Source organism: Triticum aestivum, chromosome 5A, assembly GCF_018294505.1.
Source record: "Triticum aestivum cultivar Chinese Spring chromosome 5A, IWGSC CS RefSeq v2.1, whole genome shotgun sequence".
NCBI classification, from domain to species: Eukaryota; Viridiplantae; Streptophyta; class Magnoliopsida; order Poales; family Poaceae; genus Triticum; species Triticum aestivum.
The window spans coordinates 376,731,136-376,803,224 of NC_057806.1; the positions used below are offsets into that span (position 1 = coordinate 376,731,136).

A 72,089-nucleotide genomic window follows, 5' to 3' on the forward strand; every position below is an offset into this window, starting at 1 on the left:
CAATCAGTCCTATCAAAGGCCACGACTCATCTGGTGAGGAAATTGTTGGCATCATGAAGAATCTGGTATTCAACATCGTTCATGGCATTCCTGTCAATTATCACGATTTCTTCATGAGGACTATGGCAATGTTGCACTGTCTCCATTTGAGCTGAAGCCTTATGCACCTTGGATCATGAGATTTCTCAGGACAAGGTCTTCACTCAACTACAAAGCTGATTTCCAGAATCATCTCAGCTACTTGCCCCCAATTGAAGTCCTCAAGCAGACATATTCCTCAGTTGATGGAAAGGGCAAGGCACCAACTGTAATTGATGAAGGCATTCATCCATTGGATGGTCAGTTTCGCAAAGCTACATCTTATTCCACCAATGATGACTCTGCCACTCATGACTCTGCCAATGCACCTAAGTCCACTCCTCAAGCCACTACTCCGTGCGTGATGACTGACTGTGAACTTCTGCTTAGTCTTCACCAGAAGGTGGATTGAAATCACAAATGGGTTAAGCGTCAGTTTGGTTCACTTCTTCACAACATGACTGCCACACACAATGAAGTGAAGAAAAACCACTACTACCTCCATCAATTCTTCGGTCGCACCTGGGCAATCCTGTCACATCTGTATGGTGAAGAAGATCTGAAGAACATGGGTCTTAATGAAGATTTTGATTGGTCTGCACCTCCACTGAAGAAATTCAAGAAGGTCAAGGTTCCTTCTCTGGTGGCCAGCTCATATTCTTCATCGCGCGACACTGATGAACATGAAGATTTGGATGACACTGCGACAGGCCCTACATCAACAAACGACCCTAACAACGCTGGCGCTCCTTCATCAACATGATTATCTTCAGGGACGTTAGTCCTCATTTTCGATCCTTTTGGTCATTCGATGACAAAGGGGGATAAATATGAGTTAGTCTTCAAGCGGGTCTACTATATGGGCGTTTTTTTGCTAAGTTACAACTCTCGTTCTTCTGAAACTTTATTGGATCGAGTTGTAATCTTAAACCCGATGGTGCTCTGATACTTTTGATGCACTGTGCTCTGATACTCTTGATGCACTATTCTGCATGCTTATTCCTCGTTAATATTATTGCACGCATGCTGAATTTCATCAGGCACCATATTTCATCATGCATTTCAAATTCTTCATATTATATGTTAAATGCGTGTATGAATTACAAGATATAGGGGGAGATCTCCATGATTCAACTCTTCAAGTGTGCATTGCTTCAAAAGCAAATTCCTCACTATGCACATCTTCAGGGGGAGTTCTTCTATATCTTGCAATCAAATTCCTCAATATCAGTATTTACACTTCATATGTTTATCCCCGTTGAAAACTTAACCTATATTGTCATCAATCACCAAAAAGGGGGAGATTGTAAGTGCATCTAGTGCCCCTTAGTGATTTTGGTGTATTGAACACTTATAGGTTAAGGGACTAATGCGTGTGTGAGTGTACACAGGTCTATAAGTCTATGAGGAGTTTGATATTTACAGGAAAAGTCGACCCCTAAAAATGAATATCTTCGACTGAAGATTTTGGTATTTCTGAAGACTTTCATGAAGACTTTGAAAGTGAAGAAATTGGTGTGTCCATGAAGACTTGATATTCATGCGAGAAATATGAAGCTTGATGTCGGTGTCAAAACTGGCGGATCTCGGGTAGGGGGTCCCGAATTGTGCGTCTAGGCCAGATGGTAACAGGAGGCAGGGGACACGAAGTTTTACCCAGGTTCGGGCCCTCTCGATGGAGGTAAAACCCTACGTCCTGCTTGATTAATATTGATGATATGGGTAATACAAGAGTTGATCTACCACGAGATCAGAGAGGCTAAACCCTAGAAGCTAGCCTATGGTATGATTGTAGATGTGTATGTTGTCCTACGGACTAGAACCCTCCGGTTTATATAGACACCGGATAGGGTTAGGGTTACATAGAGTCGGTTACAATGGTAGGAGATCTAAACATCCGTATCGCCAAGCTTGCCTTCCATGCCAAGGAAAATCCCTTCCGGACACGGGACGGAGTCTTCAATCTTGTATCTTCATAGTCCAGGAGTCCGTCTGAAGGTATAATTCGGCTATCCGAACACCCCCTAATCCAGGACTCCCTCAGTAGTCCCTGAACCAGGCTTCAATGACGACGAGTCAGCGCACGAATTGTCTTCGGCATTGCAAGGCGGGTTCCTCCTCCAAGCACTTCATAGAAGATTTTGAACACAAAGATAGTGTCCTTCTTTCCACATATTGCCATAGAGAAAATAATAATATTAACACAAATCTAATCTGCTGATGTATTCTGTGGTGCGACACGCCACGGCCAAGCCTTTATCCAAATCGTTTCATTATCCCACCTCAGCGCGTTATGCGAGGCGGTTTCCTTGGCACGTCTTGTCAAAGCAGAGATCGTGTCCCTTTATTCCGGGATTCTCATCAATACGGGCGTGGGTAACCCAACCGCGCCTTTGATTATGGCGCTTGGAGATAAGCTAGTTTTACCAGGCTGGTGGGGGGCATGTAGTGGCGCCCACCCATATAAGGGGATAAGGATCCACCTTTTCACCCACGCCTTCTTCCTCCTTTGCCTGTCCATTCTTGCACACTCGAGCTCCAGCGCCCAAGTCCGCACTACCACCTCGACCTTCTCCAGTCATGTCCGGAGCGGGAGGCAAGTGGATGGTCTCCTCCGTCACGGAGGGACACATAAAAAAGTTGAGGAAGGCCGGATATCTGGCCAGCGACATCGCGCACCGACTCCCCGAGAAGGGGAAGCTCATCCCCACTCCTAGGCCCCATGAGAGGGTGGTATTTCTCCCCCATTTCCTCCGCGGACTGGGCTTCCCTCTGCATCCATTTGTCCGGGGGCTCATGTTCTACTACGGCCTGGATTTCCATGATCTGGCCCCGAACTTCGTCCTCAACATCTCGACGTTTATCGTCGTGTGTGAGGCTTTCCTCCGCATCCGCCCTCATTTCGGCTTATGGCTAAAGACCTTCAACATCAAGCTGAAGGTGGTGCGCGGCAGCCAGGCGGAGTGCGGCGGTGCCATGGTTGGCAAGATGGCCAACGTCCTTTGGCTCGAGGGCTCCTTTGTGGAGACCCTGAAGGGGTGGCAATCGGGGTGGTTTTACATCACCGAGCCGTGCGACCCCGAATGGGTCGCAGCCCCCGAGTTTCGGTCCGGACCCCCTACGCGGCTCACCTCCTGGAAGGAGACCGGCCTGTCGTGGGGTAAAAAAGGAGAGCTGATCGGACTCCAAACATGCATCTAAACCCTGGTGGACAAGAAGCTCAAGCTTGTCAATGTAGTCCGGGTTATGCTCATCCGCCTGATCCTCCCGTGTCAACGACGGGCCTTCAACCTATGGGAGTTTGACCCGGCGCAGCACCAAACTCTAAATAGGCTCTTCGACACGACATACGAAGATGCCTGGAGGGTGCTTTTCAAGGGCGCCGAGGCTCCCACATCCGCTGCCGAGGATCGCGGATTCAGTACTCAGCATCACGCTCATGCGGTAAGCCGTTTTTGTCCTTTTATAGGGTATCAGTTTTTCATAGTTTGACTCTATGTGGGATCTGAGTTCCCTTATCTTTGATAGGATTGGGTGGCGACATCCGACAGATCAACTGTCCGGCTCCTCTGCCCGAAGGCCCAGCGGACGCTCGCTTGGCGAAGCTGCTGGTTCTGGCACCCTATGTGGTGCCGGAGAAGAAGGCCACGAAAAGGGCCACGGGGACTCGAAAGAGTGCCCGGCGCCAGGAGGTATCAGATTCGTCATCCGACGGTCCCGAAGCGCCTTCCTCTCGTGAAGACGAGAAGGAAGAAGAAGAGACCTCTCCCCCTCCAGCGGGAGGAGAGAAGAAAAGGAAGGCCGCCCTCTCCGAGGAGGCCGAAGGGTCCAAGAAGGGGAAAACCCTTCCTCCGGACTACTCCACCGACACTGACGACGACAAAGAGGAGTGGCAGCCCAGGGCCAAGCCCCTGGCGAAATCGTAAGTGTCTGGATACCGGGATAATTCATAGTATTCGTTTTTCACACAACTTTTCCTTATGTCGAATATGTTTATGCAGCCCACCCAAGGACCGGCTCGACGCATCGTCGAGCAGCTCATTGGACCCGTCGGAGGTGAACTCGCTTCCGACGGCTTCATCCCCCCGCCCTGCGGACGACACCAAAGTGTTGTCCCAACAGGTTCCAAGCCGGGAGGAGTGGTCCTGGAGGCACCGCAAGGCGACCTCCCGGACTCCAGGAGTAAAGGGGATGAAACCCCCCAGGGCTCCTAGTCCGGCTTAAGGCCGGACACAGCTCCGGAATCTTCAAGGGTTCCAGAGTCCGGCGGGCGACCTCCTTCCAAGAGGAGCAAGCCTACTGTGCCGGTGACCTCCGTCCAACCGGAGGCGCCGGACAATATGTTGGAGGAGCTCCAAGGTGCCTCCATCGACGAGGGGCACCGCACTATTATGAGTGCGGTGATCCAGAAAGTTCAATCCGCCAAAAGCGGACTGACTAAAGCTTGTACAAGCCTTTTAACAGGCTTTGAGGTAAGTAAAGAATGTTCAAATAATGTTACCGCATAGACAGTAGCCCCTGATGCTCTGTTGGGCGTTCGGGAAGAAAAGCCGAATAGAGGATCAAAGAATTTGCAGGAGTCTAACAAAAGGAGTCAATATGCGTATGTAGGCTTCTCTGCTAGCGTCCGCCGCACTGACTGCGGAAGTGGACGTGCTGAAGCAGAGTCTCGAGAAGTCCGAGCAAGAGCTCGGGCGTGCCAAGAAGCAGCTCGAGGAGAAGGAAGGTAAGAAATACCCTGTTTGAATATATATATAAAGAAGGTGCAATTGCAAAAAATGACAGGATTGACATGGCTATTGCAGGGGCCACGTCTGAGGTGGCGACCCTTAAGCAAGCGCTGCTCGAGGCCGAGAAGAGTGCGGCCATGGAGCGCACCGAGCGGGAGAGGTATGAGGCTGAGGTTGGCAAGGTGCGGCAAGAGCTCCAGGTTCTCATGAAGAAACATGAGAGTTTGGGGCTTGACTCGAAGACGCGAGCGTCCGAGCTCGCGGCAGCTATAGAAAATGCCAAGTCTGCCAAGGCCGAGTCCCAGAAGACCCTTGAGGAGTTGGATGAGGTGAAGAAGATTGCGGCGGGTAAGGCATTCTTTATGCAAAGCAAACACATAAACGTGAGTTACCTATTACTTACCCGAATCCGGAGCTCTCCAGGAGCGTTCGCAGATCTTCCCCAGAGTGTATCTGATGCCGCCGCATTCTATCGAGCCGAGGAGGGCAGCTCAATAGAGAAGGTGTTCTGGTCTCAGTACACTGAGGCGGACATCCCGTGCCCCTAAGCGACCAGCTGAAGCAACTGGTCGAGCTCCACAAGGCCGCCGAACAGGCCATGAAGGGCCTCCTAGTTTGGCCGTGGCCTGGAGAGGCTCTGCCTGGGAGCTATTTTGGTCTGGTGCGGCGGCTGGTGGAGGCCTGTCCGAGGCTTGAAGACATCAAGCGCTCTGTCTGCATTGAAGGTGCCTGTAGGGCCCTTGCCCGTTCTAAGGTGCACTGGGGCAAGCTAGATGTGGAGAAGCTTGTGAAGGACGGGCCACCGCCGGGGAAAGAGCATCGCAAGCCCAAGAATTATTATAAGGATGTTCTGAAGGGTGCCCGCCTTGTTGCGGGTGAATGTACCAAGGATGTATTTTTGAGTAAAACCCGCTCGTGTTATCCTGTGCGCTGAAAACCTGTTCATATGCGCTAAGCAATGCTGCTTGAATTTAAAATATTACCTTCTATGCGGCTGTTTATCAATACAGAGAGATGGCGAGTCGTCGGCTTCTGCCCCCATGCCGCTAGTGTTGGGGTGTTCGGGGATAAACCTGGGCGCTCTTTTTCCCATATTTGGGTCCTTCGAGGGAGGCGCTCAGCCCAACGAACGAGGCAATCGGACTATAATGCGTGAACACTCTCACTTAGCCATAGAATTCTATAATTTTAAATTTTAGCGAAGCCCCTAGTATTCGGAAGACCGATTTCGGGGCGCTATCCACGCCTTGGCCGGACAGAGCCGACTCCTCGCCCGAAGCGGCATAAGTCTTTAGGGACTCAAAAAACCCTCTCGACCAGCGACCAGCTCTCGCTTCATCATGACAGTCAGTTTTAGCTTTCTCCACTAAGGTGCTCGGCCCAGCTCAACTAGGGCTCAATCGCAGTGGTTCTCCTAGTGCTACCTTAGCCGATATAGCGGAACGTAAGGCACCAAAACATAGGAGCCGGGCAAACCCAACTATTGACCCAAGACATGATTCGGAGCCGATGCATATAATGCTATAAGTTCGGGGTGCCGTACTTGTTAAAGTGTTCGGACTTCTCACACCATGTTGAGGGGTACTGAAGCCCCTGGCGTATTTTGGCCGTACCAAAGTGTACGGGTGCAACATGTCATTAAGGAACATATATATATATATATAGGGAAAATCCATCCTACCACCCGGTGGTAGTTACCGCACATATCTCATATACTACCATGCGGTATTATATATACTATTTTATTATTTTAAATATGTTCATACACTATATCTAAGATATTTCAAAACAAGTTACATGAAAAAATTGTATATAAGTCCATAATTTTTGTTATATTTGTGAAATACGTACATATTAGTACGTAAAAAAGAGCATACTCAAAATATGATACATACTACCTGAAAATTAGTATATATACTACCTAAACATTGTTATATACTACATACTACACGTACATACTCTCGGTTTCGACAGATACTACATACAACATACAAAACGCAAGTGGTGGTAACTACCACTGCTTGTAGGAAACATTTATCCTATATATATATATATATATTAAAAAAGGTAATGCAAAAAATAGACAAAAGCTATGCATTGTTCATTAAAATAGCTGCGATCAAAGCAGAACGATACAAGTGATGTGATAAACGAAAAGTTGGACTATTTAACATGTCTGCTTCAGGGGCAAGCTGCGGAATAGTATGCGAAACAGGTATACTGCTCGTGATAGAGACCACCTGGGATTTCCGTAATGCGGCATGGCTTGTCTGCTTCCCTGGTCCTTGCATCGTTTGTGCGGCAATTGAACTGCCGAACAAGCCTTCCGAAGAGTAGAGTCCTAGAAGTAAGAGAAAAGTATAAAAAAAGTCAGCAGCCCCTGGTGCGGTTTAAGCCGTGTTTTGGGCGTGCCGTGATGGTGCCCCTCCCCCTATGCCCATGGTATTTCTAGGGCGTAGTTATGTACGCGAAGTACTGGCGTCGCCTTTTTGCGGGGGTTGGGGTTGGGGCCGCATTGCTATGCCTGCTCGGAACGTGCCAGGCGATCTTGTTGTAGGTTACTCCGGGCGCGCTTGACTGTGTCCGGACGTTTAATGGCCGGACTGCAGAACTGCCTAGAGAGGCTGCTTTGTACTTCCACTGCAAGGGCCGCCGTGTGCTCCTCTGTTCGGAGGGAGCGTTCGGTGTTTCCATTGACCGTAATTACTCCTCGAGGGCCTGGCATCTTGAGCTTAAGGTATGCATAGTGCGGGACCGCATTGAGCTTGGCGAATGCGGTTCGCCCGGGCAGTGCATGGTAGCCACTGCGGAATGGGACTATGTCGAAGATTAACTCCTCACTTCAGAAATTATCCAGAGATCCGAAGACCACTTCAAGTGTGACTGAGCCTGTACAGCTAGCCTCTACACCTGGTATTACGCTTTAAAGGTCGTTTTGGTGGGCTTAATCCTCGAGGGATCTATGCCCATTTTCCGCACTGTATCCTGGTAAAGCAGGTTCAGGCTACTGCCGCCGTCCATAAGGACTATAGTGAGATGAAATCCGTCAATAATTGGGTCGAGAACCAATGCGGCGAATCCGCCATGACGGATGCTAGTGGGATGGTCTCTTCAATCAAAGGTGATCGGGCAGGAGGACCATGGGTTGAACTTTGGGGCGACTGGCTCTACCGCGTATACGTCCCTTAACGCGCGCTTCTGCTCCCTCTTGGGGACGTGGGTGGCGTATATCATGTTCACCTTCCGCACTTGTGGGGGAAAACCCTTCTGTCCATTGTTGTTCGGCGGTCGGGGCTCCTCGTCGTCATTGCTATGCAACCCCTTGTCTTCATTGTCGGCGCTTAATCTGCCTGCCTGCTTGAACACCCAATAGTCCCTGTTGGTGTGATTGGCCGGCTTTTCGGGGGTGCCATGTATTTGGCACAAGCGGTCGAGTATTTGGTCCAAGCTGGACGGGCCCCTGGGATTCCTTTTGAATGATTTTTTCCGCTGACCGGATTTAGAGCCTCTGAATCCGGCATTAACTGTCGTATCCTTAGCATTGTCACCGTTGATGCGGCGCTTCTATTGGTTGCGACGCGACCTGCCACTAATGTCCCTGGTGTCCGAACGACCAGGGTTCTTGGTCATATTGTTGCTACGAGCAAGCCAGTTGTCTTCTCCCGCGCAAAAGCGCGTCATGAGTGCCGTGAGTGCTGCCATAGATTTCGGCTTCTCTTGTCCTAGGTGCCGGGCAAGCCACTCGTCACGGATATTATGCTTGAAGGCTGCTAAGGCCTCTGCGTCCGGACAGTTGAGTATTTGATTTTTCTTTGTTAGGAACCGTGTCCAGAATTGCCTGGCCGATTCGTCTGGCTGCTGAATTACGTGGCTTAGGTCGTCAGCGTCTGGGGGTCGCACATAAGTTCCCTGGAAATTGTCGAGGAATGCGGCTTCCAGGTCCTCCCAACAGCTGATTGACCCTGTTGGCAGGCTGTTAAGCCACTGTCGGGCTGGTCCTTTAAGCTTGAGTGGGAGGTATTTGATGGTGTGGAAATCATCGTCGCGGGCCATGTGGATATGAAGGAGATAATCCTCGATCGATACCGCGGATCTGTTGAGCCATCATATGATTCGATGTTTACGGGTTTGAAACCCTCGGGGATTTGATGATCCATTATTTCATGTGTGAAGCACAATGGGTGTGCGGCGCCTCTGTATTGGGCGATATCATGATGTAGCTCCAATGAGCTTTGTCTACTGTGTTCGGCCCTGCCGAATTTGTGACCGGCGTGATGGTTGTCGTATCGAGCCGTGGGGTGCCTACGTGATCCGTAGATCGATCTTGTTTGCCTTGTCTTGTCCTCCAACATGTCTCGTAAGTCTGGTGCATATTCCCGTGCCTTGGTACGGGGTGCGGCTTGGGTGGAGGGCCATGAGGCCTCTCTGTCGCGGCCACGAGGTGGCCTGTCGGCCGCGTCGAGTGCTTCCTCCTCTAATCGGGGTAGCAACCTGTGCTTCGGGTAGCACTTGGAGGGGCGTTCGGGTTTATGCTCTTCGGCCACAAGGACTTCAGTCCATCTATCGACTAGCCGATCTTGATCGGCTTTAAGCTGTTGATGTTTTTTCTTGAGGCTTCTTGCCGTGGCCATAAGCCTGCGTTGAAAACGCTCTTGTTCGACGGGATCCTCTGGCACGGCGAATTCGTCGTCGTCGAGGCTTGCCTCGTCTTCGGAGGGAGGCATACAATTATTGTCCTCGACCTCTCTGTCGGCCGCTCTCTCATGAGGGCTGGTTTCTCCATCCTCATGTGCTAAATCTTGCTCGGGGGGTTGTTCTTCGGCGCTTTCCGGGGTATTATTATCTCCCGTGCTGGAATCGCCGTTTTTGTGTTGGCGGGATTTTGAGCGGCGCCGCTGACGCCGGCGCTTTTGCTGTTTCTTAGAGGGGTCATCCTCCGTTGTTCCATCGCCCTCTCCCACTTTTGGGGTGTCCACCATGTATATGTCGTATGATGAGGTGGCTTTCTAGGGCCTAGTGGGCGCTGGTTCTTCATCATCTCCTTCATCGGTGTCCATACCGTCGATGTCTTCGGAGTCGAAGTCGAGCATGTCGGTTAAGTTGTCGATAGTGGCTACAAAGTGGGTGGTGGGTGGGTTTTGAATTTCTTCATCGTTCGTACCCCAACCTTGCTGACCGTAGTCCGGCCAGGAAGAGAGAGACTTCAGTGATTTCAGGATGTTGCCGAAAGGCGAGTGCTGAAAGATGTCCGCGACCGTGAACTCCATGATCGGCGCCCAATCGGATTCGCTCGACAGGGGCGCGGAGGTTTCGGAGTCCGGAGAAGAATCCGGCTCCATGGAGTCATGAGTCTTGCAGAGTACGGGGCTGGTGTTCAGCTCAATCGCCGTTGGGATCGCAGCCCCTGAGGTGGCGTCCAACTGCCCATCCTCGATCGGCGCGGTCGGCTCCGAACTAGGGGTTAGAGCCGATGCGGGTGCGGCCTCCAGGGCTCTGTTCGGTGGCAGAGCTAGATCATGCTCGTCGTGACAGAGTGGCGCGCTCGGCAGTGGTTCGAATCCGTCGAAGATCAAGTCCCCGTGGATGTCGGCCGTGTAGTTTAAACTTCCGAATCTGACCTGATGGCCAGGGGCGTAGCTTTCGATCTGCTCTAGATGGCCAAGTGAATCGACCCGCAGTGTGAAGCCGCCAAAGACGAATATCTGTCCGGGGAGGAAGGTCTCACCCTGGACTGCATCGCCATTGATGATCGTAGGAGCCATCGGTCCTGACGGCGACGGCACAGAGGAACTCTCAATGAAAGCACCAATGTCGGTGTCAAAACCGGCGGATCTTGGGTAGGGGGTCCCGAACTGTGCGTCTAGGCCGGATGGTAACAGGAGGCAGGGGACACGAAGTTTTACCCAGGTTTGGGCCCTCTCGATGGAGGTAAAACCCTACGTCCTGCTTGATTAATATTGATGATATGGGTAATACAAGAGTTGATCTACCACGAGATCAGAGAGGCTAAACCCTAGAAGCTAGCCTATGGTATGATTGTAGATGTGTATGTTGTCCTACGGACTAGAACCCTCCTGTTTATATAGACACCGGATAGGGTTAGGGTTACATAGAGTCGGTTACAATGGTAGGAGATCTGAACATCCCTATCGCCAAGCTTGCTTTCCACGCCAAGGAAAATCCCTTCCGGACACGGGACGGAGTCTTCAATCTTGTAACTTCATAGTCCAGGAGTCCGGCTGAAGGTATAATTTGGCTATCCGAACACCCCCTAATCCAGGACTCCCTTACTTGAAGACTTTCGTTTTCATAGTTTTGTTTTTCTCTTTCTTGAGTCATAGGAAACACCATACTGTTAAAGGGGGTCGAGGAAATACTAAGGAAAAATTTCCATGTGATGCTCAACTCAAATCCTACACCTACCAATCCCTTCGAGTGAAGCCATTGGAAATCTCATACAGTTCAGTCAATTTCTTCACTGACAGAGACAAAGTTCTTCTGGTCTCTAAGGAATTTGTCCTGACTGAGGAGTTAGGAATTCGCCAGTGCGGATTGCCTACACAGTGAGGAACATGATAGCCCTGAGGATTTTGCTACTCAAAATTCCGACCGTTGCTGTGCTATGCGCCAGCTGTCCCAAAATATCTATCCACCTAACGGTCATATCATTGAAGGGCATTTATGTCTTATCATGTCGGGCTGCTCCCTAGGCTATAATTAGCCGCCCCCTACAACCACTAGCTGGTTGGCTGCTCCGAGAGAAACTGACACTTGTCATTTGAGAGCAACCCATCCTCCGAGGACTTTGAGCGAAAATCATCAAGTGAGGAAAAACCAAAATCCCAAAACCCAAACACCTACAAACCCCAAGTGATTGAGCATCGCTGAAGAGATTGATCCTAAGTGGATCCGACGCTTGTTACCTTTGAAGACTGTGCTTCTTCCAGACGGTTAGGCGTCATGGTCTAGAGCATCCAAGAGGAATTGTGGATCGCCGAGTGACCAAGTTTGTGAAGGTTTGGAAGTCGCCTGAAGACTTACCACGAGTGATTGGACGAGGTCTGTGTGACCTTAGTTCAAGGAGAATACGGTGAGGACTGGGTGTCTTGGACTAAGTGTCCTTGACTGGGTGTCTGGGACTGTGTGTCCTCGAGTTTAAATACTCAGCCGCTCCAACCAGACGTACAACTGAGACAGCAGTTGGAACTGGTCTACCAAATCATTATCTTCACCGAGCTTACTGGTTCTATTTCCTCAACTCTTCCACTTCCTCATAACTGTGTTGTGTAATTGTTCATATCTGTGTTTGAAGACTTTGACTCAAGACTTTCTCAATTTCCTCAATTCAATTTCTTCAGTCTGTTTGTCTTCATCCTGAGTTATCCTGTGATTACGCTTCCTGTACTTTGTGCCTGTCTTCATTTCATCATGATGACTATGCTTGTATTCTGCTGTGTTTACTTTTGAGTACTTATTCCGCTGCTGGTAGTTCTTCACTAAGGAATTTCCTCACCAGCAAATTCCTGAGTGAAGAATTTCATAAAAATCGCCTATTCACCCCCCCTCTAGTTGATATAACGCACTTTCAGAGAACCCAAGCTTATGAAAATGCCAAGTTGTTTAAAGAAAAGGTTAAAAGATGGCATGACAAAAGGATACAAAAGCGCGAGTTTAATGTAGGTGATTATGTATTGCTATACAGCTCTCATTTAAGATTTTTTGTAGGAAAACTTCTCTCTAAATGGGAAGGCCCCTATGTTATCGAGGAGGTCTATCGTTCCGGTGCCATAAAAATCAACAACTTCGAAGGCACAAATCTGAAGGTGGTAAACGGTCAGAGAATTAAACATTATATCTCAGGTAATCCCATAAATATTGAAACCAATATTGTTGAAACCGTAACCCCGGAGGAATACATAAGGGACACTTTCCAGAACGTTTCAGACTCCGAAAAGGAATAGGTATGTGGTACGGTAAGTAAACCGACTCCAAAACAACTTTTAAGGCAATATTTCTCCATTTTGGAATATTTAGAAAAATAGAAAATTAAGTAGCAGTCCGGGAAGGACACGAGGGCCCACGAGGGTGGAGGGCGCGCCCTACCCCCCTGGGCGCGCGCCCCTACCTCGTGAGCTCCTCGTGTGCCTTCCGGACTCCGTTTTCTTGCATGATACGTATTTTGGTCGGTAAAAATTCACTATATATTCTCCCGAAGGTTTTGACTCCCGTATCACGCAAATATCCTCTGTTCTTGTTTTGGGTTGTTCTCTGTCAGGGTTGTCAAGGCCAGGCATCATGTCGTCCCCCTCCTCCAACAACGGTGACAAAGATGCCTGGCTAATGAAGATAGAGCTGAAGAGGGAAGAACCCATGGAGATCAACAAGGATGAAGGGATCAAGAAGGCCACGGAGAACCAAGCTCCGGCAACAGAAGACATCCTTCAACTTGATCACAACCTTCTTACCCCAACTGAGATCGAAGCTTTCCAGATGATTGAGTTAACTCGTATTCAAAACAAGTATCTCACAAGTGAAAATATTTTGTGGAAGGAGCATATCTTAGCACTCAAGGGCATTATTCACAAGCTAGAGGACCTCTTACGCTCGATGTGCAACTATCCATCACCTCCTTCTTCACCAACCAAGGAGATATAATCACATGGGTATGGGCACTCCCCTTGGCAACTGCCAAGCATGGGGGAGGTGCCCCGGTATCATATCACAATCACAACTCCTATCTTTACCGTTTTCCTTAGTTCGATCCTATTAGTAGTATTTTGATCTAGTAGAATAAAGTTTATGGCATGATCTAGTCTTGAGTTTTGCCTTATGATCTCTCTATGTAATCGAGTCCGTGAGCTATATAATAAAGATTAGTGTTGAGTCAAGGGCTTGATTTTCTTGCTATGATCTTGGGTGAATAAAAGAAAAGAGAAAAAGAATAAGAAGAAACAAAATTCATATTGATCTTATTGATAGTAATGACTTCACATAGAAAGAGTGTGATGATTAAAAGTTGTTGGGAGTTGGTAGCCATAGCTTTGGTCATCATTGCAATTAATAGGAAGTAATAAGGAAAGAGAGGTTTCACATATAAATATACTATTATTGACATCTTTTATGATTGGGAGCACTCATCAAAATATGACATGCTAAAGAGTTGATGTTGGACAAGGAAGACAACGTAATGGGTTATGATTTCTTATATCTGAGATAAAGTATGTTGTCATGGATCATCCAACATGTTGAGCTTGCCTGTCCCCCTCATGCTAGCCAAATTCTCAGCACCAAGTAGAGATACTACTTGTGCTTCCAAATACCGTTAAACCAGTTTTGCCATGAGAGTCCACCATATCTACCTATGGATTGAGTAAGATCCTTCAAGTAAGTTGTCATCGGTGCAAAGCAATAAAAATTGCTCTAAATATGTATGATTAGTGTGGGAGAAATAAGCTTTATACGATCTTGTGATGTGGAAGTAATAAAAGCGACGGACTACATAATAAAGGTTCATATCACAAGGGGCAATATAAAGTGGCGTTCTCTCGCATTAAGATTTTGTGCATCCAACCATAAAAGCGCATGGCAACCTCTGCTTCCCTCAGCGAAGGGCCTATCTTTTATTATTATCTTCTACCTTATGCAAGTGTCATGGTGATATTCACCTCTCCCTTTTTCATTTTATCCTTTGGCAAGCCCAGCATGTTGGATATATATATATATATATATATAATTGGATGTAGGGGGGCATGAGTTATTATTGTTGACATTACCCTCGAGGTAAAAGGTTGTGGGGCGAAACTATAAGCCCCTATCTTTCTCTGTGTCCGATTAAAACTCCGTAACCACAAGTATTGCGCGAGTGTTAGCAATTATGAAGGATTAGATGATAGTTGAGTATGTGGACTTGCTTTTTAGCTCTGACATAGACTCTTTCTGATGTTATGATAAATTGCAATTATTTCAATGACTGAGGTTATAGTTTGTTGGTTCTCAATAAGGTTTCTGATTCATACTTTTGCATTGTGAATAGATCATCACTTGAACATAAGTAATCATATGACAATATCTATGTATGTTGTTGTTATGAGAATAATCATGATGCCCTCATGTCCATATTTTATTTTTATCGACGCCTCTACCTCTAAACATGGGGACATATTTATTGTTATCGGCTTTCGCTTGAGGACAAGCGAAGTCTAAGCTTGGGGGAGTTGATACGTCCATTTTGCATCATGCTTTTATATCGATATTTTTTGCATTATGGGCTGTTATTTCACATTATGTCACAATACTTATGGCTATTCTCTCTTATTTTACAAGGTTTACATAGGAGGGAGAATGCCGGCAGCTGGAATTCTGGGCTGGAAAAGGAGCAAATATTAGAGACCTATTCTGCACAACTCCAAAAGTCCTGAAACTCCACAGAATACCTTATAATAAATAATGAAAAATCCTCGCCAAAGATGAAGACCAGGGGGCCCACACCCTTTCCAGGAGGGTGGGGGGTGCCCCCCCTAGGGCGCGCCCCCCTACCTCGTGGGCCCCCTGGTGGCTCTTTGATGACCATCTTCTCCTATATGAAGTCTTTCATCGAGAAAAAAAATAAGAAGCAACCTTTCGGGATGAAACTCCGCCGCCACGAGGCGGAACCTTGGCGGGTCCAATCTAGAGCTCCGGCAGAGCTGTTCTGCCGGGGAAACTTCCCTCTCGGAGGGGGAAATCATCGCCATCATCATCACCAACACTCCTCTCATCGGGAGAGGGCAATCTCCATCAACATCTTCATCAGTACCATCTCATCTCAAACCCTAGTTCATATCTTGTATCAAATTCTTGTCTCCAAGTCCGGGATTGGTGCTAGTAGGTTGCTAGTAGTGTTAATTACTCCTTGTAGTTGATGCTAGTTGGTTTAATTGGTGGAAGATCATATGTTCAGATCCCTTATGCATATTATTACCCCTCTGATTATGAACATGAATATGCTTTGTGAGTAGTTACTTTTGTTCCTGAGGACATGGGAGAAGTCTTGCTATTAGTAGTCATGTGAATTTGGTATTCGTTCGATATGTTGATGAGATGTATGTTGTCTAGCCTCTAGTGGTGTTATGTGAACGTCGACTACATAACACTTCACCATTATTTGGGCCTAGAGGAAGGCATTGGGAATTAATAAGTAGATGATGGGTTGCTATAGTGACAGAAGCTTAAACCCTAGTTTATGCGTTGCTTCGTAAGGGGCTGATTTGGATCCATATGTTTCATGCTATGGTTAGGTTTACCTTAATACTTTTGTTGTAGTTGCGGATGCTTGCAATAGAGGTTAATCATAAGTGGGATGCTTGTTCAAGTAAGAACAGCACCCAAGCACCGGTCCACCCACATGTCAAATTATCAAAGTACCAAACGCGAATCATATGAACGTGATGAAAACTAGCTTGACGATATTCCCATGTGTCCTCGGGAGCGCTTTTCCTTCTATAAGAGTTTGTCCAGGCTTGTCCTTTGCTGCAAAAAGGATTGGGCCACCTTGCTGCACTTTATTTACTTTTGTTACTTGTTGCTCGTTACAAATTATCTCATCACAAAACTATCTGTTACCACTTATTTCAGTACTTGCAGAGAATACCTTGCTGAAAACCGCTTATCATTTCCTTCTGCTCCTCATTGGGTTCGACACTCTTACTTATCGAAAGGACTAGATAGATCCCCTATACTTGTGGGTCATCAATGACTACTCGATAGTTTAGTGTGCCATGCTTTACGGCTTGGAACCGGGACTTCAATGACGTTTTGAACGCCATGGATCATATGAGATGTTCCAGTAGTTGAAGTTGATATTTCAAAAGAATGCCCGGATTGAGAGATATCAAGTCTCCAATAAGTTCTATAGCTGCAAGATGGAGGAGAATAGTTCTGTCAGTGAGCATATGCTCAAGATGTCTGGGTACTGCAATCACTTGATTCAACTGGGAGTTAATCTTCCGGATGATAGCGTCATTGACAGAATTCTCCAATCACTGCCACCAAGCTACAAGAGCTTCATGGTGAACTATAATATGCAAGGGATGGATAAGACAATTCCTGAGCTCTTCGCAATGCTAAAGGCTGCGGAGGTAGAAATCAAGAAGGAGCATCAAGTGTTGATGGTCAATAAGACCACCAGTTTCAAGAAAAAGGGCAAAGAGAAGAAGAAGGGGAACTTCAAGAAGAACAACAAGCAAGTTGCTGCTGAGGAGAAGAAACCCAAGTCTGGACCTAAGCCTGAGACTGAGTGCTTCTACTGCAAGCAGACCGGTCATTGGAAGCGGAACTGCCCCAAGTATTTGGCGGATAAGAAGGATGGCAAGGTGAACAAAGGTATATGTGATATACATGTTATTGATGTGTACCTTACAAATGCTCGTAGTAGCACCTGGGTATTTAATACTGGTTCTGTTGCTAATATTTGCAACTCGAAACAGGGGCTACGGATTAAGTGAAGATTGGCTAAGGACGAGGTGACGATGCGCGTGGGAAATGGTTCCAAAGTTGATGTGATTGCAGTCGACACACTACCTCTACATCTACCTACGGGATTAGTATTAGACCTAAATAATTGTTATTTGGTGCCAGCGTTGAGCATGAACATTATATCTGGATCTTGTTTGATGCGAGACGGTTATTCATTTAAATCAGAGAATAATGGTTGTTCTATTTATATGAGTAATATCTTTTATGGTCATGCACCCTTGAAGAGTGGTCTATTTTTGTTGAATCTCAATAGTTGTGATACACATATTCATAATATTGAGGCCAAAAGATGCAGAGTTGATAATGATAGTGCAACTTATTTGTGGCACTGCCGTTTAGGTCATATCGGTGTAAAGCGCATGAAGAAACTCCATACTGATGGACTTTTGGAACCACTTGATTATGAATCACTTGGTACTTGCGAACCGTACCTCATGGGCAAGATGACTAAAACGCCATTCTCCGGTAATATGGAGAGAGCAACAGATTTGTTGGAGATCATGCATACAGATGTATGTGGTCCGATGAATGTTGAGGCTCATGGCGGATATCGTTATTTTCTCACCTTCACAGATGATTTAAGCAGATATGGGTATATCTACTTAATGAAACATAAGTCTGAAACATTTGAAAAGTTCAAAGAATTTTAGAGGCAAGTTGAAAATCATCGTAACAAGAAAATAAAGTTTCTACGATCTGATCGTGGAGGAGAATATTTGAGTTATGAGTTTGGTCTTCATTTGAAACAATGCGGAATAGTTTCGCAACTCACGCCACCCGGAACACCACAGCGCAATGGTGTGTCCGAACGTCGTAATCGTACTTTACTAGATATGGTGCGATCTATGATGTCTCTTACTAATTTATCGCTATCGTTTTGGGGTTATGCTTTAGAGACGGCCGCATTCACGTTAAATAGGGCACCATCGAAATCCGTTGAGACGACGCCTTATGAACTATGGTTTGGCAAGAAACCAAAGTTGTCATTTCTGAAAGTTTGGGGCTGCGATGCTTATGTGAAAAAGCTTCAACCTAATAAGCTCGAACCCAAATCAGAGAAATGTGTCTTCATAGGATACCCAAAGGAGACTGTTGGGTACACCTTCTATCACAGATCCGAAGGCAAGACTTTTGTTGCTAAATTCGGAGTTTTTCTAGAGAAGGAGTTTCTCTCGAAAGAAGTGAGTGGGAGGAAAGTAGAACTTGATGAGGTAACTGTACCTGATCCCTGATGTCTACTACACAACCTTCTTCTTGTAGACATTGTTGGGCCTCCAAGTGCAGAAGTTTGTAGGACAGTAGCAAATTTCCCTCAAGTGGATGACCTAAGGTTTATCAATCCGTAGGAGGCGTAGGATGAAGATGGTCTCTCTCAAGCAACCCTGCAACCAAATAACAAAGAGTCTCTTGTGTCCCCAACACACCCAATACAATGGTAAATTGTATAGGTGCACTAGTTCGGCGAAGAGATGGTGATACAAGTGCAATATGGATGGTAGATAAAGGTATTTGTAATCTGAAATAATAAAAACAGCAAGGTAGTAAGTGATAAAAGTGAGCGTAAATGATATTGCAATGCGTGGAAATAAGGCCTAGGGTTCATACTTTCGCTAGTGTAAGTTCCCTCAACAATACTAACATAATTGGATCACATAACTATCCCTCAACATGCAACAAAGAGTCACTCCAAAGTCACTAATAGCGGAGAACGAACGAAGAGATTATGGTAGGGTACGAAACCACCTCAAAGTTATTCTTTCCAATCAGTCCGTTGGGCTATTCCTATAAGTGTCACAAACAGCCCTAGAGTTCGTACTAGAATAACACCTTAAGACACAAATCAACCAAAACCCTAATGTCACCTAGATACTCCAATGTCACCTCAAGTATCCGTGGGTATGATTATACGATGTGCATCACACAATCTCAGATTCATCTATTCAACCAACACAAAGGACCTCAAAGAGTGCCCCAAAGTTCCTACCGGAGAATCACGATGAAAACGTGTGCCAACCCCTATGCATAGGTTCATGGGCGGAACCCGCAAGTTGATCACCAAAACATACATCAAGTGGATCAATAGAATACCCCATTGTCACCACGGGTATCCCACGCAAGACATACATCAAGTGTTCTCAAATCTTTAAAGACTCAATCCAATAAGATTACTTCAAAGGGGAAACTCAATTCATTACAAGAGAGAAGAGGGGGAGGAGAAACATAAGATCCAACTATAATAGCAAAGCTCGCGATACATCAAGATCGTGCCAAATCAAGAACACGAGAGAGAGAGAGAGATCAAACACATAGCTATTGGTACATACCCTCAGCCCCGAGGGTAAACTACTCCCTCCTCGTCATGGAGAGCGCCGGGATGATGAAGATGGCCACAGGTGAGGGATCCCCCCTCTGGCAGGGTGCCGAAACTGGGTCCCGATTGACTTTTGGTGGCTACAGAGGCTTGCGGCGGCGGAACTCTCGATCTAATCTCTGTTCTGGAAGTTTTACGATACGTAGGTATATATGGGTGAAAGGAGTACGTCGGTGGACCGAAGGGGGGGGGCACGAGGCAGGGGGGCGCGCCCCAGGGGGGTGGGCGCACCCCCTACCCTCATGAGCACCTCCTTCATCTTCTGACGTAGGGTCCAAGTCTATCAGGTAGGTTTCCTTCCAAAAATAACTTCTCCAGTTGATTTCGTTCCGTTTCGACTCCGTCTGATATTCCTTTTCTTCGAAACACTGAAATAGGCATAAAACAACAAATCTGGGCTGGGCCTCCGGTCAATAGGTTAGTCCCAAAAGTAATATAAAAGTGGATAATAAAGCCCAATATTGCCTAAAACAGTAGATAATATAGCATGGAGCAATCAAAAATTATAGATACGTTGGAGACGTATCAATCCCTTATTGGAAAGTAGTTCATCACAGAAACCGGTTTCTGTGACACCTACACCAATTAGTGAGGAAGTTAATGATGATGATCATGAAACTTCAGATCAAGTTGTTGCTGAACCTCGTAGGTCAAGCAGAGTAAGATCTGCACTAGAGTGGTACGGTAATCCTGTTCTGGAAGTTGTGTTACTAGACCATGACGAACCTACAAACTATGAAGAAACGATGGTGAGCCCAGATTCCGTGAAATGGCTTGAGGCCATGAAATCTGAGATGGGATCCATGTATGAGAACAAAGTGTGGATTTTAGTTGACTTGCCCAATGATCGGCAAGCAATTGAGAATAAATGGATCTTCAAGAAGAAGACTGACGCTGATAGTAATGTTACTGTCTATAAATCTCGACTTGTTGCGAAAGGTTTTCGACAAGTTCAAGGGATTGACTACGACGAGACCTTCTCACCCGTAGCGATGCTTAAGTCTGTCCGAATCATGTTAGCAATTGCCGCATTTTATGATTATGAAATTTGGCAAATGGATGTCAAAACTGCTTTCCTGAATGGATTTCTGGAAGAAGAGTTGTATATGATGCAACCGGAAGGTTTTGTCGATCCAAAGGGAGCTAACAAAGTGTGCAAGCTCCAGGGATCCATTTATGGACTGGTGCAAGCCTCTCGGAGTTGGAATAAATGCTTTGATAGTGTGATCAAAGCATTTGGTTTTGTATGGACTTTTGGAGAAGCTTGTATTTACAAGAAAGTGAGTGGGAGCTCTGTAGCATTTCTAATATTATATGTGGATGACATATTGTTGATTGGAAATGATATAGAATTTCTGGATAGCATAAAGGGATACTTGAATAAGAGTTTTTCAATGAAAGACCTCGGTGAAGCTGCTTATATATTGGGCATCAAGATCTATAGAGATAGATCAAGACGCTTAATTGGACTTTCACAAAACACATACCTTGACAAAGTTTTGAAGAAGTTCAAAATGGATCAAGCAAAGAATGGGTTCTTGCCTGTGTTACAAGGTGTGAAGTTGAGTAAGACTCAATGCCCGACCACTGCAGAAGATAGAGAGAAAATGAAAGATGTTCCCTATGCTTCAGCCATAGGCTCTATCATGTATGCAATGATGTGTACCAGACCTGATGTGTGCCTTGCTATAAGTCTAGCAGGGAGGTACCAAAGTAATCCAGGAGTGGATGACTGGACATCGGTCAAGAACATCCTGAAATACCTGAAAAGGACTAAGGATATGTTTCTCGTTTATGGAGGTGACAAAGAGCTCATCGTAAATGGTTACGTTGATGCAAGCTTTGACACTGATCCGGATGATTCTAAATCGCAAACCGGATACGTGTTTACATTGAACGGTGGAGCTGTCAGTTGGTGCAGTTCTAAACAAAGCGTCGTGGCGGGATCTACGTGTGAAGCAGAGTACATAGCTGCTTCGGAAGCAGTAAATGAAGGAGTCTAGATGAAGGAGTTCATATCCAATCTAGGTGTCATACCTAGTGCATCGGGTCTAATGAAAATCTTTTGTGACAATACTGGTGCAATTGCCTTGGCGAAGGAATCTAGATTTCACAAGAGAACCAAGCACATCAAGAGACGCTTCAATTCCATCCGGGATTTAGTCCAGGTGGGAGACATAGAAATTTGCAAGATACATATGGATCTGAATGTTGCAGACCCATTGACTAAGCCTCTTCCACGAGCAAAACATGATTAGCACCAAGGCTCCATGGGTGTTAGAATCATTACTGTGTAATCTAGATTATTGACTCTAGTGCAAGTGGGAGACTGAAGGAAATATGCCCTAGAGGAAATAATAAAGTTATTATTTATTTCCCTATATCATGATAAATGTTTATTATTCATGCTAGAATTGTATTAACCGGAAACATAATACATGTGTGAATACATAGACAAACAGTATGTCACTAGTATGCCTCTACTTGACTATCTCATTGATCAAAGATGGTTAAGTTTCCTAGCCATTGACATGGGTTGTCATTTGATTAACGGGATCACATCACTAGGAGAATGATGTGATTGACTTGACCCATTCCGTTAGCTTAGCACCCGATCGTTTAGTATGTTGCTATTGCTTTCTTCATGACTTATACATGTTCCTATGACTATGAGATTATGCAACTCCTGTTTACCATAGGAACACTTTGTGTGCTACCAAATGTCACAACGTAACTGGATGATTATAAAGGTGCTCTACAGGTGTCCCCGAAGGTACTTGTTGGGTTGGCGTATTTTGAGATTAGGATTTGTCACTCCGATTGTCGGAGAGGTATCTCTGGGCCCTCTCGGTAATGCACATCACTTAAGCATTGCAACTAATGAGCTAGTTGCGGAATGATGTATTACGAACGAGTAAAGAGACTTGCCGGTAACGAGATTGAACTAGGTATTGAGATACCGACGATCGAATCTTGGGCGAGTAACATACCGATGACAAAGGGAACAACGTATGTAGTTATGCGGTCTGACCGATAAAGATCTTCGTAGAATATGTGGGAGCCAATATGAGCATCTAGGTTCCACTATTGGTTATTGACCGGAGACGTGTCTCGGTCATGTCTACATAGTTCTCGAACCCGTAGGGTCCGCACGCTTAACGTTTCGATGACAGTTATATTATGAGTGTATATGTTTTGATGTACCGAAGGTTGTTCAGAGTCCCGGATGTGATCATGGGCATGATGAGGAGTCTTGAAATGGTCGAGACATGAAGATTGATATATTGGAAGCCTATGTTTGGATATCGGAAGTTTTCCGGGTGAAATCAGGATTTTACTGGAGTACCGGAAGGTTACCGGAACCCCCTCGGGAGGTTAATGGGCCTTTATGGAGAAGAGGAGAGGCGGCCAGGGCTGGGCCGCGCGCCCCTTCCCCCTAGTCCCAATAGGACAAGGAGAGGGGGGCGGCACCCCCCTTCCTTCCTCTCTCCCTCCTCTTTCCCCCTCCCAAGTCCTAATCCAACTAGGAAAGGGGGGGGGTCCTACTCCCGGTGGGAGTAGGACTCGTCCTGGCGCGCCCTCTCTCCTGGCTGGCCGCACCCCCTTTGCTCCTTTATATACGGGGGCAGGAGGCACCCTAGAGACACAACAATTGATCAGTTAATCTTTTAGCCGTGTGCGGTGCCCCGTCCACCCTAGTCCACCTTGATAATACTGCAGCAGTGCTTAGGCGAAGCCCTGCGTCGGTAGAACGACATCATCATCGTCACCACACCGTCGTGCTGATGAAACTCTCCCTCAACACTCGGCTGGATCAGAGTTCGAGGGACGTCATCGGGCTGAACGTGTGCAGAACTCGAAGGTGTCATGCGTTCAGTACTTGATCGGTCGGATCATGAAGACGTACGACTACATCAACCGTGTTGTGCTAACGCTTCCACTTTCGGTCTACGAGGGTACATGGACAACACTCTCCCCTCTCGTTGCTATGCATCACCATGATCTTGCGTGTGCGTAGGAATTTTTTGAAATTACTATGTTCCCCAACAGTTTTCAGGGTATATGGATGTATATAGGAGGAAGAAGTTGGCGGTGGAGCTGCGAGGGGCCCACGAGGGTGGGGGTGTGCCCAGGGGGGCAGGCGCGCCTCCCTACCTCGTCGCTACCTCGTTTCTTTCTTGATGTCTACTCCAAGTCCCCTGGATCATGTTTGTTCCAAAAATAACTCTCCCGAAGGTTTCATTCCGTTTGGATTCCATTTGATATTCCTTTTCTGTGAAACACTGAAATAGGCAAAAAACCAGCAATTTGCACTGGGCCTTGGGTTAGTAGGTTAGTCCCAAAAATAATATAAAAGTGTATAATAAAGCCCATTAAACATCTAAAATAGATAATATAATAGCATGGAACAATAAAAAATTATAGATACGTTGGAGACATATCATGTCCCACTCCGTCTTCATGACCTTGGCAGTTCAGTGGATGACAGTAAGTAACCAACGCATCATAGAATTGCCAATGACCAGTGCAGGAGACAATGATGCACTGATCATAACAATGGTGCACTGATCATGGCATAATGCAGTTGGGCATTGTTATGATCAGTGCCCAATTGCACTGATCATTGTTATGATCATAGCAACTCCCATGATCATTGGCAGTTGCACTAGGATATTGCTATGATCTGGTCATAGCACTGTTTAATTCAAGGTTGTCAAAATCATGATTCTGTTGGACACCCTCTATGCACAGGCCTTCTAACCCCGTGCCCACGGGGTCCTTTAGCCCATGCGCACGGGGCCGTCAGGTGGGCAATGGTCACTTTAGGCTCTGGGTGTATAAAACCCCTTCCTCCACCTCCCAGTTGGAACCCTAATGTCTTGAGATTCTCCATTGTTCCAAACCTCCAAAATCCCAAATACTCTTAATCCCTCCACTTAAACTCCACCATATTTTGAGGAGTGAAAGAGGAATATGCGATCTACATTTCCACCAAACCAATTCATGATCCCCGCTCGATTTCATAACCAACACTTGTTACTCTTGGAGATTTAGGCTTCCTAGGCGGTAGGAGTCAAGGACTGGAAGCTTCCTTGCTTTGTGGTGTGCTTTGGGAATTTTGTAAAGGTTCGGTTGTCGCCTTCAAGACTACCCCCGAGTTATTTTGGGCTCATCTGTTTGGGTGACTCAAAGAAAGAATGACGTGAGCCGCTTGCTGGTGCTCCAGAGCTTTGGCTTCGGCACCTCCCAACGGAGATTACACTCCCCAAAGAGTATGAACTTCAGGATACATTTGTGTCCTCAACTCACTATCTTAGTATGTTTGTTGGCTTGCTAATTAGCTCGTTGCATTGCTTACCCTTGTACTAGCTTTCTTGCCACATAGGTTGTCATTGTAGATTGCATATCTAGATAACTTACCTTATCCGCATTGCCCCTAAAATTTGGAAGTTAAGCTAAAATTCCATAGTCTCCTATTAACCCCCCACCTCCTTGTCGACCTCTCGTTCCTTTCACTAAGTATGGCCAACGACCTCCAAACAATACACCACGAGTTATCACTGCCTCACCATGGCCCGATCTGTCACCACGAGCACCGTCAAGCAACCATGGCTCATCCATAGCACCACGACTAGCATCACTGGCACTGCCGCTGCACACCACTTCCTCCACGCAACATCGCAATGGGGAATGCCGCTAACCGCTACCACACACCATCTCCATACATCATCCACCCAGATCCAGGCATCGGGAGAAAATAAAGCGATGACTATAGCGCAAACCACCCACCAACCATGGGTCCCTCCAGTCAGTACCATCTCTAAAATGATGCCCCAAGAAGGAAAACGGCAGAAATGATGTCATCTTCCAATCCATGAAACGGGACCTATGGTGTAATCCCGGAGCACTTGAACGGGGAGACACAAGCTACAACGACGACACCCTCAACAAGGTCACACCATTGCTCTCACCCTGACCGCGAGTAGACTATTTTTTGTCGGCAGTCTATTCACCCTAACCAATTGATGGCAGGTCCACTCTACACAACACCGACCCCTTTTGCCATGCCGATGAGAGCCTGATCCAGGCCCACCGACCCGTAACTAGTGGACCTTCACGAAGACCGGAGCATGGTTGTGAGGACTCCCGAAGCTGGCGAGGAGATATTCTTTAGTTTTTTTTGCGAAATAGAGATATTTTTTAGTTGGGACAAGGAGATATTTTTTGAGTTTGTAGCTAAAAATTTTTAAAGTTAGCTGACTCATTCTGTAGACTACGTCACTGATTGTGGCATATGATCCGAGTGAATGGTGCTCGGTATTTTGTCTGATCACCTATCAAGTGTAATAGTAATTAGTATTTGCTTGCACACAATTCGACGTGGAAGAGTTGCATCGCCATCACCAATTTTCATATGTGGTATCCTTACTATGTTTAAAGTTCTGATGATCAGTGTAATTAATCAACTTCGACCATATATTACATAAAAAAAGTTTCATGATATTGTAATTTCCATGTCACGTGCTCCCTCTATACATTTCTTTACAGAGTACCATCTAAGTACGGTGTCTTATCGCTAGGAAAACTTAGCAGATTCTGATTGGAGGCGCTGGCCACTCTTAAAAAGTTGAAAGAGGCGCTACATCAGGGGGAGGTGTGGTTCAGGCAACGATCACGCGTCCCATGGCTTCATGAGGGAGACCGTAATACTGCCTATTTTCAAGCTCAAGCTAGACAACAGAGAAGATTAAACAAAATACAGGGCCTTCAGAGGGCGGATGGATTAGTTTGTGCTAATGAAAATGAGGATAAGGAGGAAGTACAGAGTTTTTACACTAACTTGTACCGTACTCAAGGTTTTGCTGATGCGGGAGAATTATTAGCTCACGTTCCTGTCAAAGTTTCAAATGAAATGAACGTGGAGCTCACAAAACCGTATACTGCTCACGAGGTCAAGCATGCACTTTTTCAGATGGCTCCTTCGAAGGCGCCGGGAGTGGACGGATACACAACAAGTTTTTATCAACATCGTTGGGGCCTCTTGGGTGGCGATGTCACTAGTGCGGTTTTGAAATTTCTCAATGGTGGGGAATTATCTTCGGGCTTAAATGACACTTCAATTACTCTCATACCCAAGGTAAAACACCAACAGTCCATATCTCAATATCGTCCTATTACTCTTTGTCCGGTTCTTTATAAAATTGCATCCAAAGCAATCACCAACAGGTTCAGAGGTATTATGGATGGGATTGTTAGCGAGGAATAGAGTGCCTTTGTTCCCGGTCGGTTAATCACCAATAATGTTTTAGTGGCATACGAGAGTGTCCATACTATGAAGAGGAGGAAGAAAGGGAAAAAATTATTCTTGCGCGCCCAATCTTGATATGATGAAAGCCTATGATCGTGTTGAGTGGCATTACGTGGAAGCTATACTATCAAAACTTGGATTTGACATAGCTTTTGTCAGGTTAGTTATGAAATGTGTGACTTCAGTGCGGTTCTCGGTCGGGGTGAATGGTGAACTATTGCCTTTTTCATCCCATCCAAGGGACTCCGACAAGGCGATCCTATCTCGCCGTATTTTTTCCTACTATGCGGGGAAGGTTTTTCCTCATTGCTCAAGAGTTACAATGGAGGAACTGTTGACCGAGGTTTGCGTGTCAGCTACCGATCACCTTGGGTAACACATCTGTTGTTTGCAGATGACAGCTTGATTTTCATCAATGCAAAAATAGCAAGCGCCTTAAGATTGAATGAGATTCTCAGAATATATGGAGATGCTTCAGGTCAGCGTGTTAATCGTGATAAGAGTTTCATTTTCTTTTCTTCTAACACTCCTGATACAGTGAGGAATTCCTTGAAGGCCATACTGAACATTCAAGTGGAGGCCTTTAGTGAGAAATATTTGGGTTTGCCCACGGCAGTCGGGCGTATCACAAGCGATACTTTTGATCATATGAGTGAACGAGCTCGTGGAAGAATTCAGGGTTGGTCAGAGAAGCTGTTGGCATGTGCAGGATGTGAGGTCTTGCTAAAAACAGTGGTACAAGCTATTCCTACTTACCCGATGAGTACCTTTCTGCTGACCAAGAAAGTTTGTAAGAGCATAACTTCTCCTATGGCTAAATATTTTTGGAGTAGTTCTCTTGACAAAAAGTCGATGCATTGGGTGTCCTGGAAGGATGTGGCTACAACCAAGTGTAATGGTGGAATGGGCTTCAGGGATCTTCAGCAGTTTAACCTGGCTATGTTGGGTAAACATGGATGGCGTTTTTTGATAAATCCAAACTCGCTATGTGCAAGGGTTCTAAAGGGTCGCTATTTCCCAGATTCAGATTTCATGCAAGCAACAACACCCAAGTCGACTTCGACTACATGGAAAGCTATCATAGCTGAAAGGATCGATATAGTTGACTAGAGGGGGTGAATAGGCAACTAACAATTTTTAGCTTTTCTTTATCAATTTAAACTTTGCATCAAAGTAGGTTGTCTAGATATGCAACTAGGTGAGCAACCTATATGATGCAACAACAATAAGTACACAAGCAAGCAAGGGATGTAACACAAGATAAGGTTGCACGAGTAAAGGGACGAGATAACCAAGAGTGGAGCCGGTGAAGACGAGGATGTGTTACCGAAGTTCCTCCCCTTTGAGAGGAAGTACGTCTTCGTTGGAGCGGTGTGGAGGCACAATGCTCCCCAAGAAGCCACTAGGGCCACCGTATTCTCCTCACGCCCTCACACAATGCGAGATGCCGTGATTCCACTATTGGTGCCCTTAAGGCGACTGAACCTTTACAAACAAGGTTGGCGCAATCTCCACAACTTAATTGGAGGCTCCCAACAGCACCACGAAGCTTCACCACGATGGAGTATGGCTCCGCGATGAACTCAGCCGTCTAGGGTGCTCAAACACCCAAGAGTAACAAGATCCGAGAGGGATTAGTGGGGGAATCAAATTTCTCTTGGTGGATGTGTAGATCAGGGCCTTCTCAACCAATCCCTAGGAAATCAACAAGTTTGATTGGCTAGGGAGAGAGATGGGGCGAAAATGGAGCTTAGAGCAACAATGGAGCTTGGGGCTGGAAGAGGTAAGTCAACTCGGAGAAGAAGACTCCCCTTTTATAGTGAAAGAACAAATCCAACCATTATCCACCAACTCAGCCTGCGACGAACGATACTGCCGCACTGGAGACGCGGTACTACCGTTAGGGCCCGCGGCACTACCGCAAGGCACTGCGGTACTACTTCCCACGCGGTAGTATTCAAAACAGCCCTGATGCTTTGAAGCAGAGGGTGGTAGAACCGTTGGCGCGGTACTACTGCTCCTCCTTGCAGTACTACCGCAAGGCAGGAATAGCCTAGATTGGGAAGGCACGGACATATGAAAATACATCCGTGGCAACTTCCGCTGAGTTTAGATCTATGCAAAAATCCAACACGGTAGTACCGCAAGCCAGGAGCGGTACTACCGCATAGGGCGCGGATGTAAAAAATTACATCCGCCTCTACTTCCGCTCGTGCTGCTGAGCCAGACCTGAGGCCACGGTACTACCGCGTCCGAGAAGCGATACTACCATGAGCACCTGTGGTACTACTGCGCCCAAGGCCAGTACTACCGCAGGGGCTTGAGGTACTACCGCTCTGAGGAGCAGTACTACCGCATGCCCCAGTTCAGCAACACTAGAAGTCTTTCCTTTTGCAGAGATACGGAGAAACGGAGGATGCTCCAAAGAGCCAAAGGAAAGGTGGTGCAAAAGGAACAGACGTGTACGTGTTGATTCCACCCAAACCTTTCCAACGCGGTCCCCCTCTTAATAGTGCGTCTTTCCTATGACTCAAATCCACCGAAAAGAAACATAGAGAAATACCGTCTTCTATAGTCTTCGAGGGGCACCAAATCGTCTTGTGCCTAGACATGATATATCTGAAATGCTCAATGCACACGATTAGTCCGCAAAAGCATTGTCATCAATCACCAAAACTACTAAGGGATAAATATGCCCTTACAATAGCGGGGAGAGAGGCTATTGAGATTGGTTTGATATCCCGTGTGGGGGATGGCTCCACTATATGAGTATGGACTGATAAATGGATCCCGGGCACCATCTCCATGACTCCATCAGCGAGACCACTAAACACATATGTGGAGAAGGTGTCAGACTTAATTGATTCACAGAATTGGACGTGGCGACAGGATTTGATTCGGGAAGCTTTCGTTGCCTCGGATGCAGCTGTCATTATAAACATTCCTATTCGGCAGGGAGGGGGACCTGACTTTCCTGCATGGGCGTTTGATAGATCAGGCAACTACACTGTGAAGACGGCGTACCGGGCTCTTGTGACTCAGAAAGAGCGATTAGCTCTAGAGGAAGGGACAGCTACCGGGACCTCAGAGGATGACAAACAGATGTGGAAAGCCATATGGAAACTTAATGTTATTCCAAAAGTAAGAGTATTCTGGTGGAGAGTACTTCGTGGTATTCTCCCAAATGAATACACGCTCAAGAACCGCCATATTGCAACCGTTAGTAGCTGCAAAGTCTGCTTGGCCGGGGAGGAGGACTTGCACCATGCGTGTAACGCCCTTGATGCGGCTATAGCTCCCACGTGTCGAGGCACGACTTAGAGACATAACCGCATTGAAAGCAATGTCGCAAGTTAGGCAATCATCACAACATCCCATGTAATATAGATAATAAAGGGGGAGATACATAATTGGCTTACACTCGCCACGTCAATCAAAGTACATAAATAGCATTACAACAATCAAACACTCATGGCCCGACTACGGCGCCAAAATAAAAGATAACCCAACATGCGACACGGTCCCGATCACCCCAACTGGGCACCACTATTGATCATCAGGGAAAGACACATAGTATCGGCGTGAGTCCTCGTCGAACTCCCACTTGAGCTCAAGCGCGTCATCTGGAGCGGAATCATTAGGCCCCGCATCTGGTTTGGAAGTAATCTGTGAGCCACAGGGCTCAGCAATCTCGCACCCTTGTGATCAAGACTATTTAAGCTTATAGGTAAGGCAAGGTAATATATGTGGAGCTGCAGCAAGCGACTAGCATATATGGTGGCTATCTTGTTCGCAAAAGAGAGCGAGAAGAGGAGGCAAAGCGCGAATGAGTAACTAGAGGACATCCTGCGGCAAGCATTACTCCAACATCGTGTTCACTTCCCGGACTCCGCCGAGAAGAGACCATCACGGTAACTCACACAGTTGATTCTTTTTAATTAAGTTAAGGTTCAAGTTATCTACAACCAGACATTAACAAATTCCCATCTGCCCATAACCACGGGCATGGCTTTCGAAAGTTCAAATCCCTGCAGGGGAGTCCCAACTTAGCCCATGACAAGCTCTCACGGTCAACAAAGGAATAGACCTTCTCCCGAGACATTCCGATCAGACTCGGTATCCCGGTTCTACAAGACACTTCGACAAGTTAAAACAAATCCAGCAACACCACCCAGATGTGCCGACAAATCCCGATAGGAGTTGCACATATCTCGTTCTCAGGGCACACCGGATGAGCAAGACGTCGGGTAGGCCAGCCCAGAGTTGCCCCTGGTAGCCCCGGACATCGCTCGGTTGGACCAACACTCGGAGGAGCACTGGCCCGGGGGGGCTAAAATAAGATGACCCTCGGGCTCCGGAAACCCAAAGGAAAAAGAGGCTAGGTGGCAAATGGTAAAACCAAGGTTGGGCATTGCTGGAAAAGCTTTAATCAAGGCGAACTATCAAGGGGTTCCCATTATCACCCAACCGTGTAAGGAACGCAAAATCCGGGAACATAACACCGATATGACGGAAACTAGAGCGGCAAGAGTGGAACAAAACACTAGGCGAGAGGCCGAGCCTTCCACCCTTTACCAAGTATATAGATGCATTAAGATAACAAGGCAATATAATGATATCCCAACAAGTAAATAATGTTCCAACAAGGAACGGTCTCCAAACTTCACCTGCAACTAGCAATGCTATAAGAAGGGCTGAGCAAAGCGGTAACATAGCCAATCAACGGTTTGCTAGGACATGGTGGGTTAGAGGTTTTACATGGCAATTTGGGAGGCATGATAAGCAAGTGGTAGGCATCGTAGCATAGGCATAGCAAAAGAGCGAGCATCCAACATAGCAAAGATAGTAGTGATTTCGAGGGTATGATCATCTTGCCTGCAAAGTTGTCAGAGTTGACTGGATCCTCGAAAGCAAACTCAACGGGCTCCTCGTTAGCGAACTCGTCTCCCGGCTCTACCCAAACAAGATAAACAAGCAAACGGAGCACAATCAACCACGTGCAACTCAAACAACATGATGCAAACATGGTATGCAATGGGGATGCAATATGGGATGCATATGCAAGATTTGACAAGAAATGCATGAACCTGGCCTCAACTTGGAAATCCAAGTGTGCCACTGGAAAGATGAGATGAAATCGCTTGAAAACGATATAAAGAACACCAGAATCGGAGTTACAATTTGGAAATGGCAAGCAATTCAAATATGACCACGTTTTGCGATTTACAGCAAGTAGCCATCTAAATGCAAGAAGATGAACGTGCTACAACACCCAAACATGGCATCAAAATACATGGCAGGGATCCACTCAAGATGCTTAGCAAAAGACTAGCACTGAGCTATGGCCAATTCACCCATTAACAGGCTCAAACAAGCATGGCAAAAGTGCATTTGGCAAACAGATCTCAGACTTAGTGAAATTAACACTTGTCTGGAATTTCAGATCAGATAGCACTCTTTGGAGCATGAAAACAATATGCTACAGGACCTGAACATGGCAAGGTAAAGCATGGTATGGAGCTACTCAAAGAGCTTAACAAAAGTCCCTTAGTGACCTTGAGCCAAAAGGGATCAGAAAATACATTTGCAAGCATGTGAACATGGCAAAAATATAATCAGTTCTCAGACTTAGTGAAAACTGGAGCATGCTGAAACAGATATCAAGTAGGCATGTTTACGAGCTCGATGCACTCACTACATAGCAAGTCATGACAATCTAAGCATGCACCCATCAAGAATACAGAAAATACAAGCTAGGCATGGCAAGAACAATAACATAGCATGCACGGATCAACTACAACATCCTCGGCAAAATTGCTAACAAGTAGAAAATCTGCCCAGATTCACGAAATGACAAAAGTAGAGCTCGAATGACTCAAGCTAGGGTGCTCCATAATTGCAAACAAAGACATGGATGGATAGAGCACTACAATATTAACAAAACATCCTTACTGATCATCCTCAAAAGAGGCACGGATCACTAGGAATCAACATGAACATATGGCATAATGAGATAAACAGTCCAAGGACTTAGTGGAAAAGCGAAGTCCCTGGAATCAGCATTACCGAATGCTCCACTTTGCAAGCTTGTGCTAGTCACCACACACATCACAAAAATACATGGGTTGCACCTCTGGATAGATGGCAAAACATATAACAAAACTCATGTAGAGCTCATGGGCATATCATGCACACAATAATCATGGCAAAAATGACAAATATCTAATTGGAGCAGCAGATCTGACAATTAACTCAAATAGAATTCTTCTAACAGCATTTCGGGCATCAAGATGAACTCAAATGAAAATGATGTAATGAGATGAAATGATGTGCTCTCTGAGACGGACATTTTGATATGCTATATGCCCAAAACGGAGCTACGGATGCGGAGATACGACATGATGAACATAGCCAAAATAACTAGGGACTTGGGGAAAAAAGAGAGGTCAACCCTTCTCAGATCTAGGGTTTCACGCCGGCGCACGAACCGAGGCAAAAATCCGGCGAGGTGGCGGCGGCTCCGGCGAGGTAAGTCGAGGGGGAGGCCGGGAAGGGACGGATCCGGCCCCCTCTCGTCCCGATCCGGCGAGGGCGGCGGCTCCAGCCGGCGATGGCGGCGAGGGGTGCGGGGCGGCGCTGGCGCCTGGCCCCTGGCTCCGGCGAGCTGCTGCGGCGGCCGGGGCGAGATCCGGCCGACGATGGCGGATGCGGCGGACGGCGTCGGAGGAGGAGGCGCGGGGCGGCGCTGTCGATGGGCCCGGGAGGGCCTCCCGCGGGCCTGGCGGGCCGGGCGGCGGCGCGGGGAAGTGGGGACCTGCCCGGGACGCGTGGCGCGCCCTTATTGGACGAGGACGGCGGCGGCGAAATGTCCGGCCGGAACGGACATGTCCGGCGCGGCGCGATGCGAATTTTTAGGGTTTCGGGGGGAAGAAGAAGGAGATTTTCAGGGGGGGGGTCTTTAAATAGGCATAGGAGGAGCTAGGAGAGTCCAAATAAGGTGCAGTTTTCGGCCACGCGATTGTGATCGAACGCTCTAGATGATGGAGAAGGTTTTGGTGGGTTTTGGGCCAAATTGCAAGGGTGTTGGGCTGCAATATACACGAGGCCTTTTTGGTCCCTCAGTTAACCATTGGAGCATCAAACGAAGTCCAAATGGTACGAAACTTGACAGCGGTCTACCGGTAGTAAACCAAGGCCTCTTGGCAAGTCTCGGTCCAATCCGGAAATGTTTAATCCCCACACACGAAAGAAAGGTAGAAATGACCACCGGAGGAGAACGGAGCGCCGGAATGCAAAACGGACAACGGGGAAAAAGCTCGAATGCATGAGATGAACACGTATGCAAATGCAATGCACATGATGACATGATATGAGATGCATGACAACGATAACAACACAGAGAGACAAAAACCCGAACCCGAGAAAATAAAATAACTTAACGCCGGAAACGGCAAGAGTTGGAGTACATATTGGGAAAATCATATCCGGGGTGTTACAATGCGCTTCTCTCCTGTCCGCATGCTCGGCCTTTTTGGGAGGAGGCATGTGCATGGTTTGATCTCCGGCTGCCAAATCTCTCGCGGGAGACATGGGCGCGTGATATCACATGCATCACACAATTCTCTGATGATGATCGTGCAAAGATCACAACTATTATGTGGTATATATGGCATTCTAGGAATCGGATCAAGCATGGGGAGGTAGGTCGAGATCCTACTGAGACGATCCGATCCACGAAGGTGGCGATTGCTCTTCTACAGCTGCCCCGGAAGGCGGCTTCGATCCTGCCAGGTTTTGGCTGGGGACCACATGATGAGGGGTTTATAAAAGTTACCACGGACGGCGCACTTAACTTCACTGATGGACGCGTGGGGGGGGGGGGAGGGCGCTGGTGGTGTTGCTCATTCGTCTACTGCGTTCCTAGGCGCATGGTGCAAACCTTTTGATGGGGTATCTGATCCTCTGATCATTGAGGTGTTGCCACTGCGGGAAGGTGTCCGATTTGCTACTCTACGAGGCTTCCAAGATGTGATCATGAAGGTTGACTGTCTGGAGCTGGTGATGCTCTCGGAAACTTGCCATAATTCTCGATCTATTGTGGCTCCAATTTTGTTAGAAATAGGAGAGCTTAGTACTCTTTTCACTACTTTTGATGTTCATCATGTAAGCAGGTCAGTAAACTTATCAGCGCATCTCTGTGCAAAACATGCATGCACACTGAATGTGACTGAAAGTTGACTCGACGAGACTCCTAGCTTCCTTGTGACCAGCCTTCTGGCTGATTGTCCAAGGAATGCTCTTGCTTAATAAGCTCTCCGAATTGCTCGCAAAAAAAAAGATTCTGATTGGAGGCTCCCTCCACGGAATATGTGTCCATATAATTACGAAGAAAGCTATCATGTACCCCATCCATCTTGTTCCATTCGTTGATCTGATTCTGAACCGCTCCACTGTTGGCATGAGAGACGAGTGCGAGCACAACGTGGGGAATATGCCGGGCATCGATCCGAAGATTCCTGCAATAGAAACCTCCAAAATACAAAAAAATACTATTGATTGATTAACTTTGGGTTATTGTTGACAACGACCAGCTTGTTTACAACTTAGTCAGAGCCTTATCTTAAGATGAAATCGAGGCTTCGCTCGAACCTTCTCTGTGGATATCCAACAAAACTAGAAACATGTGTGCATTTCTGGTTTGTTGACAAAATTTAGTTTGTCATACGGCAAATGCCAAAAATGTAGCTACTAATTGGTTGGCTACCAAACTATCTTGTCAATGTCTTGACAAATTTATTTCTGTAGAAAAATGTGATAAGATCAATAACATCAAATACACATAGTACAAAAACGACAATCTTATGAGACCAATTTGGTGCTCTAGATATTAATACATTTTTCAGTAGACTTGGTCAAAATTAAACAAGTTTGGCTTAAGACAAACGCAAACTTTGTTAGTATTATCTTTAGACGGCCCCATTTATTATGTTGCATGACTCATGTTAGCACCCCATTTGCAATTATACGGGTATCCTCTATTTCCTCATTAGAACCTTTATTTAGTCGCTGCATGTGATTGCATGATAGTACTTATGATATTAGAGCATCTATAGCCGGGTGCCTCAAACACCCCTCCCCCCACCATACGCCCGGGTGGATGCCTCGATCAGTGACCGGTTAAAAAAAAGTTGACCTAGACGGGCGCCTCAACGGGCCTCAAACGCCCGAGCTAAACGTCACCCTTCATATCCAGCCCAAAAATAAGGCGGATATGAGGAGGCCTGGGCGCGTCCGTCATGTCAGATTAACGGCTGGGTCACACACGAAATCGTCTGGAAACCCAACAGTTGGATGGGCGTCTCCTCCGGGCGGGATGTGAATGTTGTGTGGCGCCGCTCCGGCTCGCCACCCCAGGCCAAAGTCGATCCAGCTATTTAAGCCGGCCGACGTCCGCAACCCTAGCCACAACCTCATCCTCCCTCTCTGCACCGTCAACCCGATCATATCTCTCTTTGTCTCCGCCTTCCTCTTCCCTCGTCGTCCGACATGGCCCGGCAGAAGAAGACCACCTATGCTATGCTAACGCCGGAGCGCCGCTTCCAGACCCGGGAGAGGCGCGCAGCCCAGATCGCATCGGGCCTGCCTCCGGACTCACCGGAGCCGGTGGAGGAGGAGGAGGGGGAGCAGCAGCTAGAGCCCATGGAGGGGCGGATCCGAAGGAGGAGTCGGCGCCGGTTGCGGGCTTCACCATGGAGGAGGCCATGTCGAAGTTCGCCGTCGCCCAAGAGGCGGAGATGGAGGAGCAGATAGGCATCCTGGAGTCCATCCAGAATGAAGCGTACGTGGAGTCCAACCGGGATTTCCTCCGGCAAGAACAAGCGAAGACTGACGCGCTCTTCGACGAGGTGGAAGCGGAGATAGAGGCGGAGGCAGAGGAGGAGCGGGAGTTGTGTCTGCCCGATGTACCCGAGCCCGGAACGGAGATAGTGGACATCTCCGACGACAACGAGTAGCGTAGTCAAGAATTAGTTGATATACGTAGTATGTAGATGTTTTCTTTACATGGTTTGTATGATTTTCAGATTTTACATATGAGGTGTTCGGATACAGAGAGAGTTATTTGAGAAGTGTCTGGACGCGTCCGCGGGCGTTTGAGGGGCCGGATTTGTCAAGTCCAGTTGTAGATGCTCTTATATACCACTATGGAATGTCTTGCGAGTTTCACATGGATAATTGTGGAGTTGTAGCATTTTAAACACGTTTGATTTCCTCATTGTACTCTCTCCGCTTATAAATATAAGATATTTTAATAATATGAACTACATACAGACTGGAATGAGTGAACAAACGCATCAATACTATCCATGTACATTCAATTTGTAAAATAGTTAGTAGAATATTTTATACTGTAGTACTCCCTCCGTAAACTAATATAAGAGCGTTTAGATCACTATTTTAGTGATCTAAACGCTCTTATATTAGTTTACAGAGGAAGTATTTATGAACAAGGGAGTAGTAAATAGGTTTCCGGTACTCCAAATGCCAAGAAAAGTCATCCCACACACAAAAATGCCAAGGAAAATCAAGAACGCTTCTGGGGAAACATGACAGCCAGATCAACAAAAATGCTGCTCCTTTTTTCCCGAAAAAACAAAGCGCCCCGCGAAAAAGAAAAACGCTCCTGTTTTGGTGGCCTTCGTCCGTTTTCAAATGCACAGCATAGGTCGGTCGACCATTTTCATGCGTTTGAACGGATCCGCAGGCGCCACGTGGACGCGTCCCATCTAATCTGACGCGGGCAGTGGCGCAGCATGCCATTGGCCAATGGCCGGCCAGACCTAAGCTAAGCTAAGGGCTGAACCTTTTTCCAGATGTAGGGCGCACGCTGCGTGACTTTCCTGCACAATCTTCACTCCACACCTCTCGTGTTTACGATATTACGGACACGGGGTCGCGAACCATGCACGGTTCATGAAGGCATCCGATTGCATCTACATTCACGCGGCTGATGATGTGTACTCAATCATCGTGGTCACGTCATGTTGCTCAATCCGGGGTTCACTAAACCCACTTTAGATTCACTTACATGCGACGAATGTTGGAAATAATGGGCCTAGCCCATGAGAAATTTCTGAAATCTCAAACCAGGCTCATGAAAAATGATAAGTGTTGGTGCTAAAAGTTTAGTCTTATATGGCTAGTTGAGGAGGTGTGAGATCTCTTTATATAGTGAGTTCTCTATGTCATACTTGGTTGGGTGTGACGGAGAGAAATAGAAGATCGCATGTGCGACATGCACGCGAATGGTTTGCCAAATCTATAGAGGCGCGACTTCCTTTTGTCGTTTATTTTTGATGTCTTGGCAGACAAGTTAAATATTTCTTGTTCTGTAAGTAAACAAATTATAATCCAAAAATCAGTTTGAGTAATGCTTGTGAAACGACACCGCCTTTGGTCCTATTGTATGTACTGCTACTGGCGCGGCCAAAGGCACATCGAAAACACGTAGGGTTTTGCTTCATCTCGTAACTTGCCCCGCCATCGTAATCTACTTCATCACGAACGCCGTTGTGCAACGGTGTGCGGAAGAGCAGGTCTCCGAAACCGTTCGTTCTTGCAATTCTGCACTAGGAGAGAACAAATTAGTTTTTTGGGAAGCATTCTGCCCGACTGCTCGAGTTCGTCATTACGGGTCGTCTTTCATCCAAGTCAGGCGGCTCTACTCATCGTCGTCTTCATCACCGTCAGCAACAGATCGTCATCAACATCGTCATCAACAACGTCGCTCCTACTTGTTACTATTGTTTATATAGAAATCTATTTTCATTTTCTACTCCCAAATTTACAGACCTGTTACTATTGTTTATATATAATCTGTATTCACTATCTACTCCAAAATTTACAGACATGTTACTACTTATTTATATATAATCCATTAATCTTAGCTGCGATCAGTTAGCAGGAAAGCAAGATTGGGTCTTGGAAGAAAGATTTTGGACCCAGAATACCGCTGAGCTAGAAAAGTTACCATACTGAACAAAAGTGCGTCTTACACAAAACTTTATAATACAAGGACTTAACTGAAAATAGCTGCAAACCAGTTTGTCTTGGGCAGGTTTGGGCTGAAATCTGGTCCTTCCGAGCCGGTAGCACAGACAGAGAAGGTGGGAGGCGAATCTCGTGGAATTCTCTCTCCACTGCTCGCCGGAAACCAAGAAATCGCCAACCCACGAATCTTCCCTCACAACCAGTCCACACCGCCGCGCCAAGTCCCGATCTTGCCGGCCGAGCTGCACTCCGGCCGTCCCCAGTTCCCCGGCTCGACCCTCCCGCCACGAATTCGGACGGCTCGTCCACCCTGGCAGGTGAGAAATCCTCGAATTTCTTCTTCAATTTGTTTTGGCCGCGGGGAGGATTCCCGAATTTTACCTGTCTCGTTTCCCCACCTCTTGCCTGGCCCAAGTAGTTTCCATGGGTGGTCGGGGCCATTTGGGGGAAGAAAGGGGCGAGAAGAGCCCTCGTGAGGCTGACATGGTGGGCCCACGTTCTGTGGGGGATGGCTGGCATATGGTTTTTCATCGGGTTCTTGGGGCATCGTAGCCCCTGACGACAACCTGGCGATCAGCAGCTGTTATGTTGGGGGTTGCTCATCTTCTTGCCCTGATAAAAGTGCGAGCTTCCATGGAATTCATATTTTGTATCGCTGGTCAGTTGTTTCTAATGAGAGAATAAGAGGCTGGGATAGCATAGCAAACAACCATCATCATGGTTGTATTTTGGATGAAGTGGCAAATTCCTCTTACATAGGAGGAGTTGAGAACACAGAAACTCTTGGAACTACCGATTTCCTGTACTAGCGTTAGTAGGATGAATTGGCGTTAAGAAATAAAAACTTTTGTTGGAACCTTGGCTAGAGGTTTCTTTGAAAATTTCAGCAGCCCCTTTGGTCCATAACGGGGCGGGACTCATTCTATTATGATTCTTTAGATTATTCGCAATTGATGGCCGCTTGGATGACTAGAATGGCTCATTCGAGCCACCACCTCGCCTATTTGTATCCGTGCTGTTTTGTCTTGCTTAGTGGCCATGAAATTGACCTGTCTGAGCTGATCCAGGATCGCAATAGTATGAGATGGTGCACCGTCCCAGCTGTGGGCACAAGTATTCCAGTATCAGTTTGTGTTGCCTCTGTGACTTGTATGATTTGATTGATCTGCCTTGTAAACAGAACGACCAGTGGAATGATGAGATAAAGGTATTAGCGTGGATGAAAACAGAAAATGGCTGTTCCCTCTAGCATTCTGGGCAGAATATGAGAATTTTAGCTGTTTGCTATGGCAAACGACATCTCTGTAGGCTGTTAGTGCTCTCAGTATTATCTAGTACTGTACTAAATTAAATTAAACACTCCCCGTTGTCTTAAATCCAATGTGTGGTTAGTCTTCCCTGAAGTACCCGGGTTCTGTATGAAAATTGCCATATCTTACTGCTTTTTGTTTGAGGTGTCTTAATAGGGCATTAACTACCTAGCAAATCATCATACATGTTGCAAGCTGGTGGTCTTTCTCAGTAGATAGGGAGTGAAATATGTCACGGCACCTTCATATTAAGTAGTTATATTTTGTACTTTCATTAATGCAAATTGTTGGTGATCACTGCATGTCAGACTCCCCCTTCTATTAAAATAGCATGGTTCTCTAAGGAAATAAAATAGCTTTTTCTATTTGGTTCCTTACATCATTTTTTCCCTAGATGATGAACAGTATATCCACCAGCACTAGAGTCTAATCGTAGCAACTCAGTCGCTCACCTGCAGCAAATGGAATCAGGTGAAAACAACATGGGCTCGAATGATGGACCAAACAGCAAAGCTAGCTTGGCTGCGAGGCAACGCTTACGGTGGACAGATGAGTTGCATGAACAATTTGTGGAGGCTGTTACTCAACTTGGCGGTCCTGATAGTACGTATCCACACTGCAACTGTGCTTCATTACTTCTTTATATGAATACTATTTCTTCTTACTGTGTAATCACTTTATGGGACTAGATAATGTAGTTTATTTGAAATCTAAAGGTGATATAATTTTACATTAATTCATTTATATTACATGACATTGTTATATCTAGTGAAGTTTTTAGTATAGTTTGAAAATACCAGACATTCTTAAAAGTGACAATAGCATGTATATATATGATGCCGTGGAACTCAAAACATTGTTCTAAGTAGAAAGCTTATATATGGTTTTAAGCTGTCACATTATCTCAATACAACATCATATAAGCTTGGAATAAGTGAGAGAATTGTACCAAGCAAGAAGCCCTTTTAAGTGAGAGAATTGTAGCTTGATTTTTAAGACTTCCAAATCACTTGGGTGAGGATCTCCATCCATCTAAGCAATTAATAACTTTTATCAGTATTTTCTTATGTTATAAAAGTGAAACGTAAGAATGTACTTAGGTTGTACTTATCTGTCTGTTATGTGCATTCGCACCTTTATTTGCTACAGTAATTATATAGGCTTATTATGCTTCTGCTGGCACTTTTTTTTTGAACTTTGCTTCTGCTGACACTTGAATTCCTCAAATGCAACAGGAGCAACTCCTAAAGGAGTTTTGAGAATTATGGGTACACCAGGATTAACAATATACCATGTGAAAAGTCACTTGCAGGTACATCTTGTTTAACAGTGCCACTTGGCCTTTGGCAATATATTAACTCTTAATTTCTGATATTGAATTCCTCTATTACTGTTTTCAGAAATACAGGCTAGCAAAGTACATTCCTGACTCTTCAGCTGATGGTAGGTGAACACACTTCTCATATACTTGGTATTGTGATGTTTTTTTCAGTTCTTTCCTAATATGTATCTCTCGTGTAGGTAACAAGGCTGATAACAAAGATCCAGGGGATTCGCTAGCAGGACTTGATGGATCCTCGTATGTATAATGACCAGTTATAATCTCCATTAAACAGTAACTTATGTAAACTGTGACTGGCATGGCATGAGATGCAAGTACTGCAATGTATGCCGTATTCTACAATGCACTAAGAAATTCATCTAGCATAGTCAACTCACTTATTTTACCACTCTTTAGTTTGCATGCTGCTCGACAAACACATGCTAACTGTGGTTCCTCAGTAATTAGAAACATGAAAAAATTAGGGTGCAACCATAATCTAATTGAAATCTCTTATTTTATACTGATGAGTAATTTCTGCAAAATGGAAGTGTTCAATTTATTTTATTCCGTTCATCAATTTTTGGCCTTGAATACCCTCAGGTACACAAATACTGCGCAGCAACGAAAACACGTTGATATAGCTTCAAACTGATCCATATGCATTTTTATCTTCCTTTATTTGAAAGATGTAATTTCGTTGCTTTTTGTTGGTTTATCCATGCTATGCTATCCGTAAGGGGCAAGTCTTTTGCTAATGTATAGCGACCTTTTTCTTGGAGACTTCAATTTCACTTTTGGAATTAGTGTCTTTCAGTTGATGCTGCTCCCCTGTTTTCCTCAGTTTTCCCTAGGGACGTTTGATCGTCGAGCCTTTTTCTTTACAGTGGAATGCAGATATCTGAAGCCCTGAAGCTGCAGATGGAGGTCCAAAAGCGGTTGCATGAACAGCTTGAAGTAAGTTTTTTGTTTGCGTTCCAAAAGCAGTCCAAACGCAAATGCTTGTAAAATACTTTATTTGCTGTGGTGAATTAAAAAACATGGGTTTTTCCATTCTAAAAACAGAGGAAATTTTTTAGTCAGCTAGAGGCAAAAACAAGTCCGTTCCTAATATTGTCAACTTCCACGCTTCTTCTAGTAATGGCTGCGAAGTCTGCATTAGAGACATTGTTTGCGTTTCGGTTTGTAATCTCATTCATATTTCCGAACTTGCAAATTAAGTAAATAGTTAGGTTTAATTGACCAGATGCATTAGTTGCATGCTTGCATAGCGGTAAGTTCATCAATAACCTACAATTATATTAAGTAGAGATCAATGATAAGATGTGCTGATAACATTTTCTTTAGGTACAAAGGCAGCTGCAGCTGCGAATCGAGGCACAGGGAAAGTACCTTAAGAAAATCATAGAAGAGCAGCAGCGTTTCGGTGGCGGTGGTATAAAGTCTGAAACACCTGGTGCAGGAGCTACTGTCACAGCGTCGAGCGATCAGTTCCCCGACTCTGAGAGGACAGACCCCTCAACTCCTGCACCCACATCTGAATCTGCATCTCAAGGTGCAGCTTTCAAAAGAGACAGTGGAAGCCAGACTGAAGCAATCAAGAGCCCATGTCACGATGAACCGCTGCTAACAGCAGATTCCAACTGTCATCCCGGTTCTCCTACTCTCAGTCCGAAGCACGAGAGGGCAGCAAAGAGGCAGCGAGGCAGCGAGGCTGAATTCCCGGAGGCCGAGTTATCCCTTCCGCAGCATATCTTCGAGTCGAGCTCGGGGCCGGAGTTCCAGCAATGTGCGGTGCCCTACTACTCGGGTCATTAGCCTCCCGGCAGCTACATTTTGGCAGCATCTTAGAATGGTGTCATCTAAGGGGATATGTTGTATGTTGACAAAAGTTGTTAGGTGTTTTCAGGTGGTTGTTTACATGATGCATACTTACACATGACATCTATATCTTGCATTTGTAGCGCCTTGACTTGTAACCTTATTGGCAGATGAGTTGACCAGTTTGGGTGGGGTGGGCACTGTTAGCCTGTTTTTTACATGCTATGTTTTCTACTCTTGTTCTTGAGTCTTAACACCAAGTTTATCTTGCTATGCAATTTGTTATGAGGATGATTGATGGTCAGAAATAAGACGATTAGCAGTGTTTTCATGTCAATGCCCCCTTTTAAGTGTGTACTTCGCACAAAATATAATAAAAAAATTATACCATCAAAAGTCTAGGCAAAATCCCAAGTAAACATCTACAAACTTTTTTGAAAGAACATCTACTAACTTGAAACTTGTGTGCTCCTTCCATTCGGACATATAGGGCCTAATTTGCATTTTGAGATTTGCTTTGATCGTCAATAAAAGTAATACTATATGAGATGTTTGCTATAAAAATATATCACTAGAAACTAGTACCCCTTTGTAAAGAAATATAAGAGTGTGTTTAGATCACTGAAGTAGTGATATAAACGCGCTTATATTACCTCCGTTCTTAAATTCTTGACTAGATACATTCGTACGTAGATAAATATTCCCTCCGTCCGGAAATACTTGTCAAAAAGATGGATAAAAATGGTTGCATTTAGAACTAAAATATGTCTAGATACATCCACTCTGACAAGTATTTTCGGATGGAGGAAGTATAAAACAAGAATTTTGAGACGAAGAAAGTATTTCTTTACAAGGGAGTAGTTTTAATATGAATTCAACGATGTACTTTTTGTGGCAACTGTTAATTCAATGGTATAGTTCAAGGGGCTCCTGCCTGGTGTTACGTGCCCCTTGTTCGTCTTTTTCCTGAGGAAGACTTGTATAGGGTCCATCCTTAGATGAGATCAATGAAATCTATCATTTTGAAGATACAAAACATGTTAAAAAACTATGAAACTTTTTGCAGACATTCATCCATCTTTGATGTACAATCTCAAAAAGTTTCAGCTCCTAATTTGAACTACACTTTGGGCACGTTTGGTTGCATTGGGTGAAAAGTGCCTGCATTTGAGCCACATCCCAATCTAGCCTGGTTTAGTAAAAACAGGCAACAAACCAACATCTGCATGTTGTTTAGTTGTCTGCATTGCATTAATGGCCACTTTAAGGCCGGCTGTTTGGTTGCCCGCATTTGTGCTTAAGAGTGAGCAGGTGCAACCCACAACTGTTTGGATGCATACAGTTTTGTGTTCTGTTCATCCCATTCAAGTGTGGTGGCCTTACCACCACATTAGGCACAACAGTAGGTAGAGCACTACAAATAGCACAGAAAACTAGCAGCTAAACAAGCTAACATCGCATAAACAATCAACTAAACAACAGATAAGAGCAGATAAATAGCAACTAAACAACACATTTGCTAAATAGACTTAAATTTAACGACAGTTGGGGCATCACATGCCCCCTGCTTCACCACAGGGTGCTTAACCCTGGACAAAATATTAACAGTTCACGCCAAGTTCTCCGATCACCGATGCAACAAACTAATTATGAGTTCATCGAAACTACTTCAGAAGGCGACTTCAAGGTCACCGATGCAGCTCGTGCCGGTTGCAGCGAACCTTGCACCCGATGGAGCTATCGTGGTTGTAGATTTGAACGTTGAGGCCTAGGCCAGAGATGCGCAGCACGACGAGGTCGTCGGGGACGATCCTGTGACGACGACAAAAGTAGTGCTAGGTCCGGCCAAGCACCATCTGCCCCTCGAAGGTCTGAACCTGCACCTAGAATTCGCATCATGTAACACCCCGGATGTAACTTTCCCAATTTGTACTCCAACTCTTGCCGTTTCCGGCGTTAAGTTAATTTATTATCTCGGGTTCGGGTTTTTGTCTCCGTGTGTTGTTGTCGTTTTCATGCATCTCATATCATGTCTTCATGTGCATTGCATTTGCATACGTGTTCGTCTCATGCATTCGCACATTTTCCCCGTTGTCCGTTTTGCATTCCGGCGCTTCGTTCTCCTCCGGTGGTCATTTCTAGCTTTCTTTTATGTGTGGCGATTAAACATTTCCGGATTAGACCGAGACTTGCCAAGCGGCCTTAGTTTACTACCGGTAGACCGCCTGTCAAGTTTCGTATCATTTGGACTTCGTTTGATACTCCAACGGTTAACCGAGGGACCGAAAAGGCCTCGTGTGTGTTGCAGCCCAACACCCCTCTAATTTGGCCCAAAACCCACCTAACTCTGCTCCATCATCTAGAGCGTTCGATCACGATCGCGTGGCCGAAAACCGCACCTCATTTGGACTCTTCTAGCTCCCTCTACCTTTAAAGCTAGACCCCCTCCGAATCCGGATCTTCCCCCTCCTCAAAACCCTAATTTTCGTCTCCGCGCGGCCAGACATTGTCCGCCCCGCGCCGGACGTCGCCGCCGCCCCAACCGGGAGCCACCACGTGGCACTCCGCCGCCAGCCGCCGCCGCGGCCCGGGAGCCCAGATCCGGCCCCCGCGGCCCGCTCCCGCCCGCCGCCACCTACCGCGTCCCGCCGCCGTTGCTCCTCCCGGCCCGCGCCACCGCGCCGCGCGCGCGCGCCCTCGCCGGTGGCTGCCTCGCCCCTTGCCGGCAACGACCGCGGCCGCGCCGCCCCGCGCCTCCCGGCCCACGCCACCGCCAAGCCGCCGCCGCCCGCGGATCTCCGCCGCCGACGTCGCACCCTCCGGCCGCCTCCTGCCTCCTCAACACCGGCTCCGGCGAGCTTCATCCCCACCGGTGAACAGTGCACGCCACCGCCTCGATCTGCATGCCGGGTCAACCCTAGATCCGGTGGTAAATTTCGTCTAAGTCCCTAAAATTCCAGATCCAAGTGCCCCTGTTCGTAGCTTCATAACCTTGCATCCGTAGCTCCGATTCATGCATATAGCATATCAAAATGTTCATCTCAGAGAGTACATCATTTCGTTTCATTGCATCATTTCCATTTGAGTTCATCTTGATGCCCGAAATGCTGTTAGAAGAGGGCTACTTGAGATAATTGTCAGATCTGCTACTCCGTTTAGATTTTTGTCATTTTTGCATGATTAATGTGTGCATGATATGCCCTGTTGCTCTACATGTGTTTTGTTAAGGGTTTTGTCATCTTTCCAGAGGTGCAATCCATGTATTTTTGTGATGTGTGTGGTGACTTGTGCAAGCTTGCAAAGTGGTGCACTTGCTAATTTTGTTTCCAGGGACTTAGAAATTCCACTAAGTCCTTGAGCTGTTTATCTCATGTTGCCATATGTTCATGTTGTTTCCTAGTGATCCGTGCCTATTTTGAGGATGATCAGTAAGGATGTTTTGTCAATCTTGTAGTGCTCTATCCATCCATGTCTTTGTTTGAAATTTTGGAGCAACCTAGCTTGAGTCAGACGAGTTCTACTTTTGCTACTTTGTGAATCTGGGCAGATTGTCAACTTGTTTGCAATTTTGCCGATGATGTTGTAGTTATTCCGTGCATGCCATGCCATTGTTCTTGCCATGTCTAGCTTGCATTTTGTTTCTTCTTGTTGGATGTATGCTTGTATTGCCATGACTTGCATCGTAGTGAGTGCATCGAGCTCGTAAACATGCCTACTTGATATCTGTTTTCAGCATGTTCCAGTTTTCACTAAGTCTGAAAACTGATTATGTTTTTGCTATGTTCACATGCTTGCAATTGTATTTTCTGATCCCTTTTGCCTCAAGGTCACTAAGGGACTTTTGTTAAGCTATTTGAGTAGCTCCATGCCATGCTTTACTTTGCCATTTTCAGATCCTGTAGCATATAGTTTTGTTGCTCCGAAGAGGGCTACCTGATCTGAAATTCCAGACAAGTGTTAATTTCACTAAGTCTGAGATCTGTTTGTCATATGCATTTTTGCCATGCTTGTTTGAACCTGTTAATGGATGAATTGGCCATAGCTCAGTGCTAGACTTTTGTTAAGAATCTTGAATGACTCCCTTCCATGTATTTTGTTGTCATGTTTGGGTGCTGTAGCATGTTCATCTCATTGCATTTAGATGCCTACTTGCTGTAAATCGCAGACCGGTGTCATTTTTGAATCGCTTGCCATTTCCAAACCGTAACTCCGATTCCGGCGTTCTTTATATCGTTTTCAAGCGATTTCATCTCATCTTTCTAGTGGCACACTTGGATTTCCAAGTTGAGGCTAGGTTCATGCTTTTCCTGTCATTTCTTGCATTTGGCATCCCGCATCGCATCCCGCATAGCATATCATCATTGCATCATATTGTTTGGTCCCTGCACGTGGTTGATTGTGTCCTTGTTGCTTGTTTGTCTTGTTTGGGTAGAGCCGGGAGACGAGTTCGTTAACAAGGAGCCCGTTGAGTTTGCTTTCGAGGATCCAGTCAACTCTGACAACTGTGCAGGCAAGATGATCATACCCTCGAAATCACTATTATCTTTGCTATGCTAGTTTGCTCGCTCTTTTGCTATGCCAATGCTATGATGCCTACCACTTGCTTGCAAGCCTCCCAAATTGCCATGTCAAACCTCTAACCCACCATGTCCTAGCAAACCGTTGATTGGCTATGTTACCGCTCTGCTCAGCCCCTCTTACAGCGTTGCTAGTTGCAGGTGAAGATTGGAGGCCGTTCCTTGTTGGAACATTTATTTACTTGTTGGGATATCATTATATTGCCATGTTATCTTAATGCATCTATATACTTGGTAAAGTGTGGAAGGCTCGGCCTCTCGCCTAGTGTTTTGTTCCACTCTTGCCGCCCTAGTTTCCGTCATATCGGTGTTATGTTCCCGGATTTTGCGTTTCCTTACGCGGTTGGGTTATAATGGGAACCCCTTGATATTTTGCCTTGATTAAAGCTTTTCCAGCAATGCCCAACCTTGGTTTTACCATTTGCCACCTAGCCTTTTCTTTCCCTTGGGTTCTGCAGACTCAAGGGTCATCATTATTTTAACCCCCCCGGGCCAGTGCTCCTCTGAGTATTGGTCCACCTGTTAGCTGCCGGTGGCCACCAGGGGCAACTCTGGGCTGGCCTACCCGTACCTAAGACAATCTGAGTGTGCCCTGAGAAAGAGATATGTGCAGCTCCTATCGGGATTTGTCGGCACATTCGGGCGGTGTTGCTGGTCTTGTTTTAACCTGTCGAAGTGTCTTGAGTAACCGAGATACCGAGTCTGATCAGAACGTCTTGGGAGGAGGTCTATTCCTTCGTTGACCGTGAGAGCTTGTCATGGGCTAAGTTGGGACTCCCCTGCAGGGATTTGAACTTTCGAAAGCCGTGCCGCGGTTATGGGCAGATGGAAATTTGTTAATGTCCGGTTGTAGATAACTTGAACCTTAACTTAATTAAAATGAATCAACCGAGTGTGTTACCGTGATGGCCTCTTCTCGGCGGAGTCCGGGAAGTGGACACGGTGTTGGAGTAATGTTTGCGCAGGTTGCTCTCTAGTTTCTCGCTCGCGCTTTGCCTCCTCTTCTCGCTCTCTTTGCGTATAAGTTAGCCACCATACTTGCTAGTCGCTTGCTGCAGCTCCACATATTTACCTTGCCTTACCTATAAGCTTAAATAGTCTTGATCGCGAGGGTGTGAGATTGCTGAGTCCCTGTGGCTCACAGATTACTATTACACCAGATGCAGGGCCTGATGATTCCGCTCCAGGAGACGCGTATGAGCTCAAGTGGGAGTTCGACGAAGACTCTCAACGATACTATGTTTCCTTTCCCGATGATCAGTAGTGGTGCCCAGTTGGGGGTGAACGGGACCATTGTCGCTTGTTGGGTTATCTTTTATTTTGGCGCCGTAGTTGGGCCATGAGTGTTTGGATGATGTAATGTTATTTATGTACTTGATTGACGTGGCGAGTGTAAGCCAACTATGTTATCTCCCCTTTCATTATTATATTACATGGGATGTTGTGAAGATTGCCTAACTTGCGACATATGCCTTCAATGCGATTATGCCTCTAAGTCGTGCCTCGACACGTGGGAGATATAGTCGCATCAAGGGTGTGACACACCACTAATTTGCAGACAGCCTGACGATGCGCTTGGTCTTCAGCACGAGCCACTACCTCATCACCTCTTGGAACTTGGGAGGGATGATGAGCATGGCGAGATCCTCCTTGTGCATGATTTGCACATAGAAGCGAAGCGGCTCTCGAGATCCTTCCTCGTGCCCGGTCCTAGGAGCTCGTCCCCTTGAACGTGGCTGGCTCATGAAGGCGACCCTTCCAGATAGGTACACCCTCCGGAGCCAGCGGTTCGTAGGGATGAAGTGCATAACATATTTGAAGGAAATATGCCCTAGAGGCAATACTAAAGTTGTTATTTTTATTTCCTTATATCATGATAAATATTTATTATTCATGCTAGACTTGTATTAACCGGAAACTTAGTACATGTGTGAATACATAGACAAAATAGAGTGTCCCTAGTATGCCTCTACTTGACTACCTCGTTAATCAAAGATGGTTATGTTTCCTGACCATAGACATGTGTTGTCATTTGATGAACGGGGTCACATCATTAGAGAATGATGTGATGGACAAGATCCATCCGTTAGCTTAGCATAATGATCGTTTAGTTTTATTGCTATTGCTTTCATCATGACTTATACATGTTCCTCTGACTATTAGATTATGCAACTACCGAATACCGGAGGAACACATTATGTGCTATCAAACGTCACAACGTAACTGGGTGATTATAAAGATGCTCTAAAGATGTCTCCAGAGGTGTTTGTTGGGTTGGCATAGATTGAGATTAGGATTTGTCAATCCGTGTATCGGAGAGGTATCTCTGGACCCTCTCGGTAATGCACATCACTATAAGCCTTGCAAGCAATGTGACTAATGAGTTAGTCACAGGATGATGCATTACAGAACGATTAAAGAGACTTGCGGGTAACTAGATTGAACTAGGTATGATGATACCACGATCGAATCTCGGGCAAGTAACATACCGATGACAAAGGGAACAACGTATGTTGTTATGTGGTTTGGCCGATAAAGATCTTCGTAGAATATGTAGGAACCAATATGAGCATCCAGGTTCCGCTATTGGTTATTGACCGGAGATGTGTCTCGGTCATGTCTACATAGTTCTCGAACCCATAGGGTCCGCATGCTTAACGTTTGATGACGATTCATATTATGAGTTATGTGAATTGATGACCAAAGGTTGTTCAGAGTCCCGGATAAGATCATGGACATGATGAGGAGTCTCAAAATGGTCGAGACATAAAGATTCATATATTGGAAGGTTACATTCGGACACCGGAACGGTCCGGATCGTTTCGCATGAGCTTCGGAGTACCGGGGGTTACCGCCCCCCGGGAAGTTATTGGGCATCATGGGCCTAGTGGTGGAAGAGAGGAGGTCGGCCAAGGAGTGGCACGCGCCCCCCAAGCCCAATCTGAATTGGGTTAGGGTTGGGCGGCGGCCCCCCTTTCCTTCTCTCCTCCTTCTCCTTCCCTCCTTCTCCTACTAGGAATAGGAAAGAGGAGGGGAATCCTACTTGGACTAGGGAGTCCTAGTAGGATTCCCCACACCTGGCGCACCCCCTTAGGGACAGCCACCTCTTCCCTCCCCTCCTTTATATACGTGGCCATGGGGCATCCCATAGACACACAAATTGATCTTTTAGCCGTGTACGGTGCCCCCTCCACAGTTACACACCTCGGTCATATCATTGTAGTGCTTGGCGAAGCCCTGCGTCGGTAACTTCATCATCACCGTCACCACGCCGTCGTGCTGATGGAACTCTCCCTCGGCCTCAGCTGGATCAAGAGTATGAGGGACGTCACCGAGCTGAACATTTCCTGATCACGGAGGTGCCATGCGTTCGGTACTTGGATCGCGAAGACGTTCGACTACATCAACCACGTTATTAAACGCTTCCGCTTTCGGTCTACGAGGATACGTAGACACACTCTCCCCTCTCGTTGCTATGCATCTCCTAGATAGATCTTGCGCGATCGTAGGTAATTTTTTTGAAATACTATGTTCCCCAACAGTGGCATCCGAGCCAGGTCTATGTGTAGATGTTATATGCACGAGTAGAACACAATGAGTTGTGGGCGATAATATTCATACTGCTTACTAGCAATGTCTTACTTTGATTCGGCATTATTGTTGGATGAAGCGGCCCAGACCGACATTACATGACCGCGTTCATGAGACTAGTTCTACTGATGTGCTTCGCACACAGGTGGCTAGCGGGTGTCTGTTTCTCCAGCTTTAGTTGAATCGAGTTTGACTACGCCCGGTCCTTGTTGAAGGTTAAAACAACACACTTGACGAAAAATCATTGTGGTTTTGATGCGTAGGTAAGAACGGTTCTTGCTAGAAGCCCATAGCAGCCACGCAAAACTTGCAACACAAAGTAGAGGGCGTCTAACTTGTTTTTGCAGGGCATGTTGTGATGTGATATGGTCAAGACGTGATGAGATATAAATTGTGGTATGATATGATCATGTTTTTGTAAAAGTTATCGGCAACTGGCAAGAACTTTATGGTTGTCTCTTTATTGCATAAGATGCAAGCGCCATATAATTGCTTTACTTTATCACTATGCGATAGCAATAGTTGCAAAAGCAATAGTTGGCGAGCCGACCATGTGCCGACACGTTGATAGAGATCAAAATGATGGAGACATAGTGTCATGCCGGTGACGATGGAGATCATGACAGTACTTGATACATCTCCGTCGTATCTATAATTTTTGATTGTTCCATGCCAATATTCTACAACTTTCATATACTTTTGGCAACTTTTTATATTATTTTTGGGACTAACATATTGATCCAGTGCACAATGCGAGTTCCTGTTTGTTGCATGTTTTTTGTTTTGCAGTAAATCCATATCAAACAGAGTCCAAACGGGATAAAAACCGACGGAGATTTTTTTTTGAATATATGTGATTTTTGGGAAGAAAAACCCACGCGAGACGATGCCCGAGGGGGCCACGAGGCAGGGGGCGCGCCCCAGGGGGCAGGCGTGCCCTGGGCCCTCATGGCCACGCCGTAAAGCAGTTGATGCCCTTATTTCGCCGCAAGAAAGCTAATATCCGGATAGAGATCGTGTTAAAATTTCAGCCCAATCGGAGGTACGGATCTCCAGGAATATAAGAAACAGTGAAAGGGTAGAATCTGAGAACGCAGAAACAGAGAGAGACAGAGAGACAAATCCAATCTCGAAGGGCTCTCGCCCCTCCCACGCCATGGAGACCAAGGACCAGAGGGGAAACCCTTCTCCCATCTAGGGAGGAGGTTAAGGAAGAAGAAGAAGGAGGGGGGCTCTCTCCCCCGCTTCCCGTGGCACCGGAGTGCCACCGGGGGCCATCATCATCACCGCAATCTTCACCAACAACTTCACCGCCATCATCACCAACTCTTCCCCCCTCTATGCAGCGGTGTAAACCCTCTTTTAACCGCTGTAATCTCTACTTAAAGATGGTGCTCAACGCTATATATTATTTCCCAATAATGTATGGCTATCCTATGATGTTTGAGTAGATCCGTTTTGTCCTATGGACTATTTGATGATTGTGATTGGTTTGAGTTGCATGTTTTATTATTGGTGTTGTCCTATGGTGCTCTCCGTGTCGCGCAAGCGTGATGGATTCCCGCTGTAGGGTTTGCAATATATATGTTCATGATTTGCTTATGGTGGGTGGCGTGAGTGATAGAAGCATAGACCCGAGTAAGTAGGTTGTTTGCGTATGGGATAAAGAGGACTTGATACTTTAATGCTATGGTTGGGTTTTACCTTAATGATCTTTAGTAGTTGCGGATGCTTGCCAGAGTTCTAATCATAAGTGCATATGATCCAAGTAGAGAAAGCATGTTAGCTTATGCCTCCCCCTCAAATAAAATTGCAATAGTGATTACCGGTCTAGTTATAGATTGCGTAGGGACAAATAACTTTCTCGTGACAACAAGCTCTCTACTAAAACTAACTTAGTTATTTCTTTATCTAAACAGCCCCTACTTTTTATTTACGCGCTCTTTATTATCTTGCAAACCTATCCAACAACACCTACAAAGTACTTCTAGTTTCATACTTGTTCTAGGTAAAGCGAACGTCAAGCGTGCGTAGAGTTGTATCGGTGGTCGATAGAACTTGAGGGAATATTTGTTCTACCTTTAGCTCCTCGTTGGGTTCGACACTCTTACTTATCAAAAACTATTGTGATCCCCTATACTTGTGGGTTATCAAGACCTTTTTCTGGCGCCGTTGCCGGGGAGCAATAGCGTGGGGTGAATATTCTCGTGTGTGCTTGTTTGCTTTATCACTAAGTAATTTTTATTTGCTGTTCTTAGTTGTTCTTTATCTTTAGTTATGGATATGGAACACGAAATACCAAAAAAATAGGTGTACTTGCTGCTCATGGAGATGAGGAACCTCGTAAAACCCTCGATGCTCGTTATGTGACAGTTATTACGTACTACTTTGATATTTCAGAGAAAACCCCATTCAATTTGGTAATGGGAGACACGTTGGATCAACGTGAATACTTTAGGGATTATCACTTGACTCGAAAAGGGAAACTATTATGGGATCAAATTTATATGTTGAAATGGTATGCTAGGCAACTATGCTTGAGATATGATTATACTTGTTGATCTAGGATGAAGGCTCCACACCTTCCCTTTTTATGCAAATTTATGACAATGAAACTTTGGCTTCTTATGCTAGAGGTATATATGACTATTATGATGTGGAACAAATAGAAGAATTTGTTGCTTTTATGGGTGCTTATGAAATTGAATCTATGTTCAAAGAATATGAAAATCTTTATGATGCTGTCTATAGACCTGAAAATTTAGCTATCCTTAAATATTGTTATGAGAATTATGCATACAATTCCGATATTGATGCGTTTATTGAGAAAGTCTCCACTGTCCCAGAAGAGACTAATATTTTGCAGGAATCTATGGAAGAAGAAATTGATGAAACTGTGAGCCCATTGGATGAAAAAGATGAGGAGGAGAGCGAAGAACAAAAGGAGGAAGAGCGGATTGATCACCCGTGCCCACCTTCTAATGAGAGTAACTCTTCAACTCATACATTGTTTAATTTCCCTTCATACTTACCGAAGGATGAATGCTATGATAATTGTTATGATCCCATTGATTCTTTTGAAATATCCCTTTTTGATGATGCTTGCTATGCTTGTGGCTAAGATGCCAATATGAATTATGCTTATGGAGATGAACTTGCTATAGTTCCTTATGTTAAACATGAAATCGTTGCTATTGTAGCCACACATGATAGTCCTATTATCTTTTTGAATTCTCCAAACTACACTATATCGGAGAAGTTTGTGCTTATTAAGGATTATATTAATGGGTTGCCTTTTTCTACTACACATGATGATTTTGATGAGTATAATATGCATGTGCTTGCTGCTCCTACTTGCAATTATTATGAGAGAGGAACCATATCTCCACCTCTCTATGTTTGCCACACGATAAAATTGCAAGAAACCGTTTATACTATGCATTGGCCTTTACTATGTGTGCATGAATTGTTCTTTTATTGCATGCCGATGCATAAGAAGAGAGTTAGACTTTGTCATTACATTGTATACGTTGCTTTATGCTCACTACTAAATTACAAATCATTACTAATTAAAATTGGCTTTGATATACCTTGGGATCCGGGTGGATTCACTACTTGAGCACTATATGCCTAGCTTAATGTCTTTAAAGAAAGCGCTGCCAGGGAGACAACCCGGAAGTTTTAGAGAGCCATTTATTTCTGTTGAGTGCTTTCATATAGTTTAAAAACAACAAAAATAAAGAGGGGAACCCAAAACTTCAAAAAGAAAAGCGAAAGTGAGAAAGACAATCATTGTTGAAGTGGGAGCTAGCCTTGAACTTTGTTCATGCTCACGGAAACTTTGTGAATCTTGATTACAGAAACTTTTCAACAAAAAATAATTATCCCTTGTACAATTCCATTGTATTATAAAAATAATGTGCCAAGGTTTGCCTTTAGGATGTTTACTTTGCTTGTTGGTTTGTACGGTGCAGGACAGAAACTTTGGCTGTAGTGCGCGATTTTACATTTTTTACTGGAACGTCAAATGGTTCTAATTCTTTTTGTACTGTATTTATATACAAATTTTTTATTTTTCCTAATTTTGGAATAAATTTTCAAGTATCATAAGTATGGTGAATGTTCAGATTATTACAGACTGTTATGTTTTAGACAGATTCTGTTTTTGATGCATAGTTTTCTTGTTCTGATGAAACTATCGATTTATATCAATGGATTAAGCCATGAAAAAGTTATATTACAGTAGCTACAATGCCAAAATAAAATATGAATTGGTTTGCAACAGTACTTAGAGTAGTGATTTGCTTTATTATACTAACAGATCTTACCGAGTTTTCTGTTGAAGTTTTGTGTGGATGAAGTGTTCGATGATCGAGAAGGTCTCGATGTGAGAAGAAGGAAGAGAGGCAAGAGCTCAATATAGGGGATGCCCAAGGCACCCCAAGTAAATATTCAAGGATATTCAAGCGTCTAAGCTTGGGGATGCCCCGGAAGGCATCCCCTCTTTCTTCAACAAGTATTGGTATGTTTTCGAATTCGTTTTGTGCATGCGATATGTGCAATCTTGGAGCATCTTTTGCATTTAGTTTTCATTTTTCTTTTATGCACCATGCTGGTATGAGATAGTCCTTGGTTTATTTATAGAATGATCTTTGCACTTCACTTATATCTTTTGAGTATGGCTTTATAGAATGCTTCATGTGCTTCACTTATATCATTTGAAGTTTGGATTGCCTGTTTCTCTTTACATAGAAAACCGCCATTTGTAGAATGCTCTTTTGCTTCACTTATATTTGTTAGAGCGTGGGCATATCTTTTGTAGAAAGAATTAAACTCTCTTGCTTCACTTATATCTATTTAGAGAGATGACAGGAACTGGTCATTCACATGGTTAGTCACAAAATCCTACATAAAACTTGTAGATCACTGAGTATGATATGTTTGATTCCTTGCAATAGTTTTGCGATATAAAGATGGTGATATTAGAGTCATGCTAGTGGGTAGTTGTAGATTAGTAGAAATACTTGTGTTGAGGTTTGTGATTCCCGTAGCATGCACGTATGGTGAACCGTTATGTGATGAAGTCGGAGCATGATTTATTTATTGATTGTCTTCCTTATGAGTGGCGGTCGGGGACGAGCGATGGTCTTTTCCTACCAATATATCCCCCTAGGAGCATGCACGTAGTACTTTGTTTCGATGACTAATAGATTTTTGCAATAAGTATGTGAGTTCTTTATGACTAATGTTGAGTCCATGGATTATATGCACTCTCACCCTTCCATCATTGCTAGGCTCTCTAGTATCGCGCAACTTTCGCTGGTACCTTAAACCCACCATATACCTTCCTCAAAACAGCCACCATACCTACCTATTATGGCATTTCCATAGCCATTCCGAGATATATTGCCATGCAACTTCCATCATCATCATATACATGACTTGAGCATCATTGTCATATTGCTTTGCATGATCCTAAGATAGCTAGCATGATGTTTTCATGGCTTGTCTTTTTTTTGATGCCATTGCTACGCTAGATCATTGCACATCCCGGTACACCGCCGGAGGCATTCATATAGAGTCATATCTTTGTTCTAGTATCGAGTTGTAATATTGAGTTGTAAGTAAATAAAAGTGTGATGATCATCATTATTAGAGCATTGCCCCAGTGAGGAAAGGATGATGGAGACTATGATTCTCCCACAAGTCGGGATGGGACTCCAGACTTTAAAAATAAATAAAAGAGGCCAAAGAAGCCCAAATAAAAAAAGAGGCCAAAGAAGCCCACCAAAAACACAAAAAAATGAGAGAAAAAGAGAGAAGGGGCAATGTTACTATCCTTTTACCACACTTGTGCTTCAGAGTAGCACCATGTTCTTCATATAGAGAGTCTCTTGAGTTATCACTTTCATATACTAGTGGGAATTTTCATTATAGAACTTGGCTTGTATATTCCGATGATGGGCTTCCTCAAATGCCCGAGGTCTTCATGAGCAAGCAAGTTGGATGCACACCCACTTAGTTTCAGTTTGAGCTTTCATACACTTATAGCTCTTAGTGCATCCGTTGCATGGCAATCCCTACTCACTCACATTGATATCTATTGATGGGCATCTCCATAGCCCATTAATACGCCTAGTTGATGTGAGACTATCTTCTCCTTTTTGTCTTCTCCACAACCACCATTCTATTCCCCCTATAGTGCTATGTCCATTGCTCACGCTCATGTATTGCGTGAAAGTTTAAAAGGTTTGAGAACGTCAAAAGTATGAAACAATTGCTTGGCTTGTCATCGGGGTTGTGCATGATGTGAATATTTTGTGTGGTGAAGATGGAGCATAGCCAGACTATATGATTTTGTAGGGATAACTTTCTTTGGCCATGTTATTTTGAAAAGACATGATTGCTTTATTACTAGGCTTAAGGTATTATTGTTTTTATACCAAATGATAGACTATTGCTTTGAATCACTCGTATCTTAATATTCATGCCATGATTAGATATGTGATCAAGATTATGCTAGGTAGCATTCCACATCAATTTTTTTATCATTTACCTACTCGAGGACGAGCAGGAATTAAGCTTGGGGATGCTGATACATCTCCATCGTATCTATAATTTTTGATTGTTCCATGCCAATATTCTACAACTTTCATATACTTTTGGCAACTTTTTATACTATTTTTGGGACTAACATATTGATCCAGTGCCCAGTGCCAGTTCCTGTCTGTTGCATGTTTTTTGTTTCGCAGTAAATCCATATCAAACGGAGTCCAAACGGGATAAAAACTGACGGAGATTTTTTTGGAATATATGTGATTTTTGGGAAGAAAAATACACGCGAGACGATGCCCGAGGGGGCCATGAGGCAGGGGGCACGCCCCGGGGGCAGGCACTCCCTGGGCCATCGTGGCCACCCCGTAAGGCAGTTGATGCCCTTCTTTCTCCGCAAGAAAGCTAATATCCGTATAGAGATCGTGTTAAAATTTCAGCCCAATCGGAGTTACGGATCTCCAGGAATATAAGAAACAGTGAAAGGGTAGAATCTGAGAACGCAGAAACAGAGAGAGACAGAGAGACAAATCCAATCTCGGAGGGCTCTCGCCCCTCCCACGCCATGGAGACCAAGGACCAGAGGGGAAACCCTTCTCCCATCTAGGGAGGAGGTTAAGGAAGAAGAAGAAGGAGGGGGGCTCTCTCCCCCCGCTTCCCGTGGCACCGGAGTGCCACCGGGGGCCATCATCATCACCGCAATCTTCACCAACAACTTCACCGCCATCATCACCAACTCTTCCCCCCTCTATGCAGCGGTGTAACCCCTCTTTGACCCGCTGTAATCTCTACTTGAACATGGTGCTCAACGCTATATATTATTTCCCAATGATGTATGGCTATCCTATGATGTTTGAGTAGATCCGTTTTGTCCTATGGGCTATTTGATGATTGCGATTGGTTTGAGTTGCATGTTTTGTTATTGGTGTTGTCCTATGGTGCTCTCCGTGTCGTGCAAGTGTGAGGGATTCCCGCTGTAGGGTTTGCAATATGTTCATGATTTTCTTATGGTGGGTGGCGTGAGTGACAGAAGCACAGACCCAAGTAAGTAGGTTGTTTGCGTATGGGATAAAGAGGACTTGATACTTTAATGCTATGGTTGTGTTTTACCTTAATGATCTTTAGTAGTTGCGGATGCTTGCTAGAGTTCCAATCATAAGTTCATATGATCCAAGTAGAGAAAGTATGTTAGCTTATGCCTCTCCCTCAAATAAAATTGCAATAGTGACTACCGGCCTAGTTATCGATTGCCTAGGGACAAATAACTTTCTCGTGACAACAAGCTCTCTACTAAAACTAACTTACTTATTTATTTATCTAAACATCCCCTTTATTTACGTGCTCTTTATTATCTTGCGAACCTATCCAACAACACCTACAAAGTACGTCTAGTTTCATACTTTTTCTAGGTAAAGCGAACGTCAAGCATGCGTAGAGTTGTATCGGTGGTCGATAGAACTTGAGGGAATATTTGTTCTACCTTTAGCTCCTCGTTGGGTTCGACACTCTTACTTATCAAAAACTGTTGCGATCCCCTATACTTGTGGGTTATCAGTACTTTGGAGATGGAGATCAAAGGCACAAGATGATAATGGCCATATCATGTCACATATTATGATTGCATGTGATGTTTATCCTTTATGCATCTTATTTTGCTTAGTACGGCGGTAGCATTATAAGATGATCCCTCACTAAATTTCAAGGTACAAGTGTTCTCCCTGAGTATGCACCGTTGCCACAGTTCGTCGTGCCGAGACACCATGTGATGATCGGGTGCGATCAGCTCTACGTTCACATACAACGGGTGCAAGCCAGTTTTGCACGTGCAGAATACTCGGGTTAAACTTGACGAGCCTAGCATATGCAGATATGGCCTCGGAACACTGGAGACCTAAAGGTTGAACGTGAATCATATAGTAGATATGATCAACATAGAGATGTTCACCATTAAAGACTACTCCATCTCACGTGATGATCGGACATGGTTTAGTTGATATGGATCACGTGATCATTTAGATGACTCGAGGGATGTCTATCTAAGTCGGAGTTCTTAAGTAATATGATTAATTGAACTTAAATTTATCATGAACTTAGTCCTGATAGTATTTGCATATCTATGTCATAGATCAATTTCTCGTGTATAGCTTCCCCGTTTTATTTAGGGACAATTCCATTTCTCCCCCTAACTTGAGCCCACACCTGGTATTTGCCCCTAAATTTCGAGTATGCTAAAAAATACCCCTCTTCCGTCAAGTGTCCTTATAGAAATGCCCCTCCATGCTGTTTCCGTCTGGTCAAGGGCCTTTGACCGTCTCTGAAAAATTCCTTGGACGTTCTTGCCCCTACCTCCATTTGTCATTTACATATAGTACCCAACCCGAAAAAATAAAAATAAAAACTCTCTCTGCAACTTAAATGTGGGACCCAAAAAGTGAAAAAAAAACTCTCCCTCTCTCCCTCCTCCCCTCTCTCTGTCCGCAGTAGCTCGCCGCCGGCGGGCAGTAGCAGCGGGCAGCAGAAGGGCGCTGCAGCAACCTTCACACGTCGTCTCCTTCTCGTGCGCGCCTGTTCTGTGCCGAAAGTCCACGCAACCACCTAGGCTCAGTCCTCCCTTGTCCGTCCGTACGCGTCGTCCCCGACGTAGTTTGTGGCGAGAGTCAACTCCAAGCTTATAAAAACACTTGTTAAGTTCGCCTCTACCTATAGAGTGCTACCTCTGAATGAATTGAATGGAGGTGCCACAAATCGTCACCATGGTCTTCATCTTCTCCGCCATCGGTGATGCTCCGCCGCGCCCTAATCTCCTCGGTTATGCTCTCCCTTCCTCGTCTGAGCATGTCCTCGAGTTCCTGGTGATCCCTTGGCCATTTTGCCCTCTTTCCAGAGCTTCCCCGAGCCAATTAGCGCCTCCCCACCTAGCGCCGCCGCTCGCTGCCGCCGGAGATCGTAGTTGTCGTGGTCTGTGAAGGTCCTGCATCCTACTATTGTGCTTGACAAGTTCGCTGCAACCCCATTGAGCTCAAGTGCTCCTTGAACCCCCTCCTTGCGTGCTCCCGTGCCATCAAGGGCGTCGCCGGCGTGCTTGATACGTCTCCGCCGTATCTACTTTTCCAAGCACTTTTGCCCTTGGTTTGGACTCTAACTTGCATGATTTGAATGGAACTAACCCGGACTGACGCTGTTTTCAGCAGAATTGCCATGGTGTTATTTATGTGCTGAAACAAAGGTTCTCGGAATGACCTGAAACTTCACGGAATGTCTATTTGGAAATAATAAAAAATCCTTGCAAAAGATGAAGACCAGGGGGCCCACACCCTAGACACTCCATGGTGTTAGTTTTAATGCATGTTCATGACTGTTGTCGCTCTCTAGCTGGTCCCTCCCCAGTATTTTGCTAGCCTTCACCTGTACTAAGCGGGAATACTGCTTGTGCATCCAATCCCATAAACCCCAAAGTTATTCCATATGAGTCCACCATACCTACCTATATAAGGTATCTACCTGCCATTCCAAGTAAATTTGCATGTGCCAAACTCTAAACCTTCAAATAAATATCCTGTTTTGTATGCTCGAATAGCTCATGTATCAACTAGGGCTGTCCGTATATTCCATGTTAGGCGGGTTATTCTCAAGAGGAGTGGACTCCGCTCCTCACTCACGAGAAAATGGCTGGTCACCGGGATGCCCAGTCACATGCTTTATGCAAATCAAATGAAAATAATTACAAACAAAAATTCCCCAGGGACTCTTGTTAGTTGGAGGCACTCGTTGTTTCGAGCAAGCCATGGATTGATGCTTGCTTGTGGAGGGGGAGTATAAACTTTACCATTCTGTTTGGGAACCGCCTATAATGTGTGTAGCATGAAAGATATCGCGATCTCCTGGTTGTTATGTTGACAATGAAAGTATACTGCTCAGAATATTATTCATCTTTATTTTAAAACCAAGCTCTGGCACCTCTACAAATCCCTGCTTCCCTCTGCGAAGGGCCTATCTATTTACTTTCATGTTGAGTCATCATCCTCTTATTAAAAAGCACCAGTTGGAGAGCATAGCTGTCATTTGCATTCATTACTGTTAGTTTACATTGAGTATGACTTGAATGGATCTCTTTTACCATGAATTACAATGTCTAGCCAGTCCTTGATCTTTAAAGGTGCTCTGCATTTATGTTTTGCGGTCTCAGAAAGGGCTAGCGAGATACCATCTTGTTATATCATATTATGATTGTTTTGAGAAAGTGTTGTCATCCGAGATTTATTATTATTGCTCGCTAGTTGATTATGCCATTGATATGAGTAAACATGAGACCTGAGAGTTATTGTGAATATGGTTAGTTCATAATCTTTGCTGAAAACTTGAATGGTGGCTTTACATATTTACAACAACAAGAGCAAACAGAGTTTGTACAAGTTTTTCTTTATCACTTAGTTTGTCAACTGAATTGCTTGAGCACAAGCAAAGGTTTACGCTTGGGGGAGTTGATACGTCTCCGTCGTATCTACTTTTCCAAACACGTTTTCCTTTGTTTTGGACTCTAACTTGCATGATTTGAATGGAACTAACCCGGACTGACGCTGTTTTCAGCAGAATTGCCATGGTGTTATTTATGTGCAGAAACAAAAGTTCTCGGAATGACCTGAAACTTCACGGAATGTCTATTTGGAAATAATAAAAAATCCTTGCAAAAGATGAAGACCAGGGGGCCCACACCCTAACCACGAGGGTGGGGGCGCGCCCCCTACCTCGTGGGCCCCCTGGAGCACCTCCGACCTCAACTCCAACTCTATATATTTGCTTTCGGGGAGAAAAAATCAGAGAGAAGATTCATCGCGTTTTACGATACGGAGCCGCCGCCAAGCCCTAAAACCTCTCGGGAGGGCTGATCTGGAGTCCGTTCGGGGCTCCGGAGAGGGGAATCCGTCGCCATCGTCATCATCAACCATCCTCCATCACCAATTTCATGATGCTCACCGCCGTGCGTGAGTAATTCCATCGTAGGCTTGCTGGACGGTGATGGGTTGGATGAGATTTATCATGTAATCGAGTTAGTTTTGTTAGGGTTTGATCCCTAGTATCCACTATGTTCTGAGATTGATGTTGCTATGACTTTGCTATGCTTAATGCTTGTCACTAGGGCCCGAGTGCCATGATTTCAGATCTAACCTATTATGTTTTCATGAATATATGTGAGTTCTTGATCCTATCTTGCAAGTCTATAGTCACCTACTATGTGTTATGATCCGGTAACCCCGAAGTGACAATAATCAGGACCACTACCGGTGATGACCGTAGTTTGAGGAGTTCATGTATTCACTATGTGTTAATGCTTTGGTCCGGTACTCTATTAAAAGGAGGCCTTAATATCCCTTAGTTTCCATTAGGACCCCGCTGCCACGGGAGGGTAGGACAAAAGATGTCATGCAAGTTCTTTTCCATAAGCACGTATGACTATATTCGGAATACATGCCTACATTACATTGATGAATTGGAGCTAGTTCTGTGTCACCCTAGGTTATGACTGTTACATGATGAACCGCATCCGGCATAATTCTCCATCACCGATCCATTGCCTACGAGCTTTCCATATATTGTTCTTCGCTTATTTACTTTTCCGTTGCTATTGTTACAATCACTACAAAATACCAAAAACATTACTTTTGATATCGTTACTTTTGCTACCGTTACCACTGCTATCATATTACTTTGCTACTAAATACTTTGCTGCAAATATTAAGTTTCCAGGTGTGGTTGAATTGACAACTCAGCTGCTAATACTTGAGAATATTCTTTGGCTCCCCTTGTGTCGAAGCAATAAATTTGGGTTGAATACTCTACCCTCAAAACTGCTGCGATCCCCTATACTTGTGGGTTATCAAGACTATTTTCTGGCGCCGTTGCCGGGGAGTATAGCTCTATTCTTTGAGACACCTGGGATTTATATCTGCTTATCATTATGAAGAACTTGAGAGATCCAAAAACCAAGATTTATCCCTCAACTACGAGGGGAGGTAAGGAACTGCCATCTAGCTCTGCACTCGATTCACCTTCTGTTTTGAGTAAGCTTGCGACACCTAAACCTGCTTCTGCTATTCGTTCTGATATGTCGCATGTTATTGATGATGCCACTTCTGCTATGCATGATACTTATGATGAAACTACTTCTATGCTTGATACTACTGTGCCACTTAGTGAATTTCTTGATGAATAACTTGCTAGGGTTAGAGAGAATGAAAATATTGAAACTGATAATATTGATGAAAGTGATGATGAAGACTCTCCCCTAATAATATGAATCACCTGTTATTCCTGAGGGTTATCTTTTGGAAAAGGAAGCTGCTTTAGCTATTTTAGCTTGCAAAGATAGATACGAGCTCAAGAGGTTATTAGCTAAGTAGAAGCAGCAATCTCTTAATGCTAGAATGAAACCTGACCCTGCTTTTGATACTTCACCTATCTGCGTTACTGATAAGGATTATGAATTCTCTGTTGATCCTCATATAATTACTTTGGTTGAATCTGATCCTTTTCATGGCTATGAATCTGAACTGTTGTGGCACATCTTACTAAATTAAATGATATAGCCACCCTATTCACTAATGATGAGAGAACTCGTTTCTTTTATATCCTTAAAATATTTCCGTTCTCATTAAAGGGTGATGCTAAGATATGGTTTAACTCTCTAGATCCTGGTTGTGTGCGTAGTCCCTAGGATATGATTTATTACTTTTGTGCTAAATATTTCCCTGCTCATAAGAAACAAGCTGCTTTGAGGGATATATATATAATTTTGTGCAAATTAAAGAAGAGAGTCTCCCACAAGCTTGGGGGAGGCTTCTCCAATTACTTAATGCTTTGCCTGATCATCCTCTTAAGAAAAATGAAATACTTGATATCTTTTATAATGGACTAACCGATGCTTCCAGAGATTACCTGGATAGTTGTGCTGGTTCTGTTTTCAGGGAAAGAACACCAGATGAAGCTGAAATTCTATTGAATAATATGTTGAGAAATGAAAATAATTGGACACTTCCTAAGCCAGCTCCTGAGCCTATTCCTAAACCAACTCCGAAGAAAAGAGGTATTCTATTTCTCAGTCCTGAAGATATGCAAGAGGCAAAGAAATCTATGAAAGAAAAAGGCATTAAAGCTGAAGATGTTAAGAATTTACCTCCTTTTGAAGAAATACATGGTCTTAATTTACCGCCTGTTGAAGAAACATATGATCTTAATCCATTACGTATTGAAGAAATACATGGTCTTTATAACCCGACACAGGTAGTAAAGGTAAATTCTCTCTATAGATATACTAAAGCTGAAATCCCTCTTACTAAGTTTGCTAGCCAATGCTTAGATGAGTTTGATAATTTTATGGTGAAGCAAGGAGATTTTAATGCTTATTTTGGTAGAGAATTGAAATACAATTCAAATATGCTTGAACACTTGGGTGATTATATGGCCAATGTCAAAGGTGAACTTAAACTTATTAGTAAACATGCTTCTATGGTTACCACTCAAGTAGAACAAATACTTAAGGCTCAAAATGATTTGCTCAATGAATTGAATAGTAAGAATAATGACTATGTTGTTAGAGTGGCTACTAGAACCGGTAAAATGACTCAGGAACCTTTGTATCCTGAAGGCCACCCTAAGAGAATTGGGCAAGATTCTCAGAGAAATAATATTGATGCACCTAGTTCTTCTAAAAGGAAGAAAAAGAAAAATGATAGGACTTTGCATGCCTCTAGTGAACCTATTGCTGATACACTTGAGAATCCAAATGATATCTCTATTTCTGAAACACAATCTGGTAATGAACATGAACCTAGTGATAATGTTAATGGTAATGTTCATGATGATGCTCAACCTAGTAATGATAATGATATAGAAATTGAACCTGTTGTTGATCTTGATAACCCACAATCAAAGAATCAACGTTATGATAAGAAGGACTTTGTTGCTAGGAAACATGGTAAAGAAAGAGAACCATGGGTTTAGAAACCCATGCCTTTACCTCCCAAACCATCCAAGAAAAAGGATGATGAGGATTTTGAGTGCTTTGCTGAAATGATTAGACCTATCTTTTTGCGTATGCGATTAACCAATATGCTTAAAATGAATCCTTATGCTAAGTACATGAAAGAAATTGTTACTAATAAAAGAAAGATACCGGAAGCTGAAATTTCCACCATGCTTGCTAATTATACTTTTAAAGGTGGAATACCAAAGAAACTTGGAGATCCAGGAGTACCTACTATACCATGCTCCATTAAAAGAAACTATGTTAAAACTGCTTTATGTGATCTTGGAGCCGGTGTTAGTGTTATGTCTCTCTCTTTATATCGTAGACTTGATTTGAATAAGTTGACACCTAATGAAATATCTTTGCAAATGGCTGATAAATCAACTGCTATACCTGTCGGTATTTGTGAGGATGTGCCTGTTGTGGTTGCAAATGTTACTATTTTAACGGACTTTGTTATTCTTGATATTCCCGAGGACGATAGTATGTCTATTATTCTTGGAAGACCCTTTTTGAATACTGCAGGGGCTGTTATTGATTGCAACAAAGGAAATGTCACTTTTTCATGTTAATGGTAATGAGCATACGGTACACTTTCCGAGGATACAACCTCAAGTTCATAGTATCAACTCTATTGGAAAAATTTCAACAATCACTATTGGAGGTTTTGAATTTCCTCTTCCTACTGTCACGAAGAAATATGATATTCTTATTATTGGGGATGTGCATATCCCCTTTGAGGTAACATAGTCTTATTCGAAATTTCTCCGGTTCCATGGTATTCGGAATGAGTTTGTTAACAAGACCTGATCAACTTTGTTAATGGATTCCTTTTGATGATCATGAGATGGATGAAATTAGAAAACACAACTCTCTTTACCCTCCTTTTACTTTCTGTTATTTATATTAAATAAAATAAAAATAGTATTTTCTGTCTTTTTTTGAATTATCCGTACAATATAAAAATACCCCGAAAATAAAAGTTCTCCAAATGCCCTGAAATTTAAATATGATTTTTTCGGAATATTTGAGAATATTTGGCACTCAGAACACAGCAGGGGGTGATACGTCTCCGACGTATCTACTTTTCCAAACACTTTTGCCCTTGTTTTGGACTCTAACTTGTATGATTTGAATGGAACTAACCCGGACTGACGCTGTTTTCAGCAGAATTGCCGTGATGTTGTTTTATGTGCAGAAAACAAAAGTTCTCGGGATGACCTGAAACTCCACGGGATATCTTACAATAAATAATAAAAAATCTTCACCAAAGATGAAGAGCAGGGGGGGCACACCCTTTGTCACGAGGGTGGGGGCCCCCCCCCTACCTCATGGGCCCCCTGGAGACCACCCGGCTCCAACTCCAACTCTATATAACTGCTTTCGGGGAGAAAAAATAGGAAAGAAAAAATCATCGCATTTTATGATACGGAGCCGCCGCCAATCCCTAAAACCTCTCGGGAGGGCTGATTTGGAGTCCGTTCGGGGCTCCGGAGAGGGGGATTCGTCGCCGTCGTCATCATCAACCATCCTCCATCACCAATTTCATGATGCTCACCGCCGTGCGTGAGTAATTCCATTGTAGGCTTGCTGGACGGTGATGGGTTGGATGAGATTCACCATGTAATCGAGTTAGTTTTGTTAGGGTTTGATCCCTAGTATCCACTATGTTCTGAGATTGATGTTGCTATGACTTTGCTATGCTTAATGCTTGTCACTAGGGCCCGAGTGCCATGATTTCAGATCTGAACCTATTATGTTTTCATCAATATATGAGAGTTCTAGATCCTATCTTGCAAGTCTATAGTCACCTATTATGTGTTATGATCCGTTAACCCCGAAGTGACAATAATCGGGATACTTACCGGTGATGACCGTAGTTTGAGGAGTTCATGTATTCACTATGTGCTAATGCTTTGTTCCGGTTCTCTATTAAAAGGAGGCCTTAATATCCCTTAGTTTCCATTAGGACCCCGCTGCCACGGGAGGGTAGGACAAAAGATGTCATGCAAGTTCTTTTCCATAAGCACGTATGACTATATTCGGAATACATGCCTACATTACATTGACGAATTGGAGCTAGTTCTGTGTCACCCTATGTTATGACTGTTACATGATGAACCGCATCCGGCATAATTATCCATCATTGATCCGATGCCTACGAGCTTTCCATATACTGGTTTACGCTTATTTACTTTCCCGTTGCTATTGTTACAATCACTACAAAACACCAAAAACATTACTTTGCTTTCATTACTCTTTTGTTACCGTTACCATCACTATCATATTACTTTGCTACTAAACACTTTGCTGCAGATACTAAGTTTCCAGGTGTGGTTGAATTGACAACTCAGCTGCTAATACTTGAGAATATTCTTTGGCTCCCCTTGTGTCGAATCAATAAATTTGGGTTGAATACTCTACCCTCGAAAGCTGTTGCGATCCCCTATACTTGTGGGTTATCAAGACTAATTTCTGGCGCCGTTGCCGGGGAGCATAGCTCTATTCTTTGAGTCACTTGGGATTTATATCTGCTGGACACTATGAAGAACTTGAGAGATCCAAAAACCAAGATCTATCCCTCAACTACGAGGGGAGGTAAGGAACTGCCATCTAGCTCTGCACTTGATTCACCTTCTGTTATGAGTAAGCTTGCGACACCTACACCTGCTTCTGCTATTCGTTCTGATATGTCGCATGTTATTGATGATGCTACTTCTGCTATGCATGATACTTATGATGAAACTACCTCTATGCCTGATACTACTATGCCACTTAGTGATTTTCTAGAGGAACGACTTGCTAGGGCTAGAGAGATTGAAAATATTGAATCTGATTATGAAGATGAAAGTGATGATGAAGAATCACTTGTTATTCCTGAGGGTTATTTATTTGATCAAGATGCTTCTTTAGCTATTTTAGCCTGCAAAGATAGATATGAACTCAAAAGGTTATTAGCTAAATGGAATAAGCAATCTCCAAATGCTAGGATGAGACCTGACCCTGCTTTTGCTACTTCACCTATATGTGTTGCTGATAAGGATTATGAATTCTCTGTTGATCCTGATATAATTACTTTGGTTGAATCTGATCCTTTTCATGGCTATGAATCTGAAACTGTTGTAGCACATCTTACTAAATTAAATGATATAGCCACCCTGTTCACTAATGATGAGAGATCTCGCTACTTTTATATCCTTAAAATATTTCCGTTCTCATTAAAGGGTGATGCTAAGATATGGTTTAATTCTCTTGATCCTGGTTGTGTGCGTAGTCCCCAGGATATGATTTATTACTTCTCTGCTAAATATTTCCCTGCTCATAAGAAACAAGCTGCTTTAAAGGAAATATACAACTTTGTGCAAATTAAAGAAGAGAGTCTCCCACAAGCTTGGGGGAGGCTTCTCAAGTTACTTAATGCTTTGCCTGATCATCCTCTTAAGAAAAATGAAATACTTGATATCTTTTATAATGGACTAACCGATGCTTCCAGAGATTACCTGGATAGTTGTGCTGGTTCTCTTTTCAGGGAAAGAACACCGGATGAAGCTGAAATCTTATTGAATAATATGTTGACAAATGAAAATAATTGGGCACCTCCTGAGCCAGCTCCTGCTCCAATTAATGATCCTATTCCTAAACCAACTCCGAAGAAGAGAGGTATTCTATTTCTCAGTCCTGAAGATATGCAAGAGGCAAAGAAATCTATGAAAGAAAAAGTATTAAAGCTGAAGATGTTAAGAATTTACCTCCTATTGAAGAAATACATGGTCTCAATTTACCGCCTGATGAAGAAATATATGATCTTAATCCTTTATTTATTGAAGAACCTCCAGACCTCGATAACCCGACACAGGTAGTAAAGGTAAATTCTCTCTATAGATATGATAAAGCTGAAATCCCTCCTACTAAAATTGCTAGTCAATGCTTGGATGAGTTTGATAATTTTATGTTTAAGCAAGAAGACTTCAATGCTTATTTTGGTAGACAATTAAAACAAGATGCTGATATGATTAAATACTTAGGTGATTATATGGCTAATATTAGAGGTGAACTTAAACTTGTTAGCAAACATGCTTCTATGGTTACCACTCAAGTAGAACAAGTACTTAAAGCTCAAAAAGAATTGCTCAATGAGATGAATAGTAAGAAAAATGATTATGCTGTTAAAGTGGCTACTAGAACTGGTAGAATGACTCAGGAACCTTTGTATCCTGAAGGCCACCCTAAGAGAATTGAGCAAGATTCTTAGAGAAATAAAATTGATGCACCTAGTTCTTCAAAAAGAAGAAAAAGAAAAATGATAGAACTGTGCAAACTTCTAGTGAACCTATTGCTGAACCACCTGATAATCCAAATGATATTTCTATTTCTGATGCTGAAACTCAATCTGGTAATGAACATGAACCTAATGAAAATGTTAATGATGATGTTCATAATAATGCTCAACCTAGTAATGATAATGATGTAGAAATTGAACCTGCTGTTGATCTTGATAACCCACAATCAAAGAATCAACGTTATGATAAGAAAGACTTTGTTGCTAGGAAACATGGTAAAGAAAGAGAACCTTGGGTTCAGAAACCCATGCCTTTTCCTCCCAAACCATCCAAGAAAAAGGATGATGAGGATTTTGAGCGCTTTGCTGAAATGATTAGACCTATATTTTTGCGTATGCGATTGACTGATATGCTTAAAATGAATCCTTATGCTAAGTACATGAAAGATATTGTTACAAATAAAAGAAAGATACCGGAAGCTGAAATTTCCACCATGCTTGCTAATTATACTTTTAAGGGTGGAATACCAAAGAAACTTGGAGATCCAGGAGTACCTACTATACCATGCTCCATTAAAAGAAACTATGTTAAAACTGCTTTATGTGATCTTGGAGCCGGTGTTAGTGTTATGCCTCTCTCTTTATATCGTAGACTTGATTTGAATAAGTTGACACCTACTGAAATATCTTTGCAAATGGCTGATAAATCAACTGCTATACCTGTCGGTATTTGTGAGGATGTGCCTGTTGTGGTTGCAAACGTTACTATTTTAACGGACTTTGTTATTCTTGATATTCCCGAGGACGATAGTATGTCTATTATTCTTGGAAGACCTTTTCTTAATACTGCAGGGGCTGTTATTGATTGCAACAAAGGCAATGTCACTTTTCATGTTAATGGTAATGAGCATACGGTACACTTTCCGAGGAAACAACCTCAAGTTCATAGTATCAATTCTATCGGAAAAATTCCATCGATTATATTTGGAGGTTTTGAATTTCCTCTTCCTACTGTCAAGAAGAAATATGATATACTTATTATTGGGGATGTGCATATCCCCGTTGAGGTAACCTAGTGTTATTCGAAATTTCTCCGGTTTCATGTTAATCGGAATGAGTTTGTTAACAAGACTTGATCAACCTTGTTAGTGGATTCCTTTTGATGAGCATGAGATGGATGAAACTAGAAGCACAACTCTCTGTACCCTCTCTATACTTTCTGTTATTTAGTTGAAATAAAGTGAAAATAAATAATTCTTTGTCTGTTATCTGATTATCCGTGCAATATAAAAATACCTCGAAAATAAAAGTTCTCCAAATGCCCTGAAAATTAAATATGATTTTTTATAGAATATTTGAGGATTTCTGGAACAAAGAACACACCAGGGGGGCCAATCACCTTGCCACAAGGGTGGAGGGCACGCCCCCTGCCTCGTGGGCCCATGGTGGCCCTCCTCCACTTATTCTTTCAGCCACACACTTCATCTTCCTCCCCCTAACACGAAAAACCAACTCAAACCCGAGTCCAAGCTCGTTTTGCTGCCATTTTCGATCTCCTTGCTCAAA

At 44.4% G+C, this 72,089-nt stretch overlaps 1 protein-coding gene across 5 annotated transcripts; it reads left to right on the forward strand.

The window, feature by feature from the left end:
* Nucleotides 1–39,092: 39,092 nt before the first annotated feature.
* Nucleotides 39,093–43,739, forward strand: LOC123103458 (myb family transcription factor PHL7). 5 transcript variants are annotated; one of them, XM_044525054.1, is made up of 7 exons: nt 39,093–39,366; nt 40,831–40,962; nt 41,595–41,671; nt 41,760–41,802; nt 41,881–41,938; nt 42,568–42,637; nt 43,028–43,739. In XM_044525054.1, exons 2-7 carry the CDS (start codon nt 40,842–40,844, stop codon nt 43,496–43,498), a joined length of 840 nt encoding a protein of 279 aa, XP_044380989.1. In that variant the 5' UTR covers nt 39,093–39,366; nt 40,831–40,841; the 3' UTR covers nt 43,499–43,739. The 5 variants fall into 5 exon arrangements, with proteins under 5 accessions (XP_044380989.1, XP_044380987.1, XP_044380988.1 ...); XM_044525052.1 differs by having other exon boundaries at nt 39,102–39,366; nt 40,754–40,962; XM_044525053.1 differs by having other exon boundaries at nt 39,111–39,366; nt 40,765–40,962.
* The last annotated feature ends 28,350 nt before the right edge of the window (nt 43,740–72,089 follow it).

Bases quoted from the DNA above. Each gene is read 5' to 3' on its own strand.
- LOC123103458 (XM_044525052.1), top strand. From the start codon at position 40,821: ATGGAATCAGGTGAAAACAACATGGGCTCGAATGATGGACCAAACAGC. The intron at 40,963-41,594 runs GTACGTATCCAC...CAAATGCAACAG, and splicing joins TCAACTTGGCGGTCCTGATA to GAGCAACTCCTAAAGGAGTT. The intron at 42,638-43,027 runs GTAAGTTTTTTG...CATTTTCTTTAG, and splicing joins GGTTGCATGAACAGCTTGAA to GTACAAAGGCAGCTGCAGCT.